The sequence below is a fragment of the Megascapheus bottae genome, chromosome 22 (genome assembly GCF_031878675.1).
Source record: "Megascapheus bottae isolate mThoBot1 chromosome 22, mThoBot2.hap1, whole genome shotgun sequence".
NCBI classification, from domain to species: Eukaryota; Metazoa; Chordata; class Mammalia; order Rodentia; family Geomyidae; genus Megascapheus; species Megascapheus bottae.
In genome coordinates, this window is record NC_143530.1 from 33,470,417 (window position 1) to 33,522,460 (window position 52,044).

Sequence of the window (52,044 nt, forward strand, 5' to 3'; positions counted from 1 at the left end):
ACATTTGCTAGATAGAAGGTGCATTACTTCTCACACATTGATACCCCTTCCCATGTTTTTGTCCCCATTCCCCCTCCCAATCATCTTGTTTTCCCCCTTCCCTTTCCTATTTCAAATAAACAAATAAATGTATATACACTGTACCAGGTAACAAATTCAGATACAATAACAATATGAGATTAACCAAAGGGTAACAAAAGAGAAGAGAAATAACATAGTATATTAAGAGCAACAATCACACAAGATAAAGCTCTTGTTTCCATATCCTAGAGATCCTTTCTTTTAGTCTCATCCTATATGACCTTATGAACTGAGGTTTTGAACTATTGTAATACTCTGCTAGGCGAGTCTTAGATGTGTACTAATTATTACAAGTGAGGGAAACCATTGAACCTATGTTCCTTTGGGTCTGGCTTACTTCCATAAGTACAAATTTCTATGGAAACACATAACCACATGGCTGTTGAGGGCAGTAGATTTGTATAGTGCATGATGAGCCATGTTATCACATATATTAGGCTTTTATGCTCCTGACTGTCTATGGATTTCCCACAAGCACACCCTGCTCTGGGATCAGGATTCTTACTTGGAAGACAAGCCCTGGAAACATCAACAGAATAGAGGAACAGATAAGTCAGGAAGCCATTTACTAGTGGGGCGCAGAAATTACCATCATAGTGACCTGGTGATTATTCCTCCTATGAACCCTGGGAGGCAGTGTTAGCCCAGATTTACCCTAGGTGAAGAACAGGAAACTGGCTGTTATTCCTAGAGGCATTCTCCATCATTTCTGACTTTCTCCATTCCTGACTACCATGACAAAGAAAAATAGCCCCGAGGAAGAGAGTTGCAGGTATGAACAGAATATCAACAGTATCTCTGGCATTGACCAAGGATTGAAAGATTCTGAACAGACAGAAGATATCTTTTTAAATGGTGGGTGGGATTCCAGAACACAAAACAGGCATACAAGCAAGACAAATCTTTTTCTCTGAGTGGATGCGATTTCAGAGAGACATAATCATAAGAGCTGTCATAGGTGTGTCGTGAATGATGGTGTCATATCTGCTCTGGGCGATAGGAGAGAGATGAAACTTCCAGGACGGTTGAGAAAAATGAGGGATCCATACAACGATTTGCAGGCATCACAGGGTCCTGTAGACTACCTGCAATCTATCAGGAGGACTAGAAAGAGATTTGTGTGTGTGTACGCGCGAGCTAGTGCAGTGTGTTCACAGAAAGCTTCCAAGTCAAGAGTAATTACAATCTCCCATGACTTTTTCCTGGCTGTTGAGTTACTAATTCTCCAGGTCCCTGGCAAAATCTCACTCAGGCATAAACAACTCATTGCACAAATGACTGACTGAAGCATACCATCGGTTCCAACTTGCATTTATTTTTCACCTGGGGTTAAAGTTCTTATTCCACACATGATGTACTAGTACATAAACAAGTAGAAATTAATTGGGATGTGTAGCTGACTAAAGTAGGCATATATAACACAGAAATGTGTATAGACAGGTTTGCAGTAAATCTGCACACACTGCTATTTGTAAAAGAGTGTACGCTCGTGATATATGTTTGTAAAATGAGATTGGTTCTTACTGTTATTCAGAGGATATTACTCTGGGTTTATTAATTCTTGAAAGTTTTATATTAAGTAACTGAAATGTGATTATGTATGTGCATGTCTTTTCTGAGATCATTTTCTTTCTCTTTCTCTCTCTGTCTCTCTCTGTCTCTCTCTGTCTCTCTCTGTCTCTCTCTCTCTCTTTCTCTCTCTCTCTCTCTCTCTCTCTCTCTCTCTCTCTCTCTCTCTCTCTCTCTCTCTCTCTCTCTCTCTCTCTCTCTCTCTCTCTCTCTCTGTTTTTCTGTTTAGGCAGTTTCAGTCCTGCTGAATTTGAGGCTTGATTTTTTCCATGTGTATAAACTAAAAGGAACTCTGCTGTTCTTTAATGGATGCTGTCGGAAGTCCTGAGACTCCTGGGTCAGATAAAAAGTCCTCTATGGACCATCATACAACACGAAGCACAGTGCCGACAACTGAGCAATGTACTATGGCCTCATAAACTGAATGCTGCTAACTCATGGATTTCCATCGCAGCAGAGGAACACTGCGTTTGGAGAAGTCACCATTTTACAGCACTTTTTCAGGATCCATGGAACAATGCTATCTTATTTCTGAAAGGTTTTAGGTGCACATAAAACAAAAGCTAACCTGTACAAAAATAAAACAAAAACAAACCAACAAAAACGAACCCAAACCTTGCAGGATTGGTAACACTAAGCAAGAAATACCAGATATTAAATGATGTATTATAGAGAAGAAATCACAAGGATATTAAGGAGAAATGGGAAATGTATATATTTAAAAAATCCAAATGAACAATTAAGATCTGAAAAACACAATGTCTGAGATAAAAATGACACTAGATGGCAGATTAGACCCAGTGAAGGAAAATACTGATGGACTTGAGCAACAGAAAACTCTCCCAAAGAAAACACATGGAGGGAAAAGACTTACCAAGGTGAATGGAAACACAAGTGAGCTGTGGCCCAAACACACACAGCCATACACTGTAATGATTTGTATTGGTATTCCTACCAAACGATGCACATGGTTAGAAAACTGAATCGTAAGATGTTAGATACAATGTTAGATACAAAGTCAGTTCCTTGGCCCAGTGAAGTTTCCTTGGCTGTTAAAATGGTAATAACTAACGTTTATTTTTAGATAGATACTATTTCAAAATATTCCCAGTAAGGGACTTGTGGATAGCTTTGACTTGGAGGTACAGTTGAAATGTTGCTATGTCTGTATGGGATGGTCACCTGTGGAGGCCAGCCATGATCTTATCTGAAGCCAGTGGTCCAGCAAGGGCTGGGGGCCTAAAGACTAGGAGTTTGGCTCTTTCTCTGTTACAAACTGACCAGATTAACTCAGACTCCTCATTTCTCTTGGTCATGAATTTCTCACCTGGGAACTAAAGAGCTTGTGTATTCAATGATTTCCAAAATCTGTTTTAAAAAAGTGCTCCTGTGCTGGGTACAAGTAGCTTACTTTGATAATCCTAATTACTCAGGAGGCTGAGATATAAGGATGGTAGTTCAAAACCAGACCTGCCAGAAAGGTACCTATGAGATGTTTTATCTCCAATTACCCACTCAAAAAAGCAGAAGTGGGGCGGTGGCTTGAAGTAGTAGAGTGCTAGCATTGAGCAAAAAGAACTCAGGGACAGCTCCCAGGCCCTGAGTTCAAGCCTCATGACCACAAACAAAAATTGCTTCTGTGAAACAGAACCTATAATAATAATTCCCAGGGACTATTAAGAATCCCAGGGACACATGGAGACAGAAACTTGCCTTCTATAGTCTTGGCCCCTATGGTGGGTGGTGTCTTTATATGTCAGGACTTGCAAGGAAGCAATGGTGCAGGTAACACTGTGGATGGGAAGTTCTTATTCACGTCTTGGTTACAGGAACAAGTAAACTGGGGACTTAAAGTTATCCGATTCGTACTTCCAGGATCGGCAAGTACAAATCCTACAAGAACTCTCTGGCCATAGAACAGAGAGTCCCAGAACAAAGCCTGTTTTGATCCTTTGTCTTGATTAAGGGTGAAACCCTATCTATGGCAAAAACTCAGATGCTTGTATTGTTTGCATGCCAGTAATAAAACAGGAAAACATAACCAAGTGGTTTGGTTAGTTTTGGCATGTGCAATTCAGGGTGAAAAAAAATGCCTTGGATGTTGGCTGATCACCTAGTGTTTAATTTTAAAAAAAAATAAGTGTGTTGCTTTCAAAATACCAGAGATTCTCACTGAAGGTTAATTGTGAAGAATTGAACATTCTGGTATTAGGAAAAGCATTCCAGATGTCTGGCATCACAGCCCTTACTGTAACATTGGTGGTAACACCAGTGACCACAGGAACAGCTGGAAGAAGAAGTTCCCTGGGGATTCCCTGAGGGAAGCCTTTCCATTTAAGGATGAAAAAGAAGGAGTGATTCAGTGGTGAGAGTTTATGTTCCTCATAACCCTTTCTGGTGTAGTCTGCTGTTGAAATTAGTGGACCTCAGACAGAAATGACTCTGGACTGGTGGCCCTGGGGTCACGACCCTATCTGGCTTGGTGTGCACTGTCTGGTCTTGAGCTCACCTTAGGTCTGTTTTGGTGGGATGCTTCTGACATATGGATCTGAAGCTCACAGAGCTGTGGGTTTCTATGTTCTGATCCTTACAGCAGACAGTGTTATAGTTTGGATCTTAAAAGTCCCCACAGGCTCCATACGTGGAAGGCTGAATCTTTGGTCTGTGCTGTTATTGGGAAGTGGTGGTCACTTTTGGATGTGAGATCTATTGGTAGGAAGTTAGGTTATATTGAAGGGGAATTGGAGTCCTGGCTTCCCCACTTTGCTTCCAAGGTGCCATGGGCTGAGAGCTTTGCTCTGCCATATGGCCTCCCACAGTAATGTGCTGCTTCACCCCAGGTCCAAAACAACAGGCCAGCTCATGGCTGATTTGAACTTCAGTCACTGATTCCTTAAGCTGATTATCTCAGGTAGTGTGTTCAACGTGTGGAGTGCTTACTCATAGAGAAAGCATGACTTGAAGCTGGGTGTGTGCGGAATATGCCATAATGCTAGCTATTCAGGAGTCTGAGATCCAGCTGGATCATGACTGGAAGCCAACATAAAGCAGAAAAGATTTGCTAGATTCCTTTCGTAAAATAATCAGCAAAAACATAGAACTGAAAGCATGGCTCAAACAGTAGAACAGTCTAGTGAGCACAAAGCTTGGAGTTCAAATCTCAGTACTAATCTCCTACTCCCCCCAAATAAATAAAAGAAAGAACATACCAATGGACTGGATCCTTCATATCCACGTGACTTGTCCATTGACACCCCTTAAGAAAGGCTTACCAAATCAATATCTATAATAGTCTAACAAGAGTGTGGGTGATCCATTCACACTTTTTCCTTAAGAAGCTCGGTGATATAACACCAGAGACAGAATCACACTACCCTGCACCTTAGGCATTTACTGACCCAGGATCAACTGATTTCAGAAGAAAAAGCTTAGTTTAAAAAGTCTAAGGAATATAGGGGCCAGGAGTGTAGCCTACTGGTAGAGTGCTTGCCTAGCATGTACGAAGCCCTGGGTTCAATTCCTCAGTACCACATAATCAGAAAATGCTGGAAGTGGTGCTGTGGCTCAAGTGGCAGGACACTTCCCTTGAGCAAAAATTGTCCAAGGACATTGCCCAGGCCCTGAATTCAAGCCCCAGGACTGGCAAAAAAACAGTCTAAGGAATATAGTCAAAACTTCTCTCTTTTTTGCTCTATGTTGTTACTATCAGCCCAAGGAAAGAGTTCACTTCAGAAAAAGAAAAGCAGAAACAATTCACATACACAAAAAGCATCCTTAATAACCAATACTTGAAAAAAAAAGTAGGTAAAAGGCTCCATGCCAGTTTTTACTTGTATCTTACACTTGTATCTTAAATGTGTGGATCTCTATTTATACCCCTACCCATTGGAAAATTGTATACCAGTTGTTTTCTCATGTCGTTTTTAAGCTAGTCCAATGAACAGGCATTAGGCTCAGTTCTCTGGAAACCCACTGGCAGTTCTGCTTGAAAACGATTTTGCTTGAAGCAAGGAAAGCATAGGCTTTGCACTGAGATAACATGAACCAAATGTAGCACAAGGTGTCAGCCAGATGGCAGCTCCCTCTGCTTTCCTCTCTGCTTTCTTTGGTTCTCTTTGCCAAGTCAAGAACACTAGGACACACAAGACACTTGCCAATGACCCTTGTCCTTCTGTAGTTTACAAATGTAGCTCAAACATTCTAGTGGGCCTGGGAGATCAGAGATTCTCAGGGGATTCCCAGTGAGGTCACGAAGGAGCTCCACTGTCTCTGTCAAGAGGAGTTATGTCTTACCAAATGACCTCCAGTGTCTTTAGAAATCTCTCATGCATTCTAATTGGCAGATTTTATTGTTCCTTTTTGGAAAATCAGGCCATAATTCAATTGAGATCATTGTTTCCTAATTCTTTTCTAATATTTGTTTGAAAGATCCTTTGCATAGCTTCTAGGACTCATTTATGATTGCCCTGAACTTTTCTAAACACAAAATGCACACACACACACACGCAAACACAGACACAGACACACAGATACCTCCCTCCCACCTGAGTTCAACAATGTGCAAGGCTTACAACCCTTTGACTTATACTTAACTTCCACTTGCCTAACTTCTTCCTTTTCATAGTCATCTGATTTTCTTTGTAATCATAGGAGATTTGAGGCCCCATTAATAACCAGTTTTATCTTGCTCTGAAAAAATTTTGCATCTGAGGAGGTATCACAGTCATATGCTAAGGGGACTATCTCCTTTCTTCCCCTCTTCCAGGTTTCATTGTTTACCTTTGCCTTCATTTCCTACTAATGCTACAAAAAATGTCCAAATATGTACTGATTTAAACAATTAGTTAAATTGTAGTTCTGGAGGTTAGAAATCCAAAACCCATTCATTGGATTGAAGTCCAATTACTAGCAGGATTGGTTCTGGGAGTTCTGGGTTAAATTCACTCTTGCCCTCTTCCAATTTCCAGAGACTATTGCCATTCCTTGGCTCATGATTGCACCACTCTGGCCTCTGCTTCCCGGATCACATTTCTTTCTCTGATTCTGGCTCTCTTGTCATCACTTGGGAAGACCCCAATGGTGACAACAGGACAAGGATGACTTTATTTTATACCAAGATTCCTTTTTTTTTTAGTTGTCAGCCATCAACATTACATACCACAGACAAGGCTCTCCTTAACGGTTCCAGAAAGTTCTCTGGTTAAAGATCAGTGCTGCATCAGGTGGGCAATGTTGACAATCTCATCAAAAGAGGTTTCCACTGTGTTTAATGTTCTCTGTTTCTTTCTGTCTCTCGGGGGCTTCTTTAGGGCTTTGATGCTCAGGGCAGAGGTGGGAAGTGACACTTCTATTTGGGCTTGCCTGTTCTGAATGATCAGTTTCACTCTAATCTTCAGACCCTTCTGGTCATTTGTCACTTCGGCAATGTCATCACCAACCTTTCTGGAGACATACCCAGGGTCTGGTCTTGGGGGCCAGAGTGGAAATGGTACCAACCTGGCTTCGTGCATATCAGGTACGCGACTTGGCTTTCGCAGGGATCAAATTTAAGTTAAGCGGCATGGTAGAAGTGACTGGTGATAGGAAAGCCCATTTTAGGGAATAGCAAAGAAAGTTGCACCTTTGCCTCCTCTGCCCCAGGAGATGAAAAAGTATAATTATTTTTTAATTACATTTACCGAGTCTCTTGCTATGAAAAATCACATAGTCCTAGGTTATGGAGATTAGGGTTGTAGACATCTTGTCTACCACATTCTACAAGGTAGAAATAGTGATGCTGTGAATGCCCCTCACATTCCAACAGCTAAGGGACATTGCACTTACTGCCAATATGTTGGGATGCTTGGATTCATACCACAAACCATTTCCTAGGCACCACACAGAGAAGAAAGGCAGAATGGGACTGTTATAATTCTTAAAGTAGTACTTTTGGTAAATGCTTGATATATTTTGAGCTGCATGGATTCAGTAGGAAGGAGTGAGGAGGTATTAAAAAGGGATGTAGAGGCTTACATAAATAACCATGACAGTATCTAATCATCATGGGAATTGTATATTCTAGGCATTGAGATAGTCCTGATACATAATTTCAGTTTATATGCCACAAGACAGGAAACAAAGCTTGTTTTGAAGATGAAAAATGAATTATTTCACTGTGATGGGCTATACATTTCAGTCTAGGTAAGAGTTTGGGGGCCATTGTTTGTCTGTAGCGTTGATGATTTCTGAATATAGTTTTTAATCATTAGAGTTGCTTTCCCTGAAATAGGTATATGCAACCTTCCTGGAACTCTTTCACTCTTGGTACGCTTTGCCTTGCCCTGGAGGATCAGCAGGAGTCTAGCCATTATTAGTGAGGATGGTACTTATCTGCTTTCTCAGACATCACCCCACACACGGGCCAAAAGTATGTTGGATTTGCTTGACTTTGATCAGAAGAGAAACCATAGTGCTTAGTGGTTAGCTTTCATATTTGTATGTATTCATATTTGATTCACATTTATTGAATACATGTCATGTTATGTAGGCTGAGTTATGTTCCACGTAGATAGTGAAGGTTGACTCCCATCATGTTTTCCCCAAGTGCATACAGATGCCTGGCAAGCCACTAAAGACAGACTGCCTGACTCCAGCAGGGGAATCTACCTATGCCTAGCTATAAACATCCCACTGTGGGCCCAACTGGGAAGCTCTTACCTCCCTTGTATTAACTTCTGCCTCCCCTTGCTTAGATCCCATGAAACCCCAGTTCCTGTCCCAGATCAGGACAGGAGATTAGGTGGTTAGGTGGTTGAGTGGCTTACAGTGGTATGGAAAGCCTGAATGTCAATTTCCAGATGATTGAATCTCATCTGATTTTCAGTCATCTGATTTTCTTTCCATGTCCATGGAACTTTAGTTTCAAAATATGTGGGGAGCCGTTGTCAGCTAGATACTTTAGTCACAAATAAAGTTGAAAATAAAAATTAAAACAATGAGACAGAAATTTCAGTATGTGGGCACAAGCCTGAGATGGCCTCAACAATTGATTATCTGTCATTTCCTCCAATCCCCTCTTCAAGGACATCAAGCTTGAAATTGGCTACAGGATTTTTTTGTCAGTTGTAGGGCTTGAACTCTGGGCCTGGGCTCTTCAGGTCAAGGCTGTCACTCTACCACTTGAGTCACAGCACCACTTCTGGTTTTCTGGTGGTTAGTTGGAGGTTCTTACCTCATGGACTTTAGTGCCTGGGGTGGCTTTGAACTGTGATCCTCAGATCTCAGCCTTCTGAGTAGCTATGATTACAGACTTGCGCCACTGGTGCCTGGTCACAGGATTATACCATGAGCATCTGCAAATGCTACAAGTTAGATATTTCCTTTAAAGTGTCAGTTTATCAGAATACCATTGTCTCCGACACACATCTTTTATGTAACAAGTTGCTAATGATTTTGTTAATAAGTTTATTAAAGCAAATAATTTACAAGCATTCGTAGTTAAGTAATGATTAAATGACAATGTCAGAATCTTAAATCTGGGCATTGAAGGGACACCAGCCATCAGTGTGAGTTCCCTTGATTGTATGGATATTGAATGAGAAAAATACTGCACCTTCATCCTTAGATGATCCAATCTAGATTTCTATGAAGATGTCTTTCAGTGTTTTTCTCCATATCTCAGTTTTAGGGACTCCAAAGATAGGGCATTGAGCCAAGTTAAGGTATCAGGAGCTGCATTGTGATAGAAGTCAGAGGAACAGAGGAAGACACTAAACTCAGGAGGCAAGGGTTGGGTAGACATGCCAGAGATAGTTTGCCTGGACCTGGAACAATAACCAAGGAACCTTTCTTCATTCCCAGCCATCTTTTCTTGTCAAGCATGGCCTATGAAGCTAAGATCCCAGGCTTATGATGGGGTCAGCTGCTGGCCAGCTTCTGTCCCTCTGCTGTAGAAATTCCAGGCTACACACATGGATACAGTGTCTCTCAACAAATCCACGGCAGAGAGGGGTAGTTTTATGGTGCCACTTGTGTTTCAGGAAAGCATCCTTCTGGAACTAACCAAATCAAACATATTAATTCATTTTTAAAAATTAATATAAGCAGAAAATCCACCACTAAACAGCCTGTGGGAGGGTAGGATTGTTTGTTTTTTAATTAGCACCCAGAGAAGAACAGGCAGATTGTTTCTTCTGTTAACATTCCCCAGCACTGCACTTTCTGGCTTCAGCCTCTGCTCTACTGGCTTCAGCCCCACACTGCGCCTGTTGAAGCATGCAGCCAGGGAGGTTAAGCATCTCATATGGACTAAATCACAGATATCACTTTCCTATGTCCAGCTCACAAGTCACTGAACCATGTAGGGCAAAGGTTAGAATTATAGTGTTTTGCTATTCCTCTTGTGATCCTGGATCAATCTTCTTTCACTACACCCTTTGGTTTGAACACATCACCAATCACTTCTCAGCCCTTCCACCAACCATCATTGCAAAAATAGGCCACAATGAGAAAGAGCATGCCATCGGCAAGTATACATATGAACTCTGGCATGTTCTAAAATTGAAATTCTCATTTCCTGCATTCTCAGGTGAGACTGGTTATATGTACTATCCCTTGGTATCATCAGTATGCACAGCTTTCAAAACCCCCGAGGATACCCAAATCCATGACTATAAGCCCTTTAAGTAAAATGCATGTACATTTGCATATAACCTGTGCAATTCACTCACATACAACACATTTTATTATCTCTAGATTAGTCTTAATAATTAACAAAATGCTAGCCAATCACTGTCATACTATATTGTTCAGGGAAGAAAAACCTAAGAAAATCTGTACATGCTTAGCACAGGTGCAATTGTATATTTTGAACATTTGGATAGTTTTTAGCTGATTGGATTTGCAATGTAGAACTTCATGCCACAGAGGTCTGACTGTATATTGTATAATAGTAGAGACAAATTGGATTTCTAAATTTAGAAGGCCCCACAGCAATGGCTGTAGACAGATGTAGCAGATATTTCTATCATTTTTCATCTTTTTTTTCATTTTTCACTTGTGCTCTCCCTTCTACAAAATCCCTAGCCATTGCCTTTTAGGCATAAGATGACAAAGATAAGCCTTCTTTATTCCTGAGCCAGAAGAGCTTCTGGTATTTGACAATGAGGAGTCTGGCAGCAGAATGTCAGGCATTGGAGTGAGAAGATTAGAGGTAGGAAGTCAGCCAAGATCCTACCTCCTGAGGCTGCGGTAGAATGGTGACTAACCAATGAGATGGAGAGAGAAGAGAGGAGAGTGAGAAGCTCATGAAAGGAAAAGCAGAAAAGAGTTTGTGACTGACTGTTTCTGCTCTAGAGATTCAAGAACAAGGAAAAGCTAAGTATGACTCCAAGGGTTTGAGTCTCTGCCATGGAAAAATGAAGCACTGAAATGTAGGGATCACACAACTGCTATGCTCAATGTGTTAATTCCTCAGAGACAGAGATCTTCCACTCTGTCTCTGAAAGGAATGGATCCTAAAGACTGAGAATAGGACTTTGCAGACTTAGTGAACTTCAGGGTAGACTAGGATGAAGGAGTGACCACTCAGATGGCATCCCCTTACACAGCAATGAGGACACAGAGGAAAATTCTGGAAGGATTTTGATGGTTCTAGCTGTTAACCAATAAGTAGCAAGCCAGACTCAGCTAACCAGAAACTTCAACCGCAGGTGGATATATCCAGAGTCAACTTTTTATTCAACAAACACTCAGTGTATCTATCCTGTGCTAGACAAAGTTCCGAGGGAACAGACATAGAAGATTGTCATGCAAAAGGCTGATTCAGTCACCTTGGGCTACTATAACATAATACTACAGAGTGAGGGTTAAATATCAGGAACTGATTTTTATTTTTTATTTTTTTGCCAGTCCTGGGCTTGAGCTCAGGGCTTGAGCACTGTCCTTGGACTTTCTCAAGGATAGAGCTCTACCACTTGAGCCTCAGCACCACTTCCGGCTTTTTTCTATGTATGTGGTACCGAGGAATCGAACCCGGGTCTTCATGCATGCTAGGCAAGCACTTTAACCACTAGGCCAAACTCCCGGCCCCTGATTTTTATTTTTATTTATTTATTTATTTTACAGTTTTGGAGGCTGATGGTGTAAGAACTTGGATGGTCTCTTTGGATCTCTGTCTTTTGGCTTAGAGATGCCTGTATTCTTTTTTTTCCATATATTTTTATTGTAATTAGTAGAAGGGTTACATTATATTCACCAGATACAAGGTACATTGATACCCTTTCTCATGTCTTGGTCCCCATTTCCCTCCCCCTACCCCACCCCTCATCTTATTTTTCCCCCTTCCCTATCCGATTTCAAATAACCAAATACGCATATATACAATATATCAGGGTGAACTAACTGTAACAATATGAGATAACCAAGGGACAGCAAAAGAGATGAGAGATAACATAGTACATTAAGGCCAATACTCACTCATTATATGGCTTTTGTTTCTATATCCTGGAGGTCTTTTCATTTAGCATCATACTATATAGACTTACATATCTAGGTTTTGTTCTATTGTAAATCTCTGCTAGGAAAGCCCAAGGTTTCTACTGATTATGACAAATGAGGGAAACCATTGAGCCTATGTTCCTTTGAGTCTGGCTTACTTCACTTAATATGATTTTTTCTAAATCTTTCCATTTCCTTACAAATGGGACAATGTCATTCTTTCTGACAGCAGCATAGAATTCCATTATGTATAAATACCACCTCTTGTTGATCCATTCATCGACTGAGGGGCAGAAATGCCTGTCTTCTTTGTGCCTTTATATGGTTGTCTCTTTGTACGTGTTCATGTCTTTGTCCAATTTTTCTCTACTCTTAAGGACATTTGTTCTGCTGGATTAGTATCTATCCATCCATCTGAACATTATCTTAAGAAACCGGCTTCATCCTTAACATCCTATCCTCCAATCCAGCCACATCTAAAGAGACTGAGGATTGAGGACTTGAATGTATAGATTTGAGAGGTTCATTATTTAGTCAATCCAGTCACTGTTTCCCAACTGTTCACTATGCCAGCAAATATTTTCTGGATTATCAGCTAAAATGTCATCTTAGCCTCTTTCTCAATCCCTCTTTCTTTGTGTGGACAAAGAGAGGGTGTACACTTGACCTAGTTATAAAGACATCCTGATGGTGAACAGAAGCCATTTGTGGCAAGGATGAGTATGTCTGTCTGCCTAGGGTTCTTTGTCTCTTTCTCTTGAGATTTGGGGACAGAATCACAAGTAATTTGAGGCCTTTGCTTATACAAATGAAATAATTGGCAGGGGGTGTATGTGTAAGGAAGGAAGGAGTCACACTGGTCCTCAAGAAAGTCAAACAACTACACTGTGCCATCCACAGGGTATGGGACTCAAGGCGACCTCTACTCAGATCCTGAAGGGTTTCTTCCATCTTTGATGGATCGGATCCCTGGGCATAGCCCTTCCCCTAACAAGCTGCTTGATCATGTTGTCCTCTTCAGCCCAAACCCTCTACTGCATAGTGCGACACAAAAATAATCTCAAGATGGACCAATAGAGGCAATTCACATAGCAATTTCCAGTTCTCTTTAGCATACCTCAAAGTAATCTTCTCAGTGTTTCTAGACTCCATATCAAGACCAGGATCATTCTTTGAGAATATCTTCCTTGTGTCACAGCTATCAGTCTTGAAACTCAGGGACTTCTTGGTACTCAGCTCACAGAATGTCCTGGAACTAAACTTACTTCCGTTTGGGTCATATTTTCTAGACTCAAGTCTCTCACCATAAAGTTTTTTTTCAGAACTCATAAGTCTTGGTAACAGTCTTAAATCTCTTTACACCTCTTTGCTACAACTAAGCAGAGCTCCCAGCTTGTGTGGGTGGTGTGAAATTCACATTCTTGGTTCCATGACTAAGACAAATGTTGGTGCAAAGTCATTTTATCTAAAGCCTAATTATGGATGATTACTCCAGCCCAAAACAGCACACATCTGGTTATAGAAGGATGGACAACACACCGTGGGAGAGCAAGGAGACATAGGAAATGTTTTCCTGTAGAAGGACAAATCCCATGAGCTTATTTGCTTCTTGGTTGTCAAATTCCAATATTCATGCCTGAAGTGCTGACAAAAGCAGATATTTTCCAGGAGAGGGCTGGCAACAGTGTCTCACACTGTTCAAAACAAAAGAAAACCAACAATCCAAACAACTCAGACAATGGGTTGTTAACATTTTAGCCAAAAGGTAAACTGTTGAAAGAGGCCATGGTAGTATCACAAATCACTTTGAGCTCTTGTTGTTAAACCAGAATAAGATGATGCCTAAACTCAGGGTTGGCAGGAATGCTATTTTTATAAAGCTATTTTATAACTTGATTACTTAAGAGAAAAAGGTCATTTCTTTGTAAACTTGAAAGTTCTTCATATAAGCATTCTTGAAGTGCAAACTGAGGTTTTACTTTCTTCCATTTGTAATCAGGACAATGTTTTGTAGGTTGGCTGCCCTGAGGGTGGACTCTTGAGATGGAAATTTGCCCTAGAGTTCGACCAAGAAACACTCTCAAGACCCTGTGGAGACTGAGAGAAGGTGGGATGCAATGTAGACATCATGAACTCTCCATTGACTCCATGAACATGGTCTTCCAGAGACATCCGAAAAGGAAAAGGACCAGACATTTATACACATTGAGTTAGTCAGCTATTGGGCACACACTGTCAGGCAGGGAAAGTGAGTTCTTGTCATTAGTAAATCTAAGTGTTAAAGGGTATGAGAGCATTGGTCAGTACATTCTCTATTAGTCTTAGGGGACTTTGGATAGGAGTACAGAATCCATGGCACTAATTTATGTTTTGCGGAGGATGATTGAAGTTGGTAAACAGTTGAATACAAATGGTAAAATATAGTCACCATTTGCTATATATGGAAGATTGGCTTTACAATCCCTGTAGCTAGATGGGATCTGCAAAATCCAAGGACGCTCAAGTCCTCCATACAAAATGGCATTGTATTTATATCTAATGGTTGCACATATTCTTGTACCCTTTAAAAAGTCGCAGGATCACTTACCTGAAAATGTAAATTCTACCATATAAGAAGTTGTTATAATCTTACATTCTTCAAGTGATAATGATAAAAAATAAGTATGCATATGTATGACAATTTTCCCTCCCCGCCTCCACTATTTCAATCCATAATTCATTGAATTCAGAGATACACATACCCCACAGATATGTGTGTAATGGCTGAAATCAGGAATATAAACATTAAGCAATAGAACAACAAAGATATCAACAAGGAGTGGCTTATTTCATAAGGTATAAAAAGAAGCCTGTAGGCATAAGACCAGCATTGCATGAGGGATGTGAGCTCTGTCCGATTCCATATCACCATCTTGGGGCTATCTACTCTTTGTGTTTGTTCCCTTGAAATTGCCTCCATCTAAGCAGGATCAAGGGAGGGGAAAAGGCAACATGACCAGAGTGTTGTGCTGTCCTGGCTTTGCTTTGTTCATTTTGAGTAAAGACATCCTTCCTGGGGACTCATGTCTCATTGGCAAGCATTATGCCATATGGCCATTCACAGCTAAGAAAGGAGTTCAAAACTAGTGTTTTTAATCTGGATACTTTGCTTCCTCAGCAAAATCACAACTAAGGAAACAAGGGACACATGAGCACCACGAAGGCAGTCACCAGAGTCAGTTGTGTCCCCAAACACAAAATGGAGGCCACTGAATTAAGAATTTAGTGACTCAACTTTAACATCTGAATCTTCTTTTCTCTTCTTTAAGCAGGTTTATTCTGTGCTTATTTGATTGGATGAGAGCATAGACAATTGTCCTTGGAGATGATTCCTTGATGTTGCTTCAGGGAACCAGTGCTGGTGGTACCCAAAAGAGGAGGAGGAGGAGAAGCTCAAGTCTAGCGAAGTTGAAAGTGATTGTGAGACATACACATGCAGATGGATATAGGTATGCGACTGAGAAGAAAGCTCTGGACTGGAGATGGAAAAATTTCTAGTCTATGATTGGGGAAGATATTAGAAGTATGAGAAGATGATTAAGAACTATCAGGAAAAATTCCCATTAAACCAGATTTTACCTTCATCAGGATCTCTCTGTTCTCACAATGTTCTCTAGGGCTTTCATATCTATTTTACTCTTCCTAGTGTAATTCTAGATTCCTTTCCCTCCTTTATAGGCCAGCTCCAAGGTTACCCAAGACCTTGAAGCTTGATAGGTCAGTATACACACTGTCTTGCGCCTTCCTTCCTTGTGCTCCATTTCTCCCAGCACTCTCTAAGGTATGCCCATCATCTCTCCACAAGAGCAGATGGCGGGGAAGGACCAGAGTCAAGAAAGCTACAAATAATAAGATTGGGGATCCAGCAGGATATTCTAAAGAGCTTCATCAGATGTCAAGGCAGGGCTCAGGAATAGAGGACATGTTAGCAGCTCAGTTACTAGAGTGCTTGGTGGTCTTGGGATGAGGAAGTAGTATGAAAAAGTTGTGGAATCACAAAAGGGTCATCGTGTGGACAACTGCGGGGAAGGTCTGTGACAAAGGTGATGTCTGTGGTGGAGGAAACCTTAGGACCTTGTTTTTCATATCAATCTACAAAAGCTCAGCGAAAGGCAGAAGAAGAAGAGATGGACAGCGTGAATGTGATGTATCCTGTTAAGATGGTTCTAGAATTTGTGGCAAGTTGGGCAGGAGATGAAGAGGTGCTTCAAGGAAGTGGTCCTGCCTCTCCGGCAGCTCTTGTTTTTCATGCATTTCTCATAGCCTTCTCCACTACTGGAATGTTCTCTTGCAGCTCTGACTCACAAAGCTGTGAAGATCTAATAGGAACCCAAGGAATACTTTGGGAACCCAAGGAAAACTCACCCTTCCCTTTTTGCCCAGATATGAATGGATACCCCAGAGCAGTGATAAAGGCCACTAGGTGACACTTTGGGAGTAGTTTTTTACCTTATCTGGAATAAGCATCTTTGCAGATATAATTAAGGTAAGGATTTCAAGTTGAGGTAACCTTAACTACTTAGGGTACAGAACATCTAGAAGTGTCATTAAAGATATAGACAGGGGGAAGACAGAAATATGGAGAGGTGAAGGCTTATAAGAATGAGAGGAATAAGAAGAATAAGAGAGGACATAGCTGCAAATCAAAATGTCACGAAGAACTGAGAACGCGACAGGTAAGATTCTACCTCAGTGTTCCAGAAGCAACCAAAGTACCAGTATCAATAGCCTGACTTTACAGTCTGTCTCCAAGATGGACAGAAATAAACTTTATTGTTTCAAGCTGTGCAGCTTATGAGTGGTTGAAGTAGCCAAGAAACCGATGCAAGACTGTACCAGAAAATTCAGAATCTTAAGTTATATGGACTCTGTTGTCCCTACCAACTAAGGAGTCCCAGTTCTTCCTTCTGAAAGGAAGGACAATTTCTTAGTCCCTAAACTCAGATGTGGTTACCATGAGTTGTAAGGGGTTATCAGCTATTGGACCCTTCATTTGCAAGAGTCTGCTTTCTGCAAAGAATTGTCCAAGGTTCTGTAATTCAGAAAGCCAATACTCTATAATTCATAAATCTTATGTTTCTGATACTTTATTAGAGGACTCATTTGAGTTCTTTTTCTTCAAGAGGCTTCTCCATATCATCAAAGTTCAGGGTCCACCTGAGATGACATTGGCAAATATTTCTCAAGATGTAGCAAATATTTCCTTTTCCTCCCCTTTATACCTTTGGTCCCTGAGACATACCATGCATTTTCCTCCATGGAAAAATTTGGGTACTTTCATGATAGAGAGGTCTGGGCTTGTACTGACAGCCAGTGTAAGGAGAGTGTTGATGGAAGAACTCCAGGTGGGAGAAATCTTTGTACCAAAGGCTAAGTAATTATCTTTGAACATGTGTGAAGTCTCACTGGGAAAATGTTGAAACCCCTGGCTTGAAGAGGGGGGGCTGTTATCGTGTTCCTCAGGTCTCAAACATCCTAACCCTATGGGTTTCATCAAATCTGGTTCATCAGGATGAAAACAGATTACATTTCCCCTATTTGAACTACTTTAGACCAGGCATCCTTCACATTTCAGGTTCTTCTGGATTTAGGAATATTTACATATATACACATACATATGTACATCATACATGCATGTAGAATATTATTATATTATATAGTCTTAGATATAAGCTCATTATATGTGATATTTGATTATGTATTATGTTACATTTTAATATTATATAATTATAGATTATGCACATCACATATTATATTTTAGTATATTATATATACTCATATCTTAATATATACATACAAATATATACATACATATACATATTTATACATATATATGGAGAGAGAAAGAGAGAGAGAGAGAGAGAGAGAGAGAGAGAGAGAGAGAGAGAGAGAGAGAGAGAAACACTCATGGGGATGGGACCCAAATCAAAGCATAAAATTTGTGTGTGTTCTTATTCAGTGTCTTTAGAAATAATTTTGATTGTATCACAGCCTTTCCCAGTGTGGAACCTTGTACTTTTGGCAATACATTCACACTCACAATGTGGCCTTAGGATTTGCAGAGTTGCAGAAAAGGGTGCTCAAACTCTATCTGCATGCATGTCATCTCCTGTCCTAGCCCAAGAGTTCCCTGAAAGCAGTCATCTGTTATCTTCTTTGTTCCCAAGCTGGAGTGGCTGATATACTGTCAGATTTAAAACTATTTGCTCTCCAACAGGCAATTTAGGAAAAGATGTGGACAGCCTAGTGTCTCTGTGGGAGGCTGTCGTGTTGGACTCCTTCTTGTAGACATGCCTGAGGGCAGGGAGAGGACTAGCTTTCGGAGTAGCTATTCCACACATGACTGACCAAGTGGGAGTTTTATTCTTTTCGGGAAATCAGGCAGGGATTCCTGCCATCTGTGACACCATCCCCTCCTTCAAGTTGAGGTATGGCTCAAATGGTACAGCACCACTTTTGACTATATAAAGCTAACCAAGAGGAAGAGATTCTGAGTTCAGTCTTTAGTACCGGCATACATGTGGACAGGGAGAGGAGGAGTGCAGAAGGAGGAGGAGAGAAGGGGAAAGGAATGGAAAGGTAGGGAAAATGGAGGGGAAGGAGAGAAGGCTACAGTAGACAGGGTCCTCGGTAGCCTTTTTGACCTGTAAGGCTAGGGCGGGGGCAAGTCAAGCTCCAATTTTACTAGTTGGTTTTTAGTACAGCCTGAGAACTGGCATGGAGCTGGGACAATTCAGTGGAGATCAACTCATGGCCCCTAATGATTATATTTGGCTTTTCTGGTGAACCCAGTGGACTCTTCCACTGGGACCATGTGACATGCCCAGAGCATGAGCTTTGGAGCAAGCTCAACCCAGAGCCCAGCAGGGTGGAGGAGTTGCTCTCACTTGCCCAAGGAGAGATTCTATCAAAGAATTCGAACATTACAGTAGGTATTTGCTTAGGACATATGACCTGCCAGACAGATGATTGGTTCTTGTGGGTCAGATGGAAAATTTTTCGTTCTCCTGGATGCCTGAGGCAGGCCAGCATCCTGGGAACTTGAGTTGGAAAACAAAATTGTTATAATCAGAAGTTTAAGTAGAGGAACTTTAAATCTGGTCTGCTCACTTCCTGTAAGGACTACACAAAGTCAAGTGATGGCTGCAAATCACTTGTGGCTGCCTTCAGGAGTGTTAACCTGTTCCTGAATTTTAGTTGATTGTAACTCTACATGACCTCGCTGCATGAGCCTGGCTTTCTTCTCAATCCTAGTATTGTCTTTCAACAATTAAAACAAAAAAGTTAGCCACAGGGAGCTCTGCAAATAATAACCCACATCAGTCAGTGTGCCTTAATGACATCAGGAACTCTTTCAGATAGTGGATTTGTTAGTCTGTTTTGGGTACCACCTACTCAAATTATTTTTATTGCTGTAGGACTGGAAATCAACTCTGTGGGATTTTCATGAGGGTTAAATGTAATAATTGACTCTAAGTGTTGGGCTCAGCCCAGTGTTAGTCTTTGATCCATCATAGTCAACAATACCATGAGTGATTCTGCTTCATGTAATGATTAATAAAAATTGCAGCACACCCATGGCACAGCACAGGAAGGAAGCATAGGAGATTTTGAAAAGGAAGTAAAATTTGACATAGTCCGTAAGTATCTTTGTCATTTTGGAGATTTCTGGGACACAAAATTCAGTGAACTGTGGAATGAGGTACTTAAGAGGCCATCCTTTTATTTCAAGATGCTGCAGTGTGAATTCAGGGAGCAAACGCTTTTCTTATATTCAGAGTAAACTGAAACATAGCAGCTGCTCTTTATTGTCTGGACAAAGCTCAATCTGTTCTTAGCACCCTTGACCCCATGCAAGGAGGAATATATTCTGAAATCTTTCTTTTCTTTTTTGCTTTTTATGGATCTTGAACTTAGGCTTGGACTCTGTCTCTGAGCTCTTTTGCTTGAGGCTAATACTCTACCACTTTGAGCCACAGCACCACCTCTGGTTAAATGAGGTAAGAGTCTCAGGAAGTTTTCTACCCAGGTTGGCTTTAAACCATGGTACTCAGATCTCAGCCTCCTGAGTATCTAGGATTACAGGTGTGAACCTCCAGCACTTGGCCCCTGATATTTCTTTTCTGTTAAGGCAAATGAAAACAAAAGTCAAAGGCAACCTCCCTCTGCTAGCTCTGCCCTTTGTTAAGCAGGGAATTCCAGAACTCCTTGCTGCTGGGATACCAGGAGAGCTTCCAAAATCTAGAACAAATTAAAGGAATTCCAGGTCAAGATCAGGCAGGTGCAAACAAAAGAGAGGCCTGTTCACCCAGGCAAGGGTCTGCCTAGCCCTTCGGCAGGATGGGCTTGTACTGACCTGACTCCCATCTACCGATTCTAATGAAGCTTGACCGTGAGCAAACAAGTGAGAATACGTGTTCTAGTAAGGTCTATTGCCTCACAGCCCTCTGGGACTTGAAGGCAGGCATTGGCTGAATGGGAAGGCTTTGGCTTTAAACTCAATTGCCTTTAGCTATGGATTCTGGTTTATCTGTATCTTCAGGACACATGGACAGTCTCTTCAGCTTAACTTGGGTTCTGACTTGAAAATTCAACCAACCATGGATCAAAATGTGTTTGAAAAATGTTTCATCTGTAATAGATATGAGGGTGTTGTTGTCATTGTTTTGCTCAAGGCTAGTGCCCTACCGCTCTGAGCCACATAGCTCTAATTCCAGTTTTTCAGTGGTTAATTAGAAATAAGAGTTTCATAGACATTTCTGTCCAGGCTGGCTTTGAACCACAATCCTCATTATGTTTCCTAAGTAACTAGAATTATAGGCATGATCCCCTAGTGCCTGGCAAATATACATAGATCTTTTACTTGTCATTATTCCCTCAACAATACATCATAATAAGTATTTATATAATATTTGGATTGTGTTAGTGATAGTAAAATGAGTAGTCTAAAGATGGCTTAAACTATATGAAAAGGTAAGAATAGATTATATGCTTTTTTTCTTGTTTTACATTATTGTTGGGATAATGTCTAGAGGGATTACAGTTACATTCGTCAGGTAGTAGGTGCATTTTTTTCTCATGCTTTTGTCCCCTTTTCCCACTTTTCACCCCTCCCAATTATTTAGTTTTCCCTCTTCCCTTCAATATTTCAAATAAACATATATACAATATACCAGGTAACAAGTGAGGTATAGTAACAACATGAGATTATGTGCTATTTTATAGAAAGACACTTAGCATTCAGGGATTTGGGCATGAGTAGGGGTGGAGTCTTGGACCTAAGACCTTGTGGGTACTAAGGCACAATTATAGCTGGCTATGAGCATTAAAACTGACAACATGTGAGCGGTGTAGTAAGGCCTCACCCTGTGTTGATAGACAGGAATATGAAAAGGCATAAAAGGGGCATTAAAATCTCCTGCTTTTGGTGATAGTAGGGTTCAAATTCAGGACTTTATGCTTTCTAGGCAGATACTTTATAACTTGAGCTAATTCCCTCTATTTTTTTTATTTTTGTTATTTTTTAAAATAAGTTCTTGAGATTTTTCCAGGCATAGCCTCTGCCCTCAATCCTCCTACCTATAGCTTTTGAGTATCTGGGACCACAAGCATGAATCACCATGCCCAAGCTTGTTTTTCAGATGGAAGTCTCATTAACTTTTTTGACCAGGCTGCCTTCAAACCAAGATTCTTCCATCTCAGATTGCAGCTATGAGGCACTCTTCCTGGCCCTAAATTTCTTTTTTTAAATAATTTTTATTGTGATTAATAGAAGGGTTATATTATATTCACCAGATAGAAGGTGCATAACTTCACAAACATTGATACCCTCTCCCCCCCCCCCCCGCTTATCTTGATTTCCCCCCTTCCCTATCCAATTTCAAATAACCAATTAAGCACATATAAAATATATCAGATAACAAGGTGAAATATTGTAACAATATGAGATAATCAAGGGATGGCAAAAGAGATGAGCGATAACATAGTACATTAAGGACCACAATCACTCATTACATATGGCTTTTGTTTCCTTATCCTGGAGGTCCTTATATTTAGTGTCGTACGATTTGGCCTAATGTCTCTAGATTTTGTTCAATTGTAAATCTCCGCGAGGAGAGCCCAAGGTTTCTACTGATTATGACAAATGAGGGAGACTATTGGGCCTATGTTCCTTGGAGTCTGGCTTACTTCACTTAATATGATTTTTTCTAAGTCTTTCCATTTCCTTACAAATGGGCCGATGTCGTTCTTTCTGACAACTGCATAGAATTACATTGTGTATAAATACCACATCTTGTTGATCCACTCATCAACTGAGGGACATCTGGGTTGGTTCCATGTCTTTGCTATGGTACATAGTGCTGCAATGAACATCATTGTGCTAGTGGATTTAGTATCTGGCCCTAAATGTCTTATTTTAAAAATTGTGGGTTTTTAAAAAGATTTTTATTAACACTGATTTTTACATCATATTTCAAATGTCATGTGTAACAAGTATTCAAGGAGAGAATCTCTATCTGTAATCACTGTATGATGTGATTGTAGGGAAGGTCTATTTTCAGTTTTTTTTTAATATCTGGTTTATTGGGTGAAAAAAAATCCACATAATGAAAACTGAAATTGCTTATGCTGCAACTTAAAAAATAATCATTTGATATATAAAGTCAATTGGCTTTCATTATGTCAGTATAAATGGTAAACAAATAATAACCCATCCAATACATATTTAGAGAAACAAAGATTCCATTAAGTTATATGTCTCAGAGCAGACATTTTCAATCTGTGTACTACGGCAGACCATGTTTCTAATTCTATTTAGGTTTCTGTATTGGAACTGTGTCTATATGACCGAAGCCTGGTAATGCCTGAGATAAAGGCTTCAAGCATGTGTTGTGTTTTTTTTTTCTTTTTCAGCTGTTTTAATGGCACTTTAGTAACAGTAACGATTGCCCTAATGCTTGACTAAATGGGTGTGAGGACACATTCATCCATCTTCCCAGTGTACACTGCTCCTCAACACACAGACGCAAACAGTATAGATTTGTTAATATAGCATTTCCCCACACTGGAACCTAGAAACTACTTAAAATGAGACCATTCTATCTGAGCATTTCACTACTGTAAGAGACCTTGTCACTGCAATCCCCTATGGCTGTGGGAGGAAATTCTCCTCTGTGCCAAATCCATGTAAGCTTAGCAAAAAATAAAAAGCAACTGTTCCCAATATGAATTTAAAATTCTCATAAATGGTAAGCATTTAGGGAGCAATTATACTTCCTCAAACAGCCAAAGACTTGAAAACACATTATATTTTCATTTTGCATTAATTGACTTTGGGATATTTGGTCACTGATCATTTTTACCATTCTTTCTCTTTCCATAACTCTTAATACAAACAGTCCAATATATCTAGATGATTACATTTTGAAAACCTTCTTGTTTCATCTTTTATTATGTTACATGTTCATATTCTTTTACAAATGCAATATAAATGTTATAGTTTAGACAGAAGAAAAGACTAGCATATTATAAAGCACTGGCAAAAAGAAACAAGTCTTTTTTTTATTAAAGAATCTATTAACATTTTTATATCATATTTCAAATGACATGTTTAACAAACAAGTATTCAAGAAGGGAATCTCTATGTACAATCACTGGCACTTAGATTTTAGAACATAATTAAAATTAGGCTGAGGGTTTGTATGTCATAGATGTATAATAATTTATCTAATAAAACATTATGTATATAGAATCATAAACTTTTATGTCTATGTAGTGTGTTTATATTTCCAATACCATGTCCATAGCATTGGGTACGCAAATACTGAGTCCTTGCTCTCGTACTTTTTGGATCTAATAGCCACATATTAAGGATACCATGTGCCTTTTGTTTCTTTGGTCTTGACTTGTCTCACTCAACATGATTCACTCTAGATTCATCCATTTCCCTGCGAATGCAATTATTTTATCTTGTCTGTTAGTTATGTAGAATTCCATTGTGTATATATATACCACATTTTTATTGTATAATAGGTTTATTTTTCTCATTTACTATTTTTACATTTTATGCACAAATATTTTTATCTGAGTAAAAATAGAAAACTTATGTAAAATTACAAAACACAAAGAAATACATAATTGTTATTATGAGAATATAAGCGTCTTTATTTAAAGAGTAAAACTATATCCAAAAATCCTCCTTTTACAAAAAATTGAGTATTTTTTTTCTGGAAACTAATGAAATATTGAAGTATTCATATTTTTATATGCTATAGGTCTAAAGACATTAAGTTAGTAACAGGTTCATTTTGTAATTAAGAATTTTAAAACATTCTTGTGCTATTTTAAAGATACCCTAGTTCTTTATAAAAGTAGCAAAAATGAATGCAGAAAACAGCAGACCTCACAAAAAGTTATCTGGAGGCACAGCTCTTTGAAAGAAATACATACTCGACTGTCACCATTTATCTGGGGAAAATTAATTAATTTCCTTAATTTTTTGACATGGATTGATATCAAAATGAATATGATCAGTCAATATATGAGAAGGTCAATCACATATGGGAATTCTGTGTAATTTGATTTTTCCAATGCCAACACACATTTTCAAGCTAGCAAGTCAGTACAAAAGTTGGTCAAACACAAACCTTGCAAGAAAAAAGATAGCTTTAAGACAAAAGTGGAAATTTCATTATCTTGTACTCAGTACAAAAGATGACCAATAACGTGTGCCTTCTTTGGATATATTCTACAAAAAAAACTAAGCATGAATTATACTTTCTTAAACAGTTATAGTTCATAGAAAACTGTGACCTCAATAAGAGCAACAAAATATTTTATTCATCTTTTGAGATATAGAAATGAAAAGGCTTCTTGAATCAATTGGAAAAGTGAGATGTTAGCTTTAATGGTGTGTAAAATGATGGTGAGATGATCAGAGAAGTAAAAAAAAAAAAAAAGAGCATCTGACCATGCTGTACAGCTCTTAACACAATAAAAACAAAACAAAATCTTCCCAAGGCGGTTAAAAACAGAACAGTTTAAAAAAAGAAAAGGAAAAAAAGCATTTGAGGAATGCTTAAATAAGAAAAGAGTTTGATTTTATTCCTTTCTTCAAAACACATACATAAATTTGAGATATAAAATCTCATTGTCCTCTTTGCTAAAACTTTAACATAATGTGTCAAAAGAATTTTATATCTAAAAGTCAGGGTTCTTAAGCTTTTGAGATACCAGAAGAATATACTTTAGTATTTTTAAAACAAGAAATGACTCATCAACTCCCTAGGACTTAAAAGGATGTTGCAAAACCTTGATAGCTACTTACTTGTGATCTGAAGTTACGGTTTCTATATATTGTTACATATTATAACATTTGATTTGAATATTTGTAAAGCCACAATGCCCAAATGAGTGCTAATACTTTGTCAGTCTACTTTCTAGACCTTTAAAAAAATATAAATGAAAGATAGCTATTTCACTTTTTTAGGCATTTTACTGGAGAATCTTAAAGGACTCACATAATATATGAACTAACAGTGCATGTTGGAGTCCTATAGCCAGTATTTAAAATGACTCCAAGTTATCTGACCTGCCTTCTCTTCCTTGTCCCTAAGATTCTTACTGTGGTGTTCCCGGAAGCCACCACTTAGTGCTGGGAGCTACCTGGCTGCTCCTAATCAATACTCATGGCCATCTTCTAAAGCTGTTCTGGAGTTAAGAAGGAAATGATAAGGAGGTGTAGAAAGGATTATCTGAGGATCAAACTTTCTGCTGTAGAAGCTCTTTCCAGTCTCTCATTTGACTTGTGTGTGACATCTTACAAACAACAACAAAAGACATTTTTTTAAGCAATCTCTGTTTAGTGTTAGCTTGTAATAAGAAATTTCACATACAAATTATTTAATTAAAATAATTTAATAATCTTCCTTTTGAATACCTTCAAGTCTTCATATATACGTATAGTGGTTAATTGACATATATGGATATTTGTACATACACATATGATTCAAAAGGAAAAAAAGCAACAAAGTGGGAAGCTTTTCTTTAAGGAGAAGACTGACAATAATGGAGACAAGGTTTTCCTTTGATGATCATTTGAAGTAACTTACTAGCATCTTGAAAGGGTACTGTTATCTGACCTAAAGTATTTGTCTTATCAGAATTTGTGAATGGTGCTACATGAACTGACTACAGAGTAATTTTTTTTTGAAAAGGCATTACACCAAACTATATTAAATTGTTTTTTTCTAGCCGAGATATACTTCTTTCTTTTGGTTTTTGCAATCTCCAGTAGGAAAAACAGAGATAATTTCAGATTTTATTTTTTATGTTTTTGCAATAGCTGATTTATTAGAATGCCTCTCTCAAAATAATTTAAATTCTTGGTCTAACACAACGAATCATACACACAGAAAGCCATTAGTAATGACTTATGCCAGATTTAAACCTGGATCTCATTCTTCAGTACTATTCTTTTGCCAGTCAACTTTTAACGCTTTTCTTACAAATAGGTAAATTACTTGAATAACCTGATAATCTTAGTTTAGTAATTTTAAAAATATTATTATAGTTTTATCTTCTATGAACATCTTAACTCTGCTTGATTAGTTGAAACGGGCACACATGCTTTAACTTAGCAATTCCATGTTCGGGTTCTATGTAAAGCAACATTTAAAGTAGCAGAGAAGGAAACAGCAATATTTCAAAAGATAGATAAGCCAGACTGTTTCCCGGAGACATGTTCCTTTTTTGTCTTCGGATGCTACTGGCTGTTTTTGGTAGGGGTAGGCATTAATACTGACCACTTTAGCTTTTCTGACTGTTAAACTGTCCCACAGGGAACTTGCTTTCCCTGAAGATAATTGTGGTAATCCTTTAACATATGTGTTTTGTAAAATATAAGTTCAAAGGAAAAAGATCTAAATTCAGGACAGTATGAAATATTTATTAAAAATCATGAATCAGATTGTACAATCTAGAAATAAAAGATTCAAATTTACTAAAGGTAAGAGCAAATCCTTGCTCTAAATATTTAAGAAAGACCTTAGGCTCCCCCAAAAGTCTGGGCCTCACTCAGTTATCCTTTTCTGTTTGTAGAGAAGCTGTAGCCAGGGCTACAGCTGTGACAGGCTGGGCAATTCCATGGAGCTGCATCTTTGCAAGTTTCTTCTGTTCACATTCTGTGTCCAATTGGTTCAGTTCTGCTGCACTGTATCCAATAAGAGTCTTCAAGTCACAGACAAACTTGTACACAAATCTCTTGCCTTGAACTTTACAAATCATGTCCCCATCATAACACTACCTTAATGCAGGACTGAGTTTCTCATAGCTCATTGTAGGCTTATTTTTACATTGTCCCCATTTCTGTGCAACCAGTTCAGGTTGATTTAGCTTAAACGCGCCTTCATCACCAACCCAAGAAATACAGTCTCGAGCATCCTCATCAGTACGAAGTTCTAGCAAAAGCTGCCACAGTTGGATTTGACCATTGTTTCCTGTTCTGTTCCCAGGTGAGCTTCTGAAATTCTTGGGGCTCTTTGTACTTTAGCCACCTTTGTACTACTATTTATAACTTTAATGGTAGTTGGTGTCTCGGATTGCACTGCTGCTGGAATAATTTGTACAGGCTGGTCAATTGTAACTATTTCATTCATCTGTTGTTCCTGGCTTGCCAACACATATTTCCGAAGTAGCTCCAAAGAATCTCTCCCCGAGGAACCCGCCGAAAAATATCTTCTTGGCCGAGACAACATAATTCTCTTCCTGAAATGTTGAGTGTGGCGAAGTCTATATCAGTCATGCTGGATTCCTTCATTACCCAAACCACCCAATGCAGGACTTGCTCTGTGGACCACCGAATAGGATCATAGGGTATCCCGAGGCATTCTTGCTCGTTTCTATAGCCTTCCAGGGCAGCAGCTCCCCATGTCACTTGCTCTGAGGTTTCATCTGTGATTGCTGTGATGTACTTTGTACCATCAAGGGGGAATCACCTGGGCTTCAACAAGATGGGCTTCTGCTTCAGCTGGTGTTCATCTGGATTGATAACGACTTCAACAGTTTCCACCATGTTAACAATTCCAAGGATATTTAGCTTGTGCTCAATTCCTTGGTAAGACATTACCTGTACAGGAGGCTGAGAGCCGGGGCAAACTTGTGGATTGGGGTTGTGAGATTCGCGTCCTGGTCACCTCTGGGCACCACGCAGTGAGGGGTAGGGAAGTCCTGGCCCATGCGCGTTGCAACTTTACCTCAGCTCAAAATGAACTACATGCCCAACACCGCCAGCCTCATCGAGGACATAGACAAAAAGAAAACACTTGGTCCTACTTCGAGATGGAAGGACACTTATAGGATTTTAAGAAGCGTCGATCAGTTTGCTAACTTGGTGCTACATCAGACCGTGGAACGTATTCATGTGGGCAAAAAAAGATGGTGCTATCCCGCGAGGTATTTTTGTGGTGAGAGGAGAAAATATGGTTCTTCTAGGAGAAATAGACTTGGAAAAGGAGAATGACACACCGCTGCAACAAATGCTATTGAAGAGATCCTAGAAGAACAAAGGTTAGAACAACAAACCACGTTGGAGGCTGAGAAGCTGAAAGTTCAGGCCCTTAAAGATCGAGGTCTCTCCATTCCCCGAGCAGACACTCTGGATGACTATTAAGCTCTTTGCTCAGGGGTTCTCATTGTTGGTGATCAGGGACTGTGTCACTGATGGAAAGTGAAATCCTCGTCACCTCATACATTTAACTAGAGACTGTACTTTTGAAATGTTATTTTTATTGTTAATTCTGTCACATAGGTATATGAAGAAATCATGGTGTTTTGTTTTACGTAGTTTAAATAAGAAAATCATTGTTTAAGGAAACAAGGGCAGGAACTCCTTTCACCACATGTCCCTGCGGAGCTAGCAGGTACATCTTTATATTGCTTTTCTTCTCCCAAAGAAGAGTTTATGGGAGACATATACTCATTTTCTTGTGGATTCTCCCTACTCTTTTCATGCTTTGGTATAATAAGCAAATTTTACCTTAACTGAAGAGAGCTTTCAGTGAAGTTTTCCAGTAACTGATTGCAACAGAAGCCTCATGCTTGAGAAATTACTTTAGTTGTGCCATATCCACAGCTATTCCAAAGTAAGTTCTCATGATACCCAGCATTTTCCTGAAGTGGTGATTTATTTCTAATTTAGTTAAGATTCTTAGTCCCTGGGTTGGAATCAAGCTGCTTTTGTTCAAATCATAAAAATAAATAAATAAAAAATAAAAAAGGTAAAAACAGTGTTTTAGTAACCAACAACAACAACAAAAAGAAATTACCTGTACACTAAGCTATACAGTTCCATCTGTCTTTACTCCCTGGTCAAATAAGCTTCATTCTGGATCCAGCTGGATATCTTGAAGGCAAATTTAATGAGCATCCAGAGAACACTGTAGTCGTGGTTCTTATAATTTCTTTCAATTACCTATTGGCTCATTGATGTCTATAGCCTGGCTTGTACATTCAGCTGGTGTGTACGTTGTTCTACAATGCTTCCCTCTGTACATTGTTTTCTCAGTTCCATCAGTCTCAATCTCTATCAGCTCTTCTGCTTCCCTTTTAGTCATGGTGGAAGTATTCAAATACTCAGTTCCACCACTTCTTCCTCTTGTTCTGTCTTACCTAGAGTGGTCTGATCACACACTGTCTCACAGGTGCTTCCTGTCGGGTGAGCGCGGAACGATTGAAATTATACCACATTTTTTGGTATCCATTCATCTGCAGTAGGGCATCTGGATTGTTTCCACCACTTGGCTATTGTGAATAGTGCAGAGATGAACATAGCTGAGCAGGTGTCCTTATCATATCCTGGGCTATGATGCTTAGGACAGATGCCCAGAAGTGGTATGGCGGGATCATAGGGAAGGTCTATTTTCAGTTCTTTAAGAAACCTCCACAATGCTTTCCAGAGTGGCTGAACTAGCTTACAATCCCACCAGCAGTGCAGTAGGGTTACTCTTTCTCCATAACCCCACCAGCATTCGTCGTCGTCTGAGTTCAGAATATTGGCCATTTTTATTGGGGTAAGGTGGTATCTTAGAGTTGGTTTTATTTGCAGTTCCTTTATGACCATGGATGATGAGCATTTTCTCATATGCTTTTCTGCCATTTTAATCTCTTTTTTTGATAAGTCTCTCTTTAGTTCCCTTGCCCATTTAGTGAATGGTTTGTTGGGTTTGGAGGGGGGCTTAGTTTCTTGAGTTCCCTGTAGATACTGGATATTAAGCATTTGTCAGATGTATTATTGGTGAATATCTTTTCCCAGTTGGTTGGCTGTCTCTCTACTTTAGCAGCTATGCTTTTATCTGTGAAGAAACTTTTTATTTTTAGGTAGTCCCATTTATCGAGTCTCTCTCCAATCTGTTGTGACCCTGGGATTCTGTCCAGGAATCTTTTGCCTGTGCCTATGAGTTCCAGTGTCTCTCCTACTCTGTCTCAAACAATGGTCAGGAAGACCATCATCTCTAGTTACATGGGGAGGCACAAATAGGAACATCAAAGTCCAGCAATGCCTAAACAGAAAGCAAACTTCAATAAGAAAAATAATTAATGCTAAGAGGGCTGGTACAGTGGCTTAAAGTGACATGTGAAGCCCTGAGTTCAAGCCTGATAGGAAGAAGGAAGAAGAGATGAGGAGGAGGAGGCAGAGGAGGAGGAGGAAGGAAGGAAGGAAAGAAGGAAGGAAGGAAGGAAGGAAGGAAGGAAGGAAGGAGGAAGGAAGGAAGGAAGGAAGGAAGGAAGGAAGGAAGGAAGGAAGGAAGGAAGGAAGGAAATGTCTACAAGAACAATTCCATAAACAATATGAATAAGGACAATATGGCTTGAAAGAACCCATGGTCTTCCACAGTCACTTTTTTGAAGGACATAGTTTGTGTGGAGGTACGAGCTGTAGATGGTTAGCCAATAAGCACAGTGAAAGCTGGTCCTCATTACCTGCACTGCTCACACCTCATCCCACTGTATGTCCAGAGAGTTTTTGGTTGAGCTAGACTTCTTTTGTAGAATAGTATTTGTCAGTCACCTGCTGATCCTTGGCTGATACGGAGCAACCTTTTCTCACATACTTTTTCCACGGAAATTATATTTTTATTATCAAGATGGGATTTACATTTTCTTCCTTGATAAGTGATAGAGACAGAAAGTGATTTATGAATCTTTTCCTTAACCTGAGCACTTAATACAGTATCTACAAATGGAGTAAAAACCAGTTTGTTGAAGGAGTGAGTTACATACCTATGAACTCATTTGTAACTCTTTTAACACATTACATAAAAATTAACATAACTGGGCCACCAGGTTGGCCTAGTGGTAGAGTGCTTGCCTAGCATGCACGAAGCCCTCGGTTTGATACCTCAGCACCACATATATAGAAAAAACCTGGAAATGGTGCTGTGGCTCAAGTGGTAGAGTGCTAGCCTTGAGAAAGCCTAAGGACAGTGACAGTGTTCAGGTCCTGAGTTCAAGTCCCAGGACTGGCAAAAAAAAAAACCTAACTATTTTTTATTAGACATTAAACTCAAACTAGTAATTCAATGGCACTTCAAAAAACTTGGGGAAGGCAATAGAATTCCTACTGGAAAGTTCTCTGCCCTGCTCTTCTCTTTCAGTTCTTGCTAACTCTCTAAGCCCAGTCCTTCAGGTGCCCTCAGCTGACCCATGGAAATTCTTCTTCAGCTCTCTGGCAAAGGGAGAATGGCCAAAAACTTAGAGGTCTGCTGCCTTCACAAAGAATGAAAATAGGATGTTGTTTAGAAAGAAAGCGAGGCGGAGGAGGGAGAGAGTAATTAAAGCTAATTATGGAAATAACAAGTTAGAAAGGTCTTCTAAGAGGAAAAAAAATCTGGTCTCCATTGCTTGGTGGGCAAGGATGGGATCTGGTTTACATTCCCTGGAGAGATTAGGAGATGACCAGGGAATGGAGTGCTCTGAGAGCAGCCAAGAGCTTTCCATTTTAAGCCACAGTGGTTTAATCATCTGTTTAGAGAACCCAGGACCAGGGTAGAAAAATATTTATAAAGCCAGCTGGGCAAAGCCCTGAAAGGCAGCCTCATTCCTCATAAGCCATAACAGCTTCTCAAATCCTCATTTCCTTATGTATGGGGATGGAGGTGTTTATTGCAGTCATAAATGAGTTAAAAATCCATTAAACATGATTTATTGGAGTGTATTATGCTCCTCTAATCATTGAAGTCTTATTGTTGCACAGGATTCAAGAAATATTAAGAGAAAAAAGTAGAATTTTAGCAATTACCTAACCTTAGTTCTGAAAACCTTTCTTTTTTTTGGTTGGTCCTAGGGCTTGAACTCTGGGCCTGTGCTTGTCCCTGAGCTCTGCAGCTCAAGGCTACTGCCCTACTCCTTGAGCCACAGCCCCACTTCCCATTTTCTAGTGATTAATTGGAGATAAGAGCCATGTTCATCTCTGCACTGTTCACAATAGCCAATCGACAGAAGCAACCCAGATGCCCTTCTGCAGATGAATGGATACAAAAATTGTGATATATGTATATATATATATATAACACATATATACACAATGGAATTCTACATAGCCAAAAGACAAGACAAAATAATGGCATTTGCTGGGAAGTGGATGAAATTAGAGCAAATCATATTGAGTGAGATAAGTCAAGACCAAAGGAACAAAAGGTGCTTGGTATCCTCAATATGCAGATATTAGACCCAAATAGTACAAGAGTGATGACTCAATATTTGGGTACCCAAGGTTAAGGACATGGTCTTGGAGATATAAACATAACTACATAGACATAAAAATCCATGTTGGGCTTTATACTCTATAGATATAATGTTTTATTACATATATTAATTCTATGATGTACAAACCCTCAGCTTAATTTTAATTATGTTCTAAAGTCTATGTGCCAGTTATTATAGAGATTCTCTTCTTGAACACTTGTTTGTTAAACATGACATTTGAAATATAATGTAAAAATCAATGTTAATAAATTATTTAATTAAAAAAACGTTAAAAAAAGAATCTCACAGTCTTTAATGCCTGGGCTGGCTTTGAACCATGATCCTCAGATCTCAGTCTCTTGAGCAGCTAAGATTACAGGTGTGAGCCACTGCGCCCAGCTAAAAACTTTTTAAAAATGAAATAAGATACATAAAATCACAGGAACACAGCAGCCACGCAAGTCCAATGGTAGGGCCAATGGCTCTCAGAGAATAGACTTTTTATAGCTTGATTTTAAAAACCACTTGTGTAGTCCAACCCTCTCGGTCACTCACAAGCATTTGTGAGATGCCATGGGAGATGTAATGTAAAAGTATACCTCGGAGGCCAGTTTTTGAGGAAGATAGCTTTGCCCAGATGTGGTTCTTGGTGAATGAAGGGAAAAACCAGTGTCTGGTATCTTTCATGGCCCTTTGTTGAATTAGCCTCAATTCTTCTGCTTTCAGAGCTTGGTGAACATCAACTGCCCTTGTGCCTATTCTGTCTGATCGGTCTCGACTACCATCATTCCTTTTCTGTTGCTGGACGACCTGCCTAGAGGGGTTTCCTTCTGATCGTGAGTCACATTGTGGGAAGTCATGAATTGGCAACAAGTACCTAAGTTGAGAGAGATCCTAATGTGGAATAAAGTTCACATCTGATTCCCAGTAAAAGGCTACTTCCGACAAACTGGGGATTTCATACTCTGGATCTCAGTCTTATTTTAAAGCCAAGATGAATTGGCTTCTTCATTCTCCTGAGGAGCCACAGGGAAGGCTATTTATGTGAAGGGTATTGGAATTTTCAAAGTGCTGAGTCTTATCCATCTCAAACCACCTCTTCTCTGTTGCCAACAAAATGTCTAACTTCTTACATTGTAGGAAATGGCTTCGAGTTCTCCCCTTTAGAATAATGTTGACTATTGGATTCTTATAAAGAGCCTCTATCATGTTGAAAAATATTCTCTCTATTCATAGTTTATTCAGATTTGAATCACAAAATATTGTTGGATTTGGTCAAAAAGTTTTTCTACTTCAATTGAAAGGATCATGTGACTTTTGTGTGTAAAACTCCCTTTGCATCATGGTGTTTACCATTTTTAGTATGTGGTTGACTTTTATTTGTATTTTATTGAGGATTTTTGTGTTTTATCTTCATTAGAGAGATTGATATGTAATCCTCTTTTTAGCTGTGTCATTTTCTAGTTTGGCAATGAATGCAATACTAACTTGAGAGAATAGGTTTGATAACATTGTGTCTCTTTTTATTTAATGGGATAGTTTGAGGAATATTGGCTAATGTCAATACTCAATTCTTCTTTAAATGTCTGGTGGAATTCTGCAGTGAACCAATCAAGTCCTGGGATTTTCTTTGTTGAGGAACTTTGTTATAGCTCTGTTGAAGTAGGTTGTAGTCCTTTGGTTTGGTGTTGGTAGGCTACTTGCATCTAGAAGTTTGTCTGTTTCTTCCAGGTTTTCCTTCAGTATAAGCTTTCAAGAATATTTCCTCATGATCCTATGGATTTCATTGGTATTAGCTGTCATATCCCATTTTGATTCTTTTTAGTAAATTTGGCTAAGGCTTTATCAATCTTATTTCTTTTTTCAAAGAACCAACTTTTTGCTTCATTGATTATTTGCATAGTTTTTCATTGCCTCAATTTCATTAAATTTCTGCCTTACTCTTTATTGTGTCTTCTCATCTGCTAATCTGGGTGTTAACTTATTCTTGTTTCTCAAGAAGCTGGAAGTAAATGATTGGATTACTGAGATCTCTCTACTTTGTGATGTGACATTCTAGCCATAAACCTTCTTTGCTTTTGTTTTATTCCGAAGATTCTGGTAGATTGTGTCTTCATTTTCATTATTTTCAAGGAACTTAAAGTTTTCCCCCCTTATTTATTTCATGATCTACTTCTTGGTCAATGATGTGTCATTCACTCTTCCAAGTCTTTGAGTATTTTATGTGTTTTCTTTTACTTTTGAGAGTAACTTAATGCAAGGAGTTATTTCAATTTCTTACTTAGTCTTTCCTGGACTTGTTTTGTATCTTAAAATATTATGTTTTTGATAAACTTCTACAGTGTATTGTGTAGTTGCTAGGTGAAATACTCTAGATGTCTGTTAATTCCATTGCGGCTCTAATGTCATTTTAATTTTGGCTTTCTTTGTTGATGTTTTGTCTACATGACTAGTCTATTCTGGAGAGTGGAGCATTAAAGTTTCTTCTATCATTGTGTTGGGGTCTATCTCAGTTTTAAAGTCCAGCAGTGGATAATGAAATTGGGTGCTTCAACATTTGGCACATATAGTTACCAATTATTCTGTCTTCTTGATGGATTATTCCCTTGATTGATAGGAAGTGACCTCTTTTCTGACTAATTTTGGTTTGAAGTCTACTTCATCAGATATGAATATAGCTACTCTTGCCTGATCTATGTGTGTCCAATTTGCTTGGAAGATGTTTTTCCAATATTTTGTCATAAGTTATTGTTTGTGTTCCTTGTAGGCAGCAGATGGTTGGGTCTTATTTATTTTACTTATTTTTTGCCAGTCCTGGGGCTTGAACTCAGGGCCTGGACAGTGTTCCTGGGCTTTCTCAAGGCTAGTACTCTATCCCTTGAGCCACAGAACCTTTATAGGGTTTTTTTTTGTGTTTTGTGTTTTGTTTTTTTTAGTAGGTGGTACTGAGGAATCAGACCCAGGGCTTCATGCATGCAAGGCAAGTACTCTACCACTAGGGCATACTTCCAGCCAGGTCTTGTTGATTTCTTTATTTTTTAAAATCCAACTCGCCATGTAAAGGCTTCTGATTGAAGAATTGAGGTCATTACCAATCAGTGCTAATACTGAAAGGTTTGTAGTAATTCTTGCCATGTCATTCATTGTTGTGGTAGTTTTTTATTTTTTTTTACATGTTTCATTTTTATTTACTCATCTGGTATAATTTATTTTCTCTCATATTTTTCATAGTGCTCAATAACTATTAAATGAGTAAATAAAATAAAATATGATAAACAAAATATAGTACACAAAATATTACTCAGACATGAATAGAAATGATACATTGTCATTTGAAGAAATGACAGAATGAGAGAAGCCAAATACTGCAAGTTTTTGCTCATCTATTTGACTCTAGACCCAAAAGATATATGAAGGTATATACCTTCATAGACATATAAATGTATACATTTCTACACACATATAAAGAACATGATTGTAACTATGGGAAAATTTGAGAAGACAACAGGGAGGGGGAAAGGGAAAGAGAATGATCATGCAAATGCAATGTGTTCATGTACGGTTATGGCATTAAAAAAAATCTCATTGAAAGCTATTGAACAATTGGGAGAGATGAGCATACAGAAAAAGAGAAAGCAATGGGAGAAGTTCATCTGATAAAAGTATATTAGTGCACATGTAAAAAAATACTATGTTGAAACCTGTAGTATAATTGGTATGCACTAGAACAAATGAATGACAGGAAAATAACTCAGGCTCTGTTGGTGGCAGGTATCAGCAAAAGGAAGAGAGGGTAAATGAGGCTGAATATGGTTGACAGACTTTGCCATCATACATGAAAGTAGAACAATAAAACCTGTTTATTTTAACCAGGAGGAAGTGAGGTAATGAAGTCTGATTGTGGGGGTGAGTTTGATGAGTTACAATTCATGCATGCATGGAAATATTTCAATAAACTCTCATTTACATCTAATATGTGCTAATAAAAATCTTAATAAAATATGTTTATTGAATAAATGAATGATTTTTCTCTGGTATGAAGCCAACAGAGATATACAGAGATATAACCTGGTATTTTGATGTTATTTTAGACCTGTACAATCATGTTTTACCTTACAAAACATTTTTCCTGCTGCAGAATTTAGCAATTACCAGTTTATCATGGTCAAAAGACAAAAAGAGCTGAACGTGATTACAACCATGTTGTAGATACATATGTGCCTATATATGTGTCCGTGTGACCCCTCATGTATGTATATTGACACATGCAATGTATAATGTGTGTGTAAACGTGTGTGTGTGTGTGTGTGTGTGTGTGTGTGTGTGTGTTCATGTGGTTGCTGTTTTTACTTAGTCTCTGTGTCCTGGGCTTTTTCTTATGTATTTCTAGTATAGGAAGCTGCCATATACCTCTTTGCTTGGCCTTATTTTTTCCCATATGGGATGTTTCTTTAAGCCTTTATAAAGTGGATCTTTGGCAGTGACCTCTTCCTAACCCTCTGAACTCATAGTGTGTTCAGGGAGTTCTGAATTCCAATTGCAATGGATTCCTACAGTGTAGAATCTTTAGTATCTTCTAACCCTTCATGGGTAAAGATGAAAAGTAGTAGCTTAGTTTATGGGAAACATTAAACAAAGGGATGCTGCAATGATTTTAATTATGTTTCAGACAATTCTCCCCCAGAGAATGGATATATGGTAGAGTGGAGGAAGAAAATGGAATGAAAGCTAAAAACAATTTTTTATTTCAATGTATAGAGGGGCTACAGTTATACTCACCAGATGGAGGGTGCATTACTTCTCACACATTGATACCCCTTCTTATGTTTTTGTCCCCATTTTCCTCTCCCCCACCCCTAATGTTCCCTTCCTATTTCAAATAAACAGGTAAACATGTATATAATATACCAGGTAACAAAATGGGATACAGAACAATATGAGATTAACCAAAGGGCAACACAAGAGAAGGGAGAACAACATAATACATAAAAAATAACAGTCATTTATAATTAAGCTCTTGTTTCCATGCCCCAGAGTTCCATTAATTTGGCCTCATCCTATAAGGCTTTATGTGTCTAGGGTTTGAGCTATTGTAATCCTCTGCTAGGAGAGTTCTAGATGTGTACTAATTATTATAGATGAGGAAAACCATTGAACCTATGTTCCTTTGGGTCTGACTTACTTCACGTAATACGATTTTTTCCAAGTCTTTCCATTTCCTTACAAATGGTGTGATGTCATTCTTTCTGATGGCGGCATAGAATTCCATTGTGTATAAATACCACATCTTGTTGATCCAATCATCAACTGAGGGGCATCTGGGTTGGTTCCATATCTTCACTATGGTAAATAGTGCTGCAGTGAACATTATTGTGCTAATGGATTTAGTGTGTCCTTGTTTCTGGACCAATGGGTAAATACCCAGTAGTGGAATTTCTGGATCATAGGGGAGCTCTATGTTTAGTCTTTTGAGGAATCACCATACTGTTTTCCATAGTGGTTGAACGAGTTTATACTCCCACAAACAGTGTAGTAGCAATCCCTCCTGGCCACATCTCCTCCAGCATCTGTTGTTGTTGGATTTCTTGATCATGGCCATTCTAACTGGAGTGAGGTGGAATCTCAGAGTTGTTTTGATTTGCATTTCTTTTATGGCCAGAGATGTCGAGCATTTCTTCATGTGTCTATAGGCCACCCTTATTTCTTCTTCAGAGAAGTCTCTCTTTAAGTGTTTGGCCCATCTTTTAATGGGATGGTTGGTTTTTTTTTTAGAGATTTGTTTTGGAGAGATTCAATTTTTAAGCTGTAGATATATTTTAGTTATGAGGCCTTTGTCTGTTGTATGGTTAGTGAAGATCTTCTCCCACTCTGTGGGATTTCTATTTAGCTTTCTAGCTATGTCCTTTGCCATACAGAAGCTCTGAAATTTAGTGTAGTCCCATTTGTCCAAGCTATCTTTGATTTGTTGTGTTTCTGGGTATTTATTAAGAAAGTTTCAATCTGTGCCAAGGAGGCCTAATGTATCTCCTATTCCTTCTTATAAATTTTTTAGGGTGTCTGCTTTTACCTCGAGGTCTTTGATCCATTTGGAATTAATCCTGGTGTAGGGTGCCAAAGAAGGATCCAACTGCTAAAAACAATTTTGTGGACTCCTGTGTGTCTGTGACTCTGGAAGAGGACACAAAAGTATCAGCCATGTCTTCTGAAAGGTACATGAAAGTTATATTCTGTACCTCTACTTAGTACTTGTATGTACAAACAAAGCCTATAGATTTGAATAGTACTCAAAGGAAAGGTGGAGTCAGAGACTTTAACACTCAGAGAATAAGGAGAGAAAATGCTAAACAATTACCAGCACAGAGGCCAACTTTCTGTGTGTAACTACTTCATCATGGCCCCTTTGTCTTTTCTTGGACTTACCACTTGTTAAAATGAGCAGGAATGTATGACTTGCTCTTTTTCCAGAGGAGAAGTTTCAGGGCTGAGTTTGAATGTCAGGGGCCAGGAGAGCAAAGTGACAACATTTATCAACTAACAGCCTGATAGCACAAACTATAATTATCTTGGGACTCCCTCAAACCCAGAGCAAAGCAAGTAGTGGTGCCCCAACTTGCTGAACCCATCACTGGGTAGTGTCCTGTTAAAGGTAGCGTTGAGGTATCATGGCTTTTCTCTACTTCTTTACCTGACCTTGCCAGACAAGGATGGAAAGAGCTGAGGCAGCATCCTTGTTGCACATGTTTCATGCATCTATGCAGGCCTGTGTTCAATTTCATCCCCTTCCATATGGAGAGAGTCCAATTGAGAGTGCTGCATTTCTCTGCAAATAGGAATTTGTTTCACCATTTTGCTTGATGTTGGAATGAATAGGAAGGTGCTGTCAGAAAAGGCTACCTAATCTTAGCCCTTGGAGCTACTTCTCAGTACTCAGTGCAAGAGACAAAAAGGACAAATGGCAATGTTTTGTGTTAGCAAAGGGAGATGGATGAGATCTTAAACTCTACTTGCAGATTTATAACATTTCTCTTTAAATCTTGTGTTTGGAGAAAAATTATGGTTTCCTTTGCTGTGACCTTCTTGATAGAGTTGTAGAAGGTCTTGGCTGGAAGAAACCTTTGGAATCCAACAAGTGCTTAATTTAAAAATGAGGAAACTAAGGTTAGAATGGTTAAATTCAAGGTCATTAAGCTAATTAGTGAGTCACTAGAGAAAAATGTAGAGTTGGCTGTTCTCTCTCTTTCATGTTTTCATTACTTTTTAATCTTAAAGTTGAATTAGAACCATAGAGTAATTTCAGATGTAAATATTTTTACATTTTCATCAGTATGTAGTGAGATTTCTCTATCATTTTCTCTCTTGCTTTTATTAAAGCTATCTTAGAATGCAAAATGGCATCTTATTTTGATATCTATGCTGACAATGATGTCAAACATCTTTCATGTTTACTCTTTACTTGTGTATTATTTTGGAGAACTGTAGAGTCAAATCATTGGCTGTTTTTAACAAGGTTTTTATTATTTTAATTGTTCTTTATATATACTAGCACTTTTTTTCCTTGCATATCTCTATTTTTGGCATCCAAATCTAGTAGTACTTACATTTTTCATCAAAACATATCAGATGCATAATTGAAATCCATTTTCTCGATTCTCTATGTTATCCTTTCACTCTTAAGACGACTGATTTCTCTTTTTAAGGACATTGAAAAAAACAACGATGGCCAGATTACTCCATTTCATGGTTGTATATTTTAACTACTTTTGTTTGGGGACCCCAGGACATCTTTAGTAGAGAAGAAATTATTTGAAATGTGAAGTTATTTCCCATCCTGCTTAAAAAAGACAAAAAATGAGAGGAGCAAGTTAGGACATCTGTCTGTCATTGGGAATTTGAGAGGCAAATATTTTCACAAAATCTAAACAGTCAAACAAACATGAGTAGCAAATATGGTCTCCACTCCAGCTGATCCATTAAAACTTGGACAGAGAAGCCAAGGAAAATGGAAATAAGAAATGGATAGAAATACAAGGCTCCAGAGATCCTGTGTGGATTATATAAAAAATGAAGACTTGAGTCTTTAAAAAAAGGCATGGAGACTTTTCACTACCATCCTCTGCACATTGGCTTCCAGGAAAGCATATAATCCTATAAGTCTCTCCTTTGGAATGTTGGTTTGTGGCAGAAGAATTTGCAGAGCTAGTTATATGTTCAGAAGATTGGACAACTTCAAAGAAGCAGGAGCTTGCTTCTTCTCTGAAATGCTGCAATGGACTCAGAATTGTCAAAGGGCCCAAGCTGAGCCTAGGTTTTCTAACATAGTTTTGAATCAGGACTTCAATAAGCAAGTCTTGATCAGGGAGATGTCATGGATGGGAAAATGCCTGTTTGAGAGAACCAACAGTAAGACCCAGCCTATTGGTGTGACATCATACAAGGATGGGACAGGGTTGGGGGAGGCGAGTAACAGTAGTCTATAGTTGTTCCTGGTGTGGTGTCATTGAAGCCACTGGGAAATAGTCAGAAGATGACAGGTAAATTTGGATCTTGGCTTTGAGTTCTCGAATGAGAATCAGAGTAAGGGGAGTATCTTGCCTTTTAACAGATGCTTTGATCATCCTTATTCATTTGCTTCTCAAAATGAACTTAGAATATGCCAGGAGAAGCTCCGAGTGTCTCAGAAGCTGCTGGGAATTAGAGTGCCTGGAATAACCACTGTCACGGGACTATGTTTTATCTTTCGGAGGCTTTTGATCCTTTAGGCAGTGGAATGGACTTGAGTTTCCTCTTCTACTTAGGAAAAAGGCTATCTCATCTTTGTAGAAAGAGAGATTTCCTCAATGACCTCTCTGACATGCTGCTGTTCAAATATTGGAGAACCTTTTCATCTCCCCTAGAGTGAGTAGTAGATTTAGTCTTCAAGCTGATGAAGAATACAAGAAACACTGTGTGACTTCCTTAAAGAAGGTAAAACCATTTTCCTCAGATTGGTGCACCTATTACTGGGATGCCATCATTAGAGATGAAAGCCCAGAGCAATAGCTTTCTTTGACAATGTGGAATGCTACTTGGACTACATCACACATGCAATCACTATCACTTCAGTGGGGGAATTAATTCATTAATTCAGGGACTCAAAGTAGCAGGACAACTCCCCGTGAGCATCCAGAAAACAGAAGACTGAGAAGTTACAGCAAGGGGTAACATCTGAGGGGAGGAAGATGTTTAGGACAAGGTTTATTGATTTCCATCATTTTAAAGGCACTTCTGCGATGCAGTGTCACTTCTGTACAAAACACAGGAGGACATGAACAATCTTAGCACCACGACTGGTTATATTTTTCTTTCCTTTGGCAGTCCTGGGCCTTGAACTCTAGGACTGAGCACTGTCCTTGTGTTTTCTGAGCTAGAGCTCTACTACTTGAGCCACAACATCATTTCTGGCTTTTTTTCTATGTATGTGGTACTGAGGAATTAAATCCAGATCTTTGTGCCTGCTAGGCAAGCACCCTACCACTAGGCCAAACTTCCAGGCCTGCTGGTTATATTTAAATTAAGCCAATGAATTGTGTATTCACACAATAGCCCACAATTTCCAGGGTGTTTTCACAACTAAGGGTTCACATGCCCCACCCAAAGGCTTTGGTGGTAGAAGATGGAGGTCATGAAAAAGCAGATTTTACAGAATATGACACTTCGGGGCTTGGAGAAGTTAGCTGGCTTTTCTGATGCTGTTTATAATTCCACAGGTCCCTAGCTGCCTCAGTGACTTTCTAGGAGATTTAAGGATGAAGCTAAGAATGATAGAATGAGGTGGGAGACACAAAAGTTCTGTGGAATGCTATGTAAAAGTCAACTTTTTTTGAAAGTCATTGTATTTTTTTCTAGTCTTGGGACTTGAACGCAGGCTCTGGCCTTTCTCAAGTCTTGCACTCCACCACTTGAGCCACAACACCAATTCTGGTCTTTTCTGTGTATGTTGTACTGAAGAATTGAACCCAGGGCTTCATGCATGCTAGGCAAGCATTCTACCACTGGAACATGCCCCCATTGTATATATTTTTGTAGAAAAGATATTCATTATATACTGAAAGTGGCCCACAAACCACAGACATCTAAGACTTTTAGACTTTTCAGTGCCTAACTGAAGCGAAACAGAAGAAATTCAGCCAGCACTATTTTGAGGACAGAATAGACTTCAGAAATGAAATGGGGGCTGAAAATGTGGTTTAGTGGTAGAGTGCTTGTCTAGCACGCATGAAGCCCTTGGTTTGATTCTTCAGTGCCACATAAATAGAAAAAGCAGAAAATGGCCCAGTGGCTCAAATGGGTAGAGTGCTACCTTTGAAAAGAAGAAGCTTAGGGACAGTGCCCAGGCCCTGAGTTCAAGCCCCAGGACTAGTTAAAAAAAAGGTGAAGTGGGGAGTTCAGGCTGGGTGTCACAGCACCTCATCCCCTATTTTGGCCTGAAGTGCCTTTGCCGTGCCACCAGAGATCAGTAGTGAATATCAACCTTCAATCTTCATCACACTCTATGGAATACAATGTGTTACATGTGGTTTACTCCCTCTGGGAATTCTCCCAATAATCACTTGTCTGTCAGGTCATTGCATCCTATGTAGTACTAATTTCAAGAAAACCAGAATTCAACATAAATCATTTTAAAGGTAATTCTTTGCAAAATGAGGCACAGAATTTCTTAAAGCTATTCTATGAGTAAAGTGTTACTCAATGGAATTTTACTCTTCCATCAGAAAGAATGATATGGTAGCATTTATAAGGAAATGGAAAGACTTGGAAAAGATTATAAGAAGCAACGTAAGCCAGATGTAAAGAAACATAGGTTATGTGTTTTCCCTCATCTGTGGGAACTAGAATGTGCCTATAAGTCTACAAGTAAACATATTGGGTGGTAAATGACAGAAAACACACTGGGACTTGATCGATTACACAAGACTCTAGACATTCACACAGTGAAACCAAAGGAGGAAATTCTTAGGAAAGACTCAGTAGCTATGGTCATATGATCATATAAAATGATAGTTATCAAAATGAACTCCAAGAACAGGAAACAAGAGGCATTTTTTCCTTTTCTGTTTTTGTTTCCTTCCTTCCTCCCTCCCTTCCTCCCTCCCCCTCTCTCCCTCCTCCCCCTCTCTCTCTCTCTTTCTCTCTCTCTCTCTCTCTCTCTTCTTTCTTTCCTTCTTTCTTTCATGGGGCTTGAACTCAGGTCCTGGACATTATCCCTAAAATTTTGCTCAAGGCTAGCACACTACCGCTTTGAACCACAACTCCACTTCAAGTTTTTGTTTTCTTTGCCTTTTGTCTTGTTTGTAAGTTTTTCTGTCTTTGGGGAGGCAAATGAGATCACAGAAAAGGTGGGACAAATGTAGCAGTGATACTGAGTAGTTACTATTTTGAAAATGAACTACACAACTTGTGGGTGAGGGTGGGAGGAAATAACTGGGAGAGACAGAGGGAATGAGTAACAGCATTCAAAAAAGAAATGTACTAAGTTCAAAATCTTGGCCATTCTTGTTGAGGTAAGGTGGTATCTTAGGGTTGTTTTTATTTGCATTTCCTTTATGACCACAGATGATGAACATTTTCTCATTTGCTTTTCTGCCATTTTAATCTCTTCTTCTGATAATATAAACTAGTTCAGCCACTCTGGAAAGCTGTGTGGAGGCTTCTAAAAGAACTGAAAATAGACCTTCCCTACAATCCCGCCATACCACTTCTGGGCATCTACCCTGAACATCATAACCCAAGATATGATAAGGACACCTGCTCAGCTATGTTCATCTCTGCACTATTCACAATTGCCAGGCAATGGAAACAATCCAGATGCCTTACTGCAGATGAATGGATACAGAAAATGTGGTATATATACACAATGGAATTCTACATAGCCAACAGACAAGATAAAATAATGGCATTCGAAGGGAAGTGGATGAATCTAGAGCGAATCATGTTGAGTGAGACAAGTCAAGACCTAAAGAACAAAAGGCACATGATATCCTTAATATGTGGCTATTAAATCCAAAGAGTACAAGAGCGAGAACTCAATATCTGCACACCCAATGCTATGGACATGGTAATAGAAATATAAACATAACTATACAGGTATAAAAACCTATGACTCTATAGACAATGTTCTATTTTCTAAAATTAATGTTTCTATGACATACAAACCCTTAGTCTAATATTGATTAAGTTCTAAATACTAAGTTCCAGTGATTGTAAATAGAGATTCCCTTCTTGAACAGTCATTTGTTAAACTTGTCATTTAAAATATGATGTAAAAATCAATGTTAATAAAGAAAAAAAGAAATGTACTCATTACATAACTTATGTAACTGTAACCCCTCTGTATATCCACTTTTATAATAACAATAAAAGTATACATTTTGAAAAAGAAAACAAAACCTTTAGAGTTTATATATACTTTACATAAATTTGCTTTGCATACATTTCCATTTTAATGTATCAATTGAATTGTTTCTTTGCAAAATATAGCAGAGAATTATATTTTTATAATTTATAATCCCTGAAAAATGAGTAGCCAAACAATAGCCTCAAGGAAAGAAAATAAAGTGTTACTATACAGGGTATATGTGGCTGTAATTTACTTAGAAATATCTGTATGTACATAGTGTTATTTTATCCTTGGTCAACTACAGAATAAAATCAAATGTGCCTGGTCAGGTGTTGGCCAGACAGGATTAAAGGATAGCACAGTGTGTGCAAGCCCTCCTTATTGAGTTATCAGTTCTTACTTAAGGGAAGTATCTATAGACCATGGATTTTTACTAATGTAACTAGTATTTTGTTCATTTTCTTGCATTAGTCACATGAGAGACTCAAGATGTACAGACTAGAGTTTAGATGTTCCTTGTCCTTGAACAGACAGGACCCACTTAACTATGGACCTGCTCCATTTAGGAGTATTTTCTTAGCTGAGTCTGTTAGCTCTATGTGCATAGAATATTACATAGATAAGACAATGTAGATTTAAATATTTGAATCTTAATCAGAAATGTTGCTGGGTCAGCTCTGTTTACTGCTCCATGGTTAATGTTGACTGAATTACAGATATTTCCCCAGTGTTCATGCCGTAGTTTAGCAGTCACAGTATCTCCTATCTGCTACTATCAAGGCAAAAGTGGAGAACAGTAAGACTCCCGTCCAAAGACTGTGAGCCACTGATGTGATTTGTTCATAGACTAGCATTAATTTTCAGGTCTATGAGGTTCTAAGCCAGGGACTTAATGGACTCACAGCCACACAGGAAGTAAAATAAGAATAAAGAATTAGCATGGAGGGTCGGAGAGGGCAAAGGAGGGCCAATGGGAAATGGTATATTCTGTTTAGACTGTGTAGGAAAGGATTTCCCAGGCCCCATACACAGAGTGGGCAGAGCTCAACCATTTTACCACCCAGCTCCTTTTGTGGAAAAGGCTTTTATCAGCACATAAACAATTCCTACTAATTTAGAACACTTCATTTTCATTGAAATCAAACACAATTAGGTTATTATTTTAACTACCCAGTGGAGTCTCTGGTGGAACTTTTTTAACCAAAGAAAAGAATATGATAACTTTTAGAGAGTTCAAAGAACAGTCAGACCATTTTTATCAGCACAGTTGTTTTGGAGGTCACTGTTGTCTGAAAGAATTAAGGGCAGGCAATTCCTCAGGGAGCATCTGTCTGCCCTCCTCAGTGTACAGGTGGGGACACAGTGACCAAATACTGAAGGAAGTCCCTTCTGTTACCTCTGTTACTGAGGTATTTCCAGTAGGGTCAAGATTAGGACAAGCCTACAAAGATTAGGAGTTTTAATACCCATTATTTCAGTTGTATTTGCCAGCAAAATGGTAAATGCAATTAGCCTCAGAGTTAATTTTATTATTAACTATTCACCAAGTATTGAAGTAACCTTTGTTTTACAATTATGTTAGGATATATTCAGGGGGCCAGTAGTGTGGAAAATTATGTTAAGATATATTCAGGGGCCAGGAGTGTGGCTTAGTGATAGAGTACTCAAGTAGCATTCATGAAGCCCTGGGTTCTGTTCCTCGGTACCACATATACAGAAAAAGCTGGAAGTGATGCTATAGATCAAAGAGCAGAGCAAAAGAAGCTTAATGACAGTGCCTAGGCCCGAAGTTCCAGCCCCAGAATTGGCATGCAATATGACATGCAATTTACCCATGTAAAGAGTATAGATCAATGATCTTTCAAACAATCAGAAAGCCATGTATTATCTTAGAATGAAACTCTATAGCTCTTACCTCTGCTTTAGTAATTTATCAGTTCTGGACATTTTCTAGAATGAAACTACACAATATTTAGTCCTTTGTGATTGGCTTCTTTTACGTAGTCTCTTTTTAAGCTTAATATATGTTGTCACGGGTATCATTTGTTTTTGGTGCTGGCGAATGGATCCGCTATAACTATTATCCGATTTACTTACTATAGTAGATCGACATTGAGTTCTTACAACTTCTTGGCTACTTATAAATACTACTGCCATTCATATTTGTATATTACTTTTCATGTAGTCATATTTTCATTTCTTTTGGGTGCATACTTAGGAAGAGAATGACCAAATCATACAGTTACCCTGTGTCTAGTTGGTTCAGGATTTGCCATTCTAATTTTCAAAGCAACTGTAGGATTTGACATCTTGTTCTGTATTGTATGGAAGCTCTGATTTCTGTGCGTTCTCACAATCATGTTATTGTCTGTCGTTTAAAAATTGTTATTCTAGCCATCCTAGCAGGTGTAATGTATCTTTTTTAAACCAGTAATGACATCTTTTTTGTACTTCTTGGCTATGTATTCACCTTTTATAGAGAAAGGTTAATTTAGATTCCTTCCCCCATTCAGTTGTGCTAGTTTTCAGTTGTGATGTTTTCCTGTCTATTCTAGATGACAATCCCTTATGACATATGAGATTTGTAAAACATTTTCTCTAGTTTCATAGGATGTGTTTTCTTTTCTCTTTTGGTGGTGCTGAGAAATCAAACTAAAGACCTCATGTCCTCTAGGCAAGCACTGTACCACTTAGATCACAGCCCCAGTTTGGTTCTCAGAAAGGACATCACACTTTTGCTTGTGTCACCCCATATGGAAATCCTTCTACCTTCACCTCCTACATAGCTTGGGTTATAGATATGTACCACCGCACCTGGCCCTGTTTTCATTTTTTTGATGGTATCTTTTAAAGCAGTTAAGTTTTAAGATTTGATAAACACATCGAATTTTTACTATGATATTATCTGAAATTGCCCTTTTCTGGTAAATATAACTTAAATGGTGGCTGTAGTATTTAAAGGATCTTACTCCTCTCATTTTTTTTGTCATTGACAAGTGGACATTAATGAACATGTGTCAATAAAATCTTTTGCTACAGAATATATAGTGAGAGGATCTAAATGAAGTAGTTTCAGTTAGATATAAAGAGGAAAAAGTATGGGCAGACATGATAAGTACTGGTGTAAGCAGTAAAAAAAAAAAAAGTAGGGTATGGCAGGATAAGGCTAGCATGGGACTTTATATTTGTGTGTAACCTTGGAATCACCCTGGTTGTGTAACAACAGAAGCTTCACACTCAGTATTATTGTGAAAAGGAAATGATTAGGACAAACAATCACAAGATTACAGTTGATAACTTTCTGCTATACTTTTGCATAGAATACACAGAATTCCAGAGCAATAACTGTAACCACTCCATGCTTATTTCATTCCCAACTGGTTATGTTCACTGCAGATATATCAGAAAGAATTTTGTGTAAGTCTGTGCATTGATGCATGAGTGAGTATACATATTACATTTCTGGAGGAAGTCAGGGGTTTAAGTTGTCATAAGCACACGAATACAACCAGGTTGTTTTTCCTTATTATTTTCCTTGTCTCTCTTGCTTTACCTCCCCCAGCCCTGCCACTTCCCATCTAAACACAGGAATATACTAATCAGGAAAATATGTACTGCTGTTAGTAAAGGGGTCAAATCCATTTGGATGGAGTTCCAGGCTCAACATGCTAACAATGGCAGGAAACTGGGTCCTCGGAGCCGGCCTGAGGCTGGCGGGAGCTAGGAGCTGTTGAACGATGGATTGTTGAAAGAGCGGGCCCTGGGGTATGCTGTTTTGGCTTACTTTATGTGTGGAATGCTGTGATTGTTCCAGACACAATGAGGGATCTGTCTGTCCACACAGGAGAAGTCATAATTACAGGAACAGAAGCTGAATTACAGCTCTTAATTGAGAGTGATTCCATCATGATCCACGTGCAACTCTCCTCATTTGTCCTCTACACTTTATAGGGACAGACAGGACTTTTGACTTGATCGTTAAGGTGATGAGGGTAGGAGACCTTTTGCCTTAGATCTGTTTCAAGTAACACCTTATTGGTGAGACCACATTTCTTTCTGCGTTAGGTTTATGCCTTCCTCTACTACTTATCTATGGATTTCCATGACTCAAGACAAAGAGTGTGGTTTCTTCTGCTGAGAAGAGAGTATGTTCAGAAGGCTGCAGGCTTTGTTGTCATAAAGCCTTGTTTGTTGCTGCTTTTCTGTGGGGATCCTGTAGGGAATTCCTGTAGAGGAATTCTTTGTGTGTAACAGTGAGGAGCCTTTCCTAATTAGGAAAGAAAGTTAACATCTGGCCTGTCATCATGTTCTCAAAAAGACAGCCCAACATCATCATCAAGTGCATATTCTTTTCCTATGCACTAGGAATTTTGACCTTTGGTTTGTTATGAAGCATGATAGGAAAACTTGCCATTCTGGTTGGATAAATCATTACGGATCCATCCATCCATCCATCCATCCATCCTTCCATCCAATGAATGTTATCTGAAGGCCTACTTTATGCCAGGAGGATGAAAAGGAGTAAGACTATGTCTGTTGGGCTCACACCTGCAATCCTACTTGGAAGGCAGAGATTGTAAAGATTTTGGTTTGAGGACAGTTTGTCAAAAAAGTTCATGAGACTTACTCTAAACTGGGCAAGGTGGCACATATTTGGCATCCAAGTTTTGATGGAAACTATTGGAAGGATGGTGGTTCCAGGTTAGTCTGGGAAAAAAGTTTGCATGACTGCATCTTAACAGAAAAAGTTGTACATGGCAGCATATTCTTGTCACCTCAGCTATGGTGGGAAGTATAAATAGGAGAATTAAAGTCCAGGCCAGAAGTGGAACCAAATCTCAAAATAACCATGGAAAAACGTGCTAGAAATGTGGGCCAAGCAGTGAAATGTTTGCCTAATAACTGCTAAGTCATTAGTTCAAACACCAATACCACAAAAAGGGTAGGGGAAGGAAAAGAAAAAGTTCAATCTCTGAGCTTATAAACTCACTAAGGACCAAAACATATGCACAAATAAAGCAATAGGTTTATATTCATTGCAGAATTACACATAGATTCATGGTTTTCAGATAGAATGATGAGAATACTGTGAGAAGTAGCCACAAACCCTTTCGTTGTCTATCACTTGCCAGACTGAACTATGGATCAGTATTAACCCAGACACTGACAAGATGTATGGTTTAACTCTTAGATCAATCAGACCTTCCCAAGAAGATAGGAATGGGAAAGCAAAGAAGAGAGATTCAGGACCCTAGATCATATATATTGGTTCTAGTGGAAAGAAGGGAGAAGGCTGTTGGGCAACCACTGATGGTGTGCGTTGTTTTAGAATGGTGCATCAGATGGACACTGTAGCAGCCATGGAAAAATGGAGTGCAATGAGAATAGGTTGAAGACAGGGAGGCCGTTATGGGGAATTAGTTACCACTGAGAAAAGGGCACAGTTCTGCCAGCAGTGGGCAATACATGCTAGCAGCGCTTCTTAAGTGTTTGCGGATTAAAAAAAAAATCAACCCTTTTGGAATTTGGATCCTAGGGGTCCTCATGGAATTGCATGCTTACATAGTGGCTTCATTAGTGGCAGTGTGACAATGAGGGCAGGGAAGCTGGCTGGCCAGACCTTCCTGGGAATCACCGGTTGGGATTCTATGATGTACCAGACTTCCCACAGCACTTGTGTGGGACGAGGAAGCACGAGGAGCAGAGTTTATGAAGTGTTCCCATAATCCATGCCACTGAGCAGAGGGGAAAATGGATATACTAGCTGTAGGTTTAGTGTCCCAGCCCTGGAGCAGGGCAGCTGTAAGGATCAAACTTGAGTTTCTGTAAGTTGTAGCACCAGGTGCCTGTCAGGAGTGCTACCATATTTGGTCCATAAGCAAATTCCTCTGATTCCCAGCTTTTTTTTCCCTTGCTGACATCCTTTGCTGGCCTCTATTTGTGCAGCTGAAGGAGACACTCTTGACCTCATGTCTCACAGTTTTGGGAGATGACAGCAGACTATTCAAGGAATGATATCAAGTGGCTTTCCTGCCAACGATTTCTACAAAGTGCACATTCCTTAAGTGTGTGTGTGTGTGTGTGTGTGCGTGTGTGTGTGTGTGTGTGTGTGGTGTTGGGATGGGGGAAGCTGGAAACAGACTATTCTGTGACGCCAGCAATGCCTGGGGCAGCTGTAATGAGCAGATGTGTGTATGTTTGTGTGGTCTACATCCTCCAGGACATACTTTGCTGATGAATACCCCCCCCTACACACACACACACACACACACACACACACACACACACACACACACACACACTAAAAACAAATTAGGTTTGCTAGGCTGCATGACTCATGCTTGAACTATCTTAGTTCGGAGACAATAACTCTCATTTTAAAGGCAAATGCTGAGTTTAACATCGACTGAGATTGCATTGCCTGGTGAAGTGTCTTAATTGGGCTTCAAAGAAATCACACCTGCTCAGTGCTTGAAGCAGAAGGTACTCAGGGTGATTTGCAGTCCTTTGATTCCCTTTAGAGCTCACAAGAATTCTTGGCATTGGTGAAGCTGTGAGTGTTAAGAGGAGGTCACAGCAGGATATGGAATCAGGGCTGCTAATTTCATAAAATGTCTCCCCCTGATTGCCACATGGGGGCATTATTCTTTTCTTCTGCGAAGGGAACCAACCATATTGAGGTGTGATGACACTTGAAGATAACTTGGTGCAACTTAGCCCAGAGTAGACACATAGCAGCATGCATACAAGTATCGCCTCTG

General features: G+C 39.1%; 2 pseudogenes; one reads left to right on the forward strand and one right to left on the reverse strand.

Annotated features, from left to right (window-relative positions):
* Nucleotides 1-27,240: 27,240 nt before the first annotated feature.
* Nucleotides 27,241-29,777, reverse strand: LOC150048495 (GA-binding protein alpha chain-like; annotated as a pseudogene).
* On the forward strand, nt 27,821-28,967 carry LOC150048496 (U6 snRNA-associated Sm-like protein LSm1; annotated as a pseudogene).
* Nucleotides 29,778-52,044: the final 22,267 nt, after the last annotated feature.